Raw genomic sequence first — 72,089 nt, forward strand, 5'->3', positions numbered from 1 at the left:
TAAAAAAAAATAGTAATGTTTCCAGCTAGGTGATTGAGGGACAGAGAGTTCATAGAGTGTTGAGTCTGAAATCAGGAATACTCATATTCCTGAGTTCAAATCCTTGCTCAGACACTTACTAGTTGCATGACGCTGGGCCCTGGACCTTTCAGCCTTAGTTTCCCCATATGAACCCCCTAAAGAGTGTTGGAGACCCCTAGAAGTCCCCAGTAAATTATGGATAACAATAATGTCTAAACACCCAAGATTGTCTTGAGCATATGATAATGTTTGTAAAATAAGATAATCTTGATAAAACTCTTTTCAAACCTCATGGTGCCAATTGTTATCTTTGATTATTATTATAATGTTGTCCAAGGACAGTCCCAGACAATTGACCGCAGACCTTTCACCTGGATGTGATGTACTTGAACCGGTACTGAAAGGGTCATAAGTGAATGTGAACAAGTTTTATCACTAGGAGATGTGTTCAGGAGGGTAAACTGAGTTAAATCAGAATGTCAGCCTAGGAATAACTTTGTCATCTTTGCTTGTGTAGAGTGTATGAGACTGTGGCCAAGGGGTTTCCCCTCCTCCTCGGAAGTAAGATTCTGGGCCATCTTGGGAAATGTCCAGGCATTTTAGAAACAAGACGTCTGGGCTGACTCCATAGGCTAGAATCTTTCTCTTTTTCATTCCCATGAGCAGAATAATTCTCACATTATTTCATTTCTTCATCTTTTATTGACCTGAGTTTTCTACAAGATCAATCCATTGACTGACTCATGAACAAAGACAGGCGTCAGGGTTCCCAGATTCCAAAAGTTCACTGACAAGCTCAACATTCTCCTTTAATGGCCCAACAGCATTGCTGTGTCAGCCTCCTCTGCCAGATGCAGAACATTGGGAAACCAATCAATACGGAGACCAGCATCCTTTGTTTGGTGCTAATGTTCATGTTTATTTTATTCAAAAGTCTAAATCTATAATGATAGATAAGCTCTTGCTTCAGTGTTTTCAGAAAGAATTTATTATGATTATCACACTTTAACTAAAGCAGACACATTCAAGTAGCCACATTGAACTCAATTCAGTGAACATTTATTAAATATCTACTATGTGCCAGGTACTCTGCTAGCTAAGTGCTAGGGATAGAAATAAGAAAAAGAAAGACAGTTTTTGTCCTCAGGAGCTTATAGTCTAATGGGGAAAGATAATATACAAAAGGAAGCTGGAAAGTAAAGGAGGGTACTAGGTGGTGAGAAACTGGCAAAAGGGCATTCTCCATACAGTCTGAACCAAGCAGATAGAAAGTAAAAAGTTACCTGAAAATTCTCCTGTAACTAGATAGTCTTAAATAATTCACTAAAACTGCTGCTCAGAGCCAAGGTCTTCACTCATGATTTCATGTGTCCCACTGTAAAGGAATGTTCCTGTGGAGTCAGAAGCAGAGGGACAGGGAGATTGTGCTAGGATCCTTTCCCATTTCCAAAAGAAAATGTGACACTCCAGAGCTTTTTGGTCATATTTATAGTTCCTTCAGGACCAAAAAAAAGAGACAATCTGGTCATTTCTGATGCGTGCCATTCTGGAAGGAACTAGGAAAAGCTTAGCTAAGAATGTCAGGTCTATTGTTACCCGTGTCTTGGAACAGACTGTTGCCCTTACTTTCACGTCCTTTCATCTGCTATTCCTTAACTTATTTGACACAACTTAGCCGTAGGTTTGTGGATATGAAACACTCCTGTGGGCTTGCCCTAGTTGGAATTCCCAGTAGACTCTTACTGAGACGGTCACTGATTCCACAAGAATACAACTGTATCCTGTATTTGTGGTAGGCACAAGGATACAACTTAAATCATTGAAGATGATATTTCATAGAGTGTGTGCTGGTATATACAAAGTCTGTAAGGACTAGCACATAAATTTTTACTGTTTCTAAACCCACTCTTCTTTACAATGATATCACTTGCTTCAATTTATAAAGGAAAAGCTATAGTCATGGTTCTGGACACTGATGATCTGAGTGAGCTAGGAGCATATTATGCTCTAATTTCAGAATGAAAGTGTATTATCTGTAAAGACAGTACTAAACATTCTTTAAAATCTGTTGTTTCCCAAGACTCTCCTTGTTCTAAGGGCATACCTGGAGGATTGACACAACTTAAGACCCTGGCTGGAATGGGAGTGTTCTTACCCCTTGAAAGAGATTGAAGAGGGTACCCTGGATTCATGGGAAGAGCCAAGATGGATTAGTGTCAGGAAGAAACACAGCAGAATTCCCTAATATAGTGCTAGTAATTTAGTGTTATGTTAGATCTAAAAAAAGCACCAGATTAAGTTCTGTTTGGGAAATTGAAGGAAAAAAAAGCTGCAGTGCATTATATTTCCAGCCCAGGTCAGTATGCAGAAATAGACAAGTCTGGAGACACTGGGGATGGGGTCTGGCCAGGGATGTATCTTATAGCATTTTAACACACAGGACTTAAAAAGGAAGGAGAGTCTATGAGGACAAGAAGAGGTCCCAGACCCATTCAGGAGGACCCAAAGCTTGTGCAGGTTGCAAAAAAAGCTGTCAGCTGGCAACTCTGTCCCACTTTTTACAGATGGAGAAACTGAGGCCCAGAAAGGGTTTCTTGTCCAAAGTTACACAATGGGTAAAGGCTGAGCCTGGAACCTAGGTCTCCTCAGGCAGAGCCTCTCCCACACATTCTCACCCACAGATCCTCCCTCCCTGAACTTGGTTAAGAGCTTGGCAAATGCTGACTCCTGTTATTGGAAGTGAGTTGAGAAGAAATAGAAATAAAACTCTTGCTTTGGGTTTTCACATTTAGGTTTGTTGTGTTAACTCTATTGCCTGGGAAGGAAGGGAATTAGAGCCCTTATACTGGTGGGGAAGGGAAGTGAGAGGAAGCCCTCTGGGGCTCCTTTTTAATGGAGCTACAATATCTTTTTTAAAAAAATTAATTTATTCACATTGTTTTATGAATCATGTCGGGAGAGAAAAATCAGAACAAAAGGAAAAAACATGGAAGGGGGGGAAAAGCAGAAAAAAGAAGTGAACATAGCATGTGCTGATTTACATTGGCTCCCTAGCTCTTTTTCTGGATGCAGATGGTGTTTTCTGTCCAAAGTCTGTTGGGATTGCTTTGGCTCACTGATCTACTGAGAAGAACCAAGCCTTTCAGAATTGATCATTGCACAATCTTACTGTTATTATGTTCAATGTATTCCTGATTCTGCTCGTTTCTCTCAGCATCATTCATGTAAATCTGTCCAAGCCTTTCTATAATCAGCTTGTTCATCATTTTTTATAGAATAATGGGCTTCCTTTCTTTATAGGAACATGGCCCTAGTCTGGCTGAGATCCTGTTTGGAGGGCTGGGATAGAGTGAGCACAGCGCTCCCCCTTGTGGCCAGAGGAGAGAAGCAATCCCTACAGTTCATGAAATCATGGGAAATCATAAATAATAAGGACTAATATTTAACTGGACTTTAACATTTGCAATGAACTTGATATATTTTGTGTTATTCAACCACAGAGCCAGAGGTAGCAGAAACCGAGATACAGATTGGACAGGAGCAAAAAGCACTCTGGGCTGCCCACCCGGGGCATTTCCTACCTGATTTATACTCCTTTGGGTTAAACTCGCCATCCATTTCAAGTTCCCTTTGTGTCTTGTATTCTCTCATTAGATTGTAAACTGCTTTAGGACAGGGCTGTCTTTCTTTATACTTCCAGAGTTCAGTATAGGGCCTGATACATAGTAAGTGCCTAATAAAATTTACTGGTTGATTTACAAATAAGGAAACTGAGTCCCAGAGAGGCTTTGTCTTTTCTCCCAGCCTCACTTCCAACTCTTTTGAGCTCCCCAGAAACTTGCACTGGAAATAATGGAATTCTCATTTGTTGTTGTACTATGTTCAATCGTGAAAAAATTACTTCTACGGCCCACAATGGTTCCTTACCCTGCCTCCCACTCCTGCGCTTACCCAGTGGCCAAATATAGCCCAAATTGAAAGTCTCCCTGAGAGAGAATAATGCCTCTAGGGTTCCACAGACACTTTTGAAATAGAGAGTAAATCAGAACAAAAAGGAAAAGCCATGGAAGGGGGGGAAAAGCAGAAAAAAGAAATTAACCTCTTTATAGACTCTTCTAGCAATTATGCGGTTTTCCACATGAGAAAGAATATATTTTATCCACTAAGTCTCTGAGATGTTTGTGGACAGGCCCAGCCCAGGTTTTTTTTTTAACCAAAGCATTCTACAATTTTTAAAGGTAAGATGGAGATGGGAATGACAGAAATTAGTGAGCCCCAAGGAGTGGAAGATTGTACCATATTTAGGAACCTGAGTAATTAGATGGATGGTATATACTTTTTGGTGTTACTTTCAAAAACTTTTAAAAATATTTTATTTTCTCTCAATTACATGTAAAAACAATTTTTAACATTTGCTGTGGTTGTGGCTTTTTAATGTTTCAAGTTTCAAATTCTGTCCCTCCCTCTCTCCCTCTCCACTCCCTAAGATGGTAAGCAATCTGATCTAAGTTATATATAGGAGGAAGGAAGGAAGGAAGGAAGGAAGGAAGGAAGGAAGAAAGAAAAGAAGGAAGGAAGGAAAGAAGGAAGGAAAGAAGGAAGGAAGGAAGGAAGGAAGGAAGGAAGAAAGAAAGAAGGAAGGAAGGAAAGAAGAAAGGAAGGAAGGAAGGAAGGAAAGAAGGAAAGAGGGAGGGAAGAGGAAAGAAGGAGGAAAGAAAGAAGGAAGGAGGGAGGAAGGGAGGGAGGGAGGGAGGGAGGAAGGAAGGAAGGAAGGAAGGAAGGAAGGAAGGAAGGAAGGAAGGAAGGAAGGAAGGAAAGAAGGAAGGAAGAAAGAAAAAGAGAAAGAAAGAAGGAAGGAAGAAAGGATGAGAGGAAGGAAAAACAAAAAGAAGAAGAATATGCTTCAGTCTGTAATTAGACAATATCAGTTCTCTCTCTGGAGACAGATAGCCTTTTTCATCTTTAGTACTTTGGGATTGTCTTGGATCACTGTATAGCTGAGGATAACTAAGTCATTCACAGTTGATCAACATACAGTGCTGCTATTACTACGTACAATGTTCTTGTAGTCCAATTCATTTCAGTTTGTATCAGTTTATGTAAATCTTTCCTTTGTATCAGTTCTTGTAAATCTTTCCAGGGTTTTCTGAAATCATCCTGCTTGTGATTTTTAATAGAACCATAGCATTCAATCACATACATATACCACCACTTGTCAGCTATCTCCCAACTGATGGACATCCCCTTAATTTCCAATCCTTAGCCACCACAAAAAGAACTGCTACAAATATATATATTTTTTACATATAGGTTCTTTCCCCTTTTCTTTCACCACTTTGGGATATAAACATAATGGTGGTTTTGCTAAGTCAGAGCGTATGAATATTTTTTAGCCCTTTGGGCATAAACCAAACTGTTCTCCAGAATAGTTGGATCACTTCATAGATGCAGATGGTGGGAACACTTGATGAAAACAGCCAAGTTCTGGGAAGAGGTGAGTTTGAGGAAAAGATAATGAATTCTGCTTTGGACATATTGAGTTTCTGATGCTTGGAGTGTGAAAGTCCTATATATGCCGGACTGGGAATTCTGGGGAGAAACAAGTACTGTATCTCCAGATCTAGGAGTCATTTGCATGATCATAGAACCTGTGTGAGCCAAGATTATCAGGAGAGAGAGTGGAGTGAGAGAACTGAAGTTTCAAAGGACTGGACCCTGGAGGAGATTCATGCTTATCAAGGATGATCCAATCAAGAGCACTGAGGAGTAGTGGAAGAAATGGAAGGAGAAATAGGGCTGGAGGATTTTGTTGATTGTGTTACGTTGCCTGGCTGGGGATAATTGATTTTTTTGATTCAATCTATCCCTCCATTCCCATTCATTCTCAAGGAAAAGGCAAACTTTCTTTCTTGGATGTGAGCCATTTCTATGGCAAAAACCAGAATGGTAGGTCAGGGGTATCGAACTCAGAAAGAGAAGCTGGCCAGAAGTCACTGAGAAAATCATACGTTCACATATCCTAGTTTTACTTATTTGACTAACATTTCCCAATGACTTTTTGACCTAATTTGCCCCCGGTAGTGCTGTTTATCCCAGTGATTTGGATACTTCTGGATAGGGGAAAGAATCCTGGACTTCCCTCCTCGCCAAGGAAAGAAAACCATTCTCAGCGGCCAGTAGGGATGCCCGGGGCTTTGTATCCTGTTTCAGAGATAACCTGGTTAGTGGAAAGTCATAGCTCTTGAAAGAGATAGAAACAGAACCCAAAAGGCCCCTCCTGGGCCCAAAGTGGACAAGAAAGAGGCCTTCCTCCAGCACCTTTGCTTTCTTTTCCCGGAGGAAGGAGAGCTGCCCTTTGAACATAGCTGACGGTCCCCTTGCCGTGGCCCCAAAAAGCTCGGGAACGCCAGATAGTTGGGTCCTCAGGGACATCCATCCCACCCAAGCCGGCCGTGCCCCACGGTGCTCTCTGCCAGTCTGCCACGAGGTCCTGGTTAGCGAGCCTTTGTTTGGAGATGGATCCTCCCTCCCGAGGCCGCCCCCGCCCTCAGAGACAGCCCTCATCGTAAGGATCTCTCCTTGCGTCTCCCTGCTTCTAGGGCTCTTGCCTGTAAAGCCCCATTTCCATGGCTCAGGTGCCCCCCAAGGAAGGAAGCCTGAGGGTGACGGAGGAGGGGGAGACCTGTAGCTATGCATGCAGGGAACCCACAACTTTTGATAAAATCCCATTTTCTTATAGCTGGGATTATGAGGGGAGGAAAAAAAGAAAGATCTTCGCCCCCCAGCCAAGAAACAAATAAACCAAGCCAAACGTGAAGGGGGTGCGTTATTTGCATCAGGCTTTCCTCATTGGTGGAGGAGGATGACTGGCTGCACGGTGCCCCTGCCGGCCACTTAGGGCTGCTGCTGCTCCCCTACTTTGCATCTGTGGCACCCACTGAAAAAGGCCCGGGGCCCCGCAGAGGCTGAGCGTCGTATCGCCCCGAAATTCCGGGGCCCCCGTGTCCCCTCCCGCGTGGCTCCCCGCGCTCTCCGCCCGTGCGTGGCCGGGATGCTCCGGGACGCGTCTCCGCCCAAGCCCCGGCTCAGCCTCCGCCTGTAAAGGCGGGTTTACCTGCGGCCTCGGGCCTCGCCGCCCCTCTCCGCAGTCCGTCTCCAAGGAGATGACATTTTAATGGAGGAGAAGCCGATCTGTAAATATCGAGGCGGGGTCCCACAATCCCCCTGCGTCCTCGCAAACTGCCGGGGCTGTGACCCCTCCGCCGTCTGCGGGCTCCCGCCCGAGCTGCTGGGAACCACCCCTGGGGGGAAGGAAACTGGACGGCTCCGGGAGAGGCGGGCGGGGGTGGGCGGGAAGTGATAAGCGGCTGAGCGCAGCTCCCCGGGCAGGAAAGACAGCGACAGCGGCGGCGGCGGCGGCGGCGGCGGCCCGGACAGCGCGCGGGGCTCGGCGGCCCCACAGACCTGATGGAGAGTCCCGAGAGCCCCAGCACCGACGGTGAGTCCCCTTTTTATTACCCCCGTCCTGGACCGGCCTCAGTTTCCTCAATTGGAAAATGAGCACATATTACACACACACACACACACACACACGTTTAGATATATACACACCTAGAGAACACCCATAAACACACACTTGTATAAATATATACACCCATAGGAGAACATCCATAAACACACACACACACACACACACACATATATAAATACAGATATATAGATGCACACATGTAGAGCACCCATAAACACATGTGCATAAATATATGCACACATAGGAGAACCTCCATAAACACACACATATATATGTATAAATACAGATATATAGATGCACACACATATAGAACACCCATAAATACACACATGTGTATAGATATATACACACATAGAGAGCACTCATAAACACAAACATAAGTGTACAGATATAGACATATAGATATAGATATACACATAGAGAACACCCATAAATACACCCACATGTGTATAGATATAAATAGATATACACATATAGAGAGTATCCACAAATACATATGTGTATATATATATATATATTTTAACACAGTGAATGGCACATAGGAACTTTCTAAGTGCTTATATCCTTTCCTTCTCTTTCTATTTTCGGAAGATTTTTTTTCCAATTGAATTTACTTGAATTGGGTCTAACAGGTGGCTGGATTAGGGACTTACTTTCTCAGGACAAATTTAGCTGATCTAGCTAGACAGCTAGACAATTAATATTTTTTAAAGCTCTTACTTTGTGCCAGGCACTATGTTAAATGTGGGGATACAAAGAAAGATTAAAAAAAAAAACAAACCACCCTATCCTAGAGAAACTCACCTCAACCTAGTTGTGGGGGAGGGAGATAACATGCAATAACTAGGTACAAATGAGCTCTATGCAGGATAAATAGGAACAATTAGCTGAGGGAAGGTGTTAGAATTAAGAGGGCTTAGGAAAGGCTTCCTGTAGAAAGTGGGATTTTATCTCGGATTTGTATGATGTCAAGAAAGCCAGGAGGTGGAGATGAGGGGGAAGAGCGATGGAATGGGGGATGGTCAGTGAAAATCCCGGGAGTTGGAAATGGAGTGTGTTATCTGAAGAACAGCAAAGGAAGCCAGCTTACTGGATTGAAGGAGGGGGGAGGAGGGGGGATAGGAGGAGTGGTGTGAGCTGGAAGCTGAAAAAGGAAGGGAGGTTGGTTGGGAAAGGTTATGAAGGAGTTTGAATGCCAAACAGAGGATATTCTATTTGATCGTAGAGGAGATCCTCCCCAGGAGGGAGCCACTGGATTTTATTGAAATGGAGGGATGGGGAGATGACATGATCAGATCTGGGCTTTAGGAAGATCACTTTAATAGCCGAGTGAAGGATAAATTGGAATGGAGAAGGATTTGTGGCAGGAAGATCAAGCAGTGTGCTCTTGTAATAGCTCAAACATAAAGCTCAGGACCCTGTATACTGAGGTACTTAATCCTTGGATTAGGATTCATAAGGAAGGCCTTCTGAGCACTGATTCTTCCCAAAAGCGTAGGGTCCAGTGGCACACTTACCACAACCCGTATGCTCTGATGACTGGCGTCTGAAATTTCTCCTAGGTCTTCGCCTTGGGAAGGCTGAGCTGCCTCCTCTACTGGCCTTTCTTCATCCCACATTCCCCTCCCTCTGGATCCACAGCTCTTCCCTTGTCTATATTACTAGATCCTTGTCATGCCCATAGTTCTCCTTCAAAGAAAACCCCTGGTTTTGGGCATGGAGGCCACTTCTGCTTTCAGAGGGAAGATCCTTTCCTTAAGAACTTTCACTTTAAAATGGGATGTGGAAATTTAACTAACTTGTTTTAAGTATATAAAAAATTTAACAGATAATTTTCAGAACGTTGTTCCTTATCTATACTTCCTTCTGTTCCCTTCTGTGCTCCCCCACTTTTCTTTCTCTTCTTTAAAAAAATGATAGTTATTGCTCCTCCCATCCACTCAATTTAGCTTCCCCTCTATCTTCCTCCCTCCCTCCCCATCTTCCTTCTTTTCCTGTTGCCTTCAAATATATTCAAGTCTCTTCTCTATTCTAAACACTTTCAAGATCCTATCATTCCCTTTGTTTCCCAGTGTCTCCTCCTGGATTCCTCTTTCCCTTCTCAGCTAAATGTCTTGCAAAAATCTACCTATACTCTATAATTGCTTCTTCTCTCCTCACTCATGTATATCCTGAAAGATGAAGAATAGTGCTGATACCCCAAATTCAATGGTAACAAAATTGGAGGATAGAAGGGGAAAGAAACAAAAAAGAAGAAAAGAATGGTGCTGATACCCCAAAATTCACAGGTTAGAACAGGAATGGAACAAGCATTTAAGAACTACCTGCTATGTGCTAGGCACTGTGCTACAAATATTATCTTGCTTAATTCTTGCATCAATTCTGTGAGATAGGTTCTATTATTATTTGCATTTTACAGATGAGAAAACTGAGGTTAAGTGACTTGCTTAAAGTCACACAGACAATAAGTGTCAGATGCTGAATTTGAACTCAGGTCTTTCTCACTGTAGGCCAGGTATTCCATTATAGCACCACCTAGCTGCAGAAATCGAACCTATCTTCTCAAATGTATCTACAAGTATCCAAAGTTTGAACAAGACACAGGAATAACAAGAACTCTAATGCAATGAAGGAGATTCAAGGACATGACTGTGACAGAGACTTAATAGAGGATGGCATAATAGTAGATAGCATAGTCAAATTTGGGGGGACAATCAAATAGGATTGTTGCATTCTTGAGGTTCCGGTCAGATAATAGAAGTAAGCAGGAAACTAAGAGTGAAGAGAGTAGATGTTTATTCCAGTTAGCTGGGGCAGACTGCAAAATAGACGGCAATCCACACTGAGCCCTACCTTCTATGTAAATATTTATATGTGGGGGGGTATATATATATATATGTGTGTGTGTGTGTTTTTAGAGTCGCATTCATAAGTCAAATATTCATAATGATAATATTCATACTTCATAATAAAAAGTTGACATTTTTATAAGTGGGTCATACCAAAAGAATAGTATATATGTTAGAGAAAAAATGTCTCTCTTTCTTTACAAAAGATAGATAAGGGAGTTATCACCTAATTATAATTAGTCTCACTAAATCAAAGAAATCTCCTCATTGGGTCAGACAGAGAGGAGAAATTTTTTTGACTGTAATCCTCCACCTTCAGCAGCTAAGATTTTTGGGGTATGAATGAGAGATGAAAATGAGACCTTAAAAGATGCTAGCTTTTGCAGCTGAGTCCTTTCAGTCTCTTAAAAAAAAGGTTGCAGTTTATATGCTTTAAAATAGGACCCTTCCTAGAGAGGGGAAAGGTTGGGTAATCTATGTGTTACATAAACATATCAGGAAAATTCATGGTGCAAAAACAGGGGGTTCTGGTAAAGACGTTAAGACTGAAGAGGTTCATTGGAAGTTTCAATTTCAGAAAACTTGGTTAAGTCCATTTTGGGAAGGGGGCATGATAGGATAAATGGGATAAATCCCAGAACTGAATCATTGCTTGATTAAAGTTCGGGGTCTTCCTTATTCAAAAACAACAAGATGGAAACATAGTACATGGAGTAGCTTTGGGCATTAAAAGGGAATATTTTTAGGAAGAAAACTATGTTCTACTTCACTCAACTTTCTGGTCATCTCCTGCATAACCTCCTCATCCCCTTGACTTCTGACCCTCTCTTCTCCAATTCTAGAACAAGGATCAAATCAATTTCTCTATCCATGTTGCCATCCCTCTAAATTTCTGGACCAAAGTGCTCCTCCTTGGCCATCATTCCTCCTTGTGTGTTGGCTTCCCATTTAGAATGTAAGCTTTTTGGGGTCAAGGACCATCTTTGCTTTTGTATTTGTATCCCTAGCTTTTAGCATAGTCTTTGGGACACAGCATATGCCTAATAGAGAAGGAAATGGCAAATCCCTTGAGTATTTTTGCCAAGAAAAACCCAAAGAGTTAGAGGTGACTGAAATCACTCAATCATGACAAACAACACTTTATAATAGATTCATTCATTTCACTCATTCATTTATTGGAACGATTTCATAACAGAATAGATAAAAAGCTAACTCAGAAATTAAGCCCCACCTTTCACAAATATCATTTTAGGATTCTGAGTAAATCACTTAGCTAGGTTCATTTCCCAAGCAGTCCTCTTTCTGGTCATCCCTTTGCTGGGTTACCTAAAATCTAGCCATCCAGCAAAGGAGATGTCAGGCTATCCTTGTGTTTTGCCTTGGATCTGAAAAGAGCCATTTCTTCCAGGACGGGGCCCAAGCTCCACACGGTCCCTGTCTCCCACCACTGGAAGTCCGAGAGGGACTGTTGTGCTAAAATGGAAGTTTTCTCCATTTCAAACGGTTCCACATTGATGGAACTTGTAGTTGAGATGCTTGTTCCTCTGTGCTCAGGTACAGAAGGGAACACTCTCCACTCCTGGAGGGGATCAAACATTTGTCAGTCATGGTGGGATGTTCACAAAAAATTCTGCTTAGCCATAACAGGGGAAAGGTGTTCAATAAGGATATTCAGGGAGGGCTCTTTACCAATTCTATTGAGGGCAGCTTCTCTGTTCCTGTGTTATCTGAACTGGTCTAGCCTTGGGAAGACTCTGAAGCCTTTTTGTACAACCAGTAATAATAGTCCTGATTCAGTCAAGTTCCTAGGATAGCTTCAATACCTTTTAAGAGAAAGATCTAACTCAGTCCACACGACTAGGGAGATTAGAAGATATTTCTAAGATGGTGTCCTGCCTTGATAAGCATTAATTAAGCACCTCCTGTATCCCAGGCATTTTATTAAGTGCTGGGGATCTGAAGAAAGGCAAAAAATAATCCCTGCCTTGTAGTCTAATGAAAGAGACAGCATGAAAACAACTCTGTGCAAACAACACAGAAGCAGGATATTGGAGATAATCAACAGAAGAAAGGCATCAGCATTAAAAGACAGCTAGGTGGTGCCAAAGTAGGGGAAATGCTAGGCTTGGAATCTGGAAGACGAATCTTCCTGAGTTCAAATTCAGTCTAAATGACTCAGCTATGTGATCCTGAGCAAGTCACTTAACTCTGTTTACCTTAGTTTCCTCATCTGCAAAATGAACTGGAAAAGGAAATGACAAATCACTCCAGTGGCTTTGCCAAGAAAACCCCAAAAGAGGTCATAAAGAATTAAAAATAACTGAAAAATAACTTAACATCATACTAGAATTAAGGGGGTTTGGGAAATTTTTCTTGTAGAAGGAAGGATTTTAGCTGGGTCTTGAAGGAAGCCTGGGAAGCCAACAATTGAAGCTGAGGAGAGAACACCATCAAGAACAGCAGAGAAATGCCTGAAGTCCAGAGATGGAGTGTTTTGTTTGAAATAAAGGAGGTCAGTGTCTTGGGGTAGCAGATGATATGGACGGAAATGATATATAAGGAGACTGGGAAGGTAGAAGGTGGCCAGGTTCTAAAGGGCTTTGAATTCCAAAGAGATGATTTTATATTTCATCTTAGAGGTGGTAAGTGCCACTAAAATTTATTGAAGAGGGAGCTATCATGGTCAGATCTTCATTTTGATTAGTTTGACCGCTGAGTGGAGTGGGGAGAGACTTGAGGCAGGCAGATCCACCAGTGGCTACTGCAGTAGTATGTAGGTGAGAGGGTCTATACCAGGGGAACGTCAAAGGAGAGAAGGGACATCTGAGAGGTATTTGCAAAGAAAAAAATCAAAGGCCTTGTACCATATTAACTTTGAGATGGATAGCAGAGTGAGAGTGAGGAGTCCAGGATGACTCTTAAGTGGTGATCCTGAGCAATGGGGAGAAAGGTGGTACCCTCTATCGAAGAACAGGAGCTAATGGGAGAAAGAGAATGAGTTCTATTTGGGACAGGTTGGATTACCATCCTCCATCCTCCAGCAGGTTGGTTGGTGGCAGTGTCAGAAGCAATAAGGGGGCTTATTCCAGAGTCATTATGAGGGTAGAATTGAGAGACAGATTGGATAGGGAGGGGAGAAAGAGTAAGGGGTCAGGGATGCCATGTAGGATGGTGGTATCTTCAGCAGTAACAGGAATATGAGGAAGAGAGGAGAGAGAGAGGGTTTGGAGCGATGATGGAGTAGGAGAAAGTTCAAGATATCCAAGGGACATGTAGCTTAAGATAGTAATAGGCAGATAAAAATGTAAAACTGACAGAGGAGAATGGTAGTAGACATCAGAATCATCAGCATAGAGATGATAAATCAGTCCATGAGATCTGATGGGATCAATGACTGAATAATATAGAGGGAGAGAAGATGAGCACCAGGGACAAAACCCTGAGAGACACCTACAGTGTGATTTGCAGGAGAAATAAGGCCTGGTTACATAAGTGGGAGGAGAACCAAGAGAAAGTGATATCCTGAAAACTGAGGAGAGATTGATTGACAGTATCAAAGTCTGCAGAGAGGTCAAAAAGGACTAAGACTGAAGAAAGGGCATTAGATTTGACAATTAGGGGATCATTAATAATTTTAGCGAGAGTATTTTCCAAGAATGATAAGGCCAGTCTGGAAAGAATTTTAAAAAGACACGCAAGGAGAGAAAAGGAAGTCACAGATTGTAGCTCGCCTTCTCAAAAAGTTTAGTCACAAAAAAGGAGGAGAGATAAAGGATGATAGCTAGAGGGGATGGATGGAGACATGGCCATATTTGTAATATTTGTAGGTTGTAGGGAAGCAACCACTGGATAGGAGGAGGTTGAAGATTAGTGAGAATTGGGAAGATAATGGAGAAAATCTGTTGGAGAGCATAGGATGGAATGGGATCATTTGGCTTGGAAAAGAAGGGTTAGCCTTGGTAAAGAGGACTATTTTTTTTTGGCTGAGGCAATTGGGGTTAAGCGACTTGTCCAAGGTCACACAGCTAAGACGTGTTATGTATCTGGAGCCAGATTTGAACTCAGGTCTTCCTGACTTTAGGGCTGGTGGTCTATCCACCACACTACCTACTTTACCCAAGACTATTTCTTCATGTGAGAATAGAGTGAAGGAGGAGGCATCTGGTTGATGAGATGACAATGGGTAGAATTTTTTGAATAAAATATGAGGCAAGATTCTCAGCTGAGAAGGTGAGTGGGAAGGGGAGTCATAGGAGATTTGAAAAAGGATGAAAACATTTGGAAGAGGGGTTGTGCGAGGAATGGGATAATGAATCAATTTTTGTTGTTGTTCAATTGTTTCAGTCATGTCCAACTCATTGTAACCCCATTCCTTGGGTTTTTCTTGACAAAGGTACTGTTGTGATTGGTAATTTCTTTCTCTGGCTCATCTAACAGATAAGAAAACTGAGGCAAACAGGCTTAAGTGACTTGCCGAGGGCCACACAGCTAGTAAATATCTGAGGCCAGATTTGTTTGAACTCATGGTTTCCTGACTCAGGCCCAGTATTCCATCCACTGTACCTCCTAAATGTCATGAAATGAATAAATTAGGGAGATATAAAAGCATCTCCTTGTCACAGTGAGGGCCTGGTTGATGTTGTGTCACATAAATTTGTATGTCAGCAATTTTGTAATCTTGCTCCAGCTTTGTTCATCTGTACCAAAATCTCTTCTCTCCCCAATGCCCTCCACTATGTGACTCTATATCTCACACTCTCAGTTGAGGATTTCACCCCCCAAAAAAAACTGAGGTCATTCCCCCAAAGTTTCTCACTTAATAATGTCACATTCTTTTGAAAACATCCCCAATTTCCTTTTCCTTAATCTTAGTCTCTAAAGGACAAGTCACTTTTCCTCTGTGAAGGACTAATCCTGACATATGTATACATCATCCTGGATCACTTCCCTTCCTATCCATCTATCATATCGCCCTCACTATTTATGTTCTCTCTCGGTAATCTTCAATTTTCCTCTGTCTATTGGCTCCTTCCTTGACTTTTGTAGACAAGCTCTGGTCTTTTTCTATCTTTAAAAACTCTCACTTGTTTTTACTATCCAGCTCACCCTCATCTTCTCCCCTTCTCTGTTAAACTCCTCAAACTATCCTTCTATACTTAATGCTCCCCTTCTCCTCTCCTCTTAAGAATTCTCTGTAAATCTGGCTCCTAGTCCTTGCACCCAATTTATCTATCCATTAATGGTCAAATGGCCTCTTATAATCTTGCTTCTTTTAGTATTAAACATTTGGCACTCTTGATTACCATTTTTGTATTCTTGGGCACCTATTAGGGTTCTCTTGCTATTTGTCTGACCGCTCCTTCTTAGCACCATAACATTGAAGTTGTGCTCATTTGCTGTGAATATTCCCCAAAGCTCTGTCCTGGACATTTTCAATCAATACTGTTTTAATTAGGGATTTCATCAACTCCTGTGGGTTCAATTATCATCTCTGTGTGAGAGTTGCCAGATTTCTACACTTCACATGCACTAACTATATACTGTCCAAGAAGACCATATAAACAACTTGCTATTGTGTGCAGATGTTTCCTTGCTACTTAGTATCACTCTGCTTTAATTACAACACAGGTTGTCACACAGTTGACTTCTCGGGAAGGCCAAGATGCTCCTGGGGGGATGGGGAGTCAAATCAGACACATCAGCAGGTTCCCTTGCTTTACTGGAGGGTCTTATATTCACCCAGAGTTCTTCCTATATCTGTGACCCTCTACATTTATATATCTGAGCTCCTTCCTGACTTTCAAATTCCCATCATTCACTGCCTAGTGCATGTCTTTATTAGGTGTTTTGTAAGCATCTCAAACTTAAGGTATATAAAATGGAACTCAGAACTTTCAGCCCCCACATTTGCTTCTCTTCCCAACTTCCCTATTACTATCCAGAGCACTGCCACCCTCCTAAACAACTATTTTGTTATCTTGGTTTTATTCTGGGCTACTTACTCCCAACTTTATTTTTCTAATGTCTTCAAATCTTGTTATGTTTGACTTCATACATTCCTCTTCCCTTATAAAGCCCAACTCCGTACAGCTGTCCATGACCTCAAACCCACTCTGCTTCTACTTGATCTTCCTGACTCTTTCCACTCCAGTCCATCTTTTCCTCAGATGTCAAATTAATCTTCCAAAATCACAAATCTGACTCTATCACTCCCCATTCCCAACCCCATTGGGACTAATTCCAATGACTCCTAGCTTCCTGGATCAAATATAAAGTCATCTTGTTAGCACACTTTGTAAGCTTGCTCCTTCCTATTTTTTTATTCTTTTTATAGTTCTTCCTATTGAAGAAATAAAAAAAAAATACTGTACTCTATTTTAGGTTTAGGACTAGCTAGGTAGCACAGTGGACAGAGCACTGGACCAGGAATGAAGATCTGAATTCCACTATGTGACTCTGGTCCAGTCACTTAAATTCTATCATTTTCTCAACTATAAAATAGGGTTTATAAGGGCAGCTAGATGGTACAGTGGATAGAGCACTAATCCTAAAGTCAGAAAGACCTAAGTTCAAATACATCCTCAGACACTTCTGAGTTGTGTGACCCTGTGCAAGTTACTTAACCCCAATTGCCTCACCAAAAATAAAACAAAATAGAGATAATAATGGCATTTACAGGGTGGTTGTGAGGATTGAATGAAATATTTGCAAAAGGCATTTAATTCAGTGCCTGGCACATAGTAGGGACTTGATAAGTACTCATTTCCCTGTTCCTTTATTTTTCATGACTTTCTATCCAAGCCATTTCTGGCTTGAAGGGAAGGTTTGCCAAACAGCGATAACCTCCAGACATTGGATGGAACTCTGTCTCAAGATTTCAGTTAACATTTGTAGAAATCTTGAAAAAGAAAAAGATGTCTCAAAATAGAATCTGGGTTAATATTCAAGAACAGTTAACCAAGTTGCTTAGATACCCTACCCCAAAATTAAAGAGATCTTTTCCTTTCATTAATTCTTTTTGTTGTTTTCATCCTATTAAAATTTTTTTCCTGGTTGTATAAGAACTTTTAAAAATACACATTTCTTTATGAATCAAGTTGAGAGAGAAAAATCAAAACAACAGGGGAAAAACACAGGAGAGAATTAAAAAAGAGAAGTAAACATGTGTTGATTTACATTCAATCTCCATAGTTCTCTTTCTGGATGCAGATGGCATTTTCCATCCAAAGTTTCTTGGGATTGCCTTGGATCACCGAACTACTGAGAAGAACCATAGTTGACCATCGCACATTCTTGTTCTTACTGTACACAATGTATTCCTGATTCTGCTTGTTTTGCTCAGCATCAGTTCTTAAAGCTTTTTATTTACAAAGCATATGCATGGGTAATTTTTCAATAGTGAGCCTTGTAAAACCTTCTGTTCCAAATTTTCCCCTCCTTCCTCCCACCCCCTCCCCTAGATGGCAGGTAGTCCCATACATGTTAAATATGTTAAACACAATATATGTATACATATTTATTTAGTTATTTTGCTGCACAAGAAAAATCAGATCAAGAAGGAAAAAATGAGAAAGAAAACAAAATGCAAGCAAACAACAGAAAGAGTGAGAATGCTATGTTATGGTCCACTTGACTCCCAAGGTCCTCTCTCCAGATATAGATGCCTCCCTTCATCACTGAACAAGTGGAACTGGTTTGAATCCTCTCATTGTTAGAGAGAGCCACGTCCATCTGTCTTGTTGTTGTCTAGACCTTTCTAAAATCAGCTTGTTCATCATTTTTTATACAATAATAATATTCCATTACCTTCATATACCACAACTTGTTCAGCCATTCCCCAACTGATGGACATCTACTCATTTTCCAATTCTTTGCTACTACAAACAGCTGCTACAAACATTTAGCATGTGCGGGTCCTTTTCCCTCCTTTATGATTTCCTTGGTTTACAAACCTAGTAATGGCACTGCTGGATCAAAGGGTAAGCACAGTTTTCTAGCCCTCTGGGCATAGTTCCAAATTGTTCTCCAGAATGGTTGAATCATTTTACAATTCCACTAACAATGTATTAGTGTCCCAGTTTTCCCACATCCCCTCCAACACTTAACATTATCTTTTCCTGTCATCTTAGCCAATCTGAGAAAATAGGAGGCTTTCATTAATTCTTAATCCTTTCTTAGTGAAAAAAGTTGGGTCTTAGGTTTCATTAGGGCAACAATGGTGTGAATTATAAGACTTAAACTTGGTTGCCACCTGAGATTCATTCACCCCTCCCCCCTACTCCTTTATCTTGACTAGCTTTCTAAGAGGACTTTTCCAAGGGCTTTAGAGAAAAATATTTCTTAATAGTTAAAATTTTACTGTAAGTGAAGTTTTAGATATGCTTCTACATGTTCCTCCATGCCCCCTCTGGTACAATTGCACTTATACCTTTTGTGCCTCAGTTTCTCTGCCTGCTCACCTCCTCCTCTTAGTTTCCTTGGCTGCCTTCAGGGCAGTTCAAATCCCACTTTTTACTAGAGCTTTTCCTGGTATATACCTGTATATGCTGCTAGTTCTTCCCTCTGAGATCACTTTCTCATTATTCTGTATATATCTTTTAATATACATAGCTATTTACATATTGGAGCAGTTAGGTGGTGCTATAGTACATAGAGAGCTGGGCTTGAAATCAGGAAGATAGCTTCTTGAGTTCAAATCTGACTTCAGACACTTAGCTGTATGACTTTGGGCAATCACTTAACCCATTTGCCTCAGTTTCTTTATCTGTAAAATGACTTGGAGAAGGAAATGGCAAATCACTTTGGCATCTTTGTCAAGGAAATCCCAAAAGGGGCTGTGAAGAGTCAGACACCATTGAAAAATAATAAAATTTACACATTATTTTCCTCATAGAATCTCGAGAAATTCCTCAAGAATTTAGTCCAATAAAAAATCATTAATAATAGTAGGCACTTGTGCTTGTTATGTGCCAGGCACTGTGCTAGGAATATAAAGAAAAGCCAAAACAGTCCCTACTCCCAAGGAACTATTAGTCTACCAATGACTTGAACAAATAAGATATCTACAGAGAAAGGGAAAAGAAAGGGAAAGGAACAAACTTTTACATTGTGCCTATTATGTGCTGGGCACTGGACTAAGGGTTGTTGGGTGTTTTATTTACATAAATATCATCTTGTTTTATCTTTGGAATAACCTTGGGAGGTAAGTGCTATTATTCCTTCTTTACATACAGCTTGGGAAACTGAGGCAAGCAGAGATTAAGAATTTTGCTCAGAGCCACATAGTTAATAATTTTCTGAGGTTGCACTTGAACTGAAAAATTCTGATTCCAGGAATGGTGCCATGTGCACTGTTCCACCTAGTTGCCATGGATAAATTAGATAATCTTTGGAGAGAAATGGAGAGAATCTCAGAGAAGGCATTAATATTAATGAGGCTCAAAAAATATTAATGAGGCTCCAGGAAAGCAGGATTTTCATCTTAGATCCTGGGAAGCCAGGGAAATCAGGTGGCAAAGACACATAGGAAGCATATTTTAAGTCCAGGTGTTGAAACAGCCAGTTTTGTTGCAAAGAATGGCAAGGACTCTTTAAGTTTCTGAAAATATAGTGTAAGAAGACTGGAAAGGTATGAAGGTGCTGGGCTCTGAAGAACTTTTAAAAAAGCTAAACAGAATTGACATTTGATCCTGGAGCTCATAGGAAGCCATTGGAGACTATTCACTAGTGGGGGTGATGTGGCTGGGCTAGTGTTTTAGGGAGATCACTTTGACAGCTGAGTAAAAGATGGACTGAAATGGGGAGAAAACTGAGTCAGGGATCAGCAACCAGCAGGCTAGGGTCTCCATGCAGGGGATAATGATCAAGGTGGGGATGTCTAACACAGAGATGGGCATAGAGTGAAAAACTTCATTAAAGTCTCTTGCTTGACTGCCTGCATATAGTAGGCACCATATCAATATTTATTATAGAGATTATAATCTCTTTGAATCAAATGAAATCATATTTGCAAAGAGTTTAGCACTGTATACTTGCACACAATAAACACTACACAAATGTTTGTTATTGTTATTATTACCTGTTATGTACTTAATAAATGCATATTCCTTTCCCTTTCCCTCCTCACTTTGCTGTAGCAGACCTTATCTGGACTATCGTGTTTAGTTCAAGGAGCTATGGTTCAGGAAAGATATTTACAAGCTAGATGGAGTCCAGAATACAGCATTGAATAGTCTGCAGTCCCATATAGAGGAGGATTTTAGTTGGAGGAATTCAAAATGTTTAGATGGAGAAAAGAAATCTGGGGAAGCATCATGGCTGTTGAAGGGTCATGGAAGAAAGATTAGACTTGGTCTGTCTTTCCCCAGTCAGCATAACTAGGAACAATGGGTGAAAGAAAATTAGAGAACAACCGAGGCTTGAAATTTGAGATAATTTGAAAAGCAGGAAACCTGGCAAAAAGCAGAATGTGTTACCTTTGGCAGTCTTAAGTTCCTCCTTATTGGGTGGACATCTTCAAGCAGCTGTATGGTCATAAGTCTTTTAGCCTATAGAGGGGCTTTCTTGTGGGTGTCCAGTTTGGTATCCAAGATGGTATCCAAATTACCAACTCTTCCAGTTTTTATCTTTTGTACTTCAGAGACTCAGAGTGTAGTCAGAAGATGATGAAGGAGGGTTTCCTGAAGGGAGTTCTTGAAAGCCGAGAAGCTGAGAGACATGAGCAAGACTGAGAGAATGGGGGAAGAGAGACTATTGGATGCATAGATTTTCATGTCAAAGGAAAACTAGGGATCTGGTAGGTTAATTCTCACTCCAAAGCCCCAAATCAGGACCAGTTGGCTGCAATCTTCTCATTTGATTGGAATAGGAACAGAGAGCCGGGGATCTTTAGTTCTTCCCTAATCAGCTAACTTCTTTTAATATACCTTTATATTTGGAGCCTCCACTCTCTATCCTTTCATTCTTCTGAAGTCCATGAAATTTGTCTTCCACTAATATGACTTAAGTAAAACTCAAATTTCACTTATTAGTAACTTTTCAATGTTACCAGAATCTTTTAACTGCTAAATCTAATAGTCTTTCCTCAGTCCTCATTCTTTTTTATATCTTAGCAACATTTGCCATCATCATGGTCTCTTCACAGATATAATTTCATTGGGCCCCAAGAAATGAATGTGGTTCTCTTCATACTTGTCTCATCACTTCTCCTTTATATTTATACAATTTTAATTGATGCTGCTACACCTAACCCAGATTATTCCATAGGGTTCTACCTGGGACCATCTCTTTTCTTCCTATATTCTCCCCATTGGTACTTTAGTAGGCAACTTGAAATTAGAAACATTGCTGTGCTACTTGCTGCTTTAGAGTGGTTCTCCATATTTTGTCCTCCAAGCCATGGGGATGTCTCTTCATGAAGAGCAAATGCCAACAGAAGCTCAATGAGACAGAATGATTCATGGGAAATATTCTATTTCATATATTTTGGTGTTCTATCTTAATATTTTTAATCTCTTTTACCCACAGATCCATAAACTTATTGGTGAAAACCGCTGTAGGTTACAGCAGCTATCTCTGTTTTATATGTATACACACACATTTATTCAACATCAGAAGATTCATTTTGGAAAGAAGCCTTATAAATGTAATGAATGTGGGGAAACATTCATTTAGAATTAATCAAATATTATTTAATTTCAGATGATATAATATTTTAGATATGCATACATAAACATACATATATCTATGTGTGTAGGTATATATATACATATATATGTGTATGTGTAGATAGATAGATAGATAGATAGATAGATATATGAAGGAGAATAATAAAAATCTACTTATCCCAGGATTAGTACAGGGGAATTGTTTTGTACACAGAAAGTACCTCATAAGTATTGATTTACTTTTTTACCTGGGAAAGACACAACTCTGCAAATCTCACCCAGTTTCTTATGTATAAAATAGATATAAAATGTCCATAATACTTTCATCACAGAGTTGTTATGATCAAATAATGAAAAAAAAAGATAAAACCTTAAAGATCCATAACATTGTCCCATATATTTATAAGGATGAATTAGGATCAATAGATCAAAACTACAAAGAAGCATATTAAGAGATTCTGGTCTAATATAATGTCATTTTGCTTATGTGAAAACTTAAGTCAAGAAAGAGCAAATAATTTAGTCAAAGTGATTTGCCCAAAGGAGTAAATAATAGATCTGAGATTTGAACACCAATCTTCTGATTCAACATCAGAAGTAACTTTCTTTTTGCAATGCTTCCTTCTCTGAGTGATAATTAGGCTCTTGGTCTTGAGGTGATGAAGATCTGGGTGCTGATACCAGATGGTTTTCCCTGCTCCTTACTCTTCTTTTGGATAGTTCCTCTTTTTCTCATCTTTTGTGCTTTATTTTCTTACCTCTTCTGAATCAATGACCAAGGTAGTTATCTTCTTCTAATCCACTGATCTGAATATGCCACATGCCAGTATTTTTCAGTGATCTATCCACCCTCTATGCTCAGTTTATGCAGAGGGAATCTCCATCTCAAATCTTTAATTGTTTCTCCACTACTTCTCCGTGTTTCTGACCATTCTCTCCACAGACAACAGGACAGATGTGAGATTGTTCAACATCATATACTTCCTTTCTGTCAGCAACATCTACAGCTGTATGCATCAATTCATCCCTCACTTTTCTTTCGCCGAGCCCAGAGAAATAGGGACATTCACGTTTTATATTAATTTTTTTTCCAGATATGGAGTTGAGGAGTGAGACCACAAAGGCAACTCCAAAAGAAAACATTACAGGAGAAGAATCATCCCATGGGGTAAAAGTAGAAAGACTCATGTGGTCTGATCTTTGCTATTCTACTTTTAGGGAAATTGGGAAAAGTGAGAGTCAGAAAAAAAGACAGCAGATAAAACTGGGAAATAACATAAGAAAAATGACTAAACAGCAACAGATCCATACTGGAGACAACTGTTGTATATATAACGAATGTGGTAAAGCCTTCAGTCAACACTCAAACCTTACAGAACATAAGAAGATCCCTAGTGGAGAAAAACCTTTTAAATGTAATGAATGTGAGGGAGCCTTCACTTGCATCTCAAGACTAAATCGACATCAGAAGATTCATACTGGAGAGAAGCCTTATAAATGTAACGAATGTGAGAAGACCTTCATTCAGAGTTCAAATCTTATTCGACACCAGATGGTTCATACTGGAGAAAAGCTTTTTAAATGTAATAAATGTGGGAAAGCATTCACTCGAAATTCAAGACTTCTCCGACATCAGAAGATTCATATTGAAGAGAAACCTTACGTATGCGATGAGTGTGGAAAAGCATTCATTCAGAGCTCAAATCTTACTCGACATCAGAAGATTCATACTGGAGAGAAGCCTTATAAATGTAATGAATGTGGGAAAGTATTCACTCGCAAGTCAAGACTTATTCGACATCAAAAGATTCATACCGGGGAGAAGCCATATAAATGTAATGAGTGCGGGAAAACCTTCATCCAGAGCTCAAATCTTATCAGACATCAGGTGATTCATACTGGAGAGAAGCCTTATACATGTAATGAATGTGGGAAAGCCTTCATTCAGAGTTCAAAGCTTGTTAGGCATAAGATGGTCCATACTCGAGAAAAGCATTACAAGTGGAATAAATGTGGGAAAGCCTTCAGTCAGGGCTCAGCCCGCATTATGCATCAGATGATTCATATTGGAGAGACGCCTTATAAATGTAGTGAATTTGGGAAAGCCTTTGGTCAGTGCTCAAACTTGACGGAACATAAGAAGATCCCTAGTGGAGAGAAACTTTTTAAATGTAACGAATGTGAGAGAGCCTTCACTTGCATCTCAAGACTTAATCGACATCAGAAAATTCACACTGGAGAGAAGCCTTATAAATGTAATGAATGTGGGAAAACCTTCAATCAGAGCTCAAATCTTATTCGACACCAGATGATTCATTCTGGAGAGAAGCTTTACAAATGTAATGAATGTGGGAAAGCCTTTACTCGCAAGTCAAGACTTATTCGACATCAGAAGAATCACACTGGAGAGAAACCTTACAAATGTGATGAGTGTGGGAAAACTTTCATTCAGAGTTCAAATCTTATTCGACATCAGATGATTCATATTGGAGAAAAGCCTTATAAATGTAACGAATGCGGGAAAGCCTTCATTCGAAAGTCTCACATGATTCTACATCAGAGGACACATATTAGAGAGAAGCCTTATAAATGTAACGATTGTGGGAAAGCGTTTATTCAGAGCTCAGACCTTGATAAGCACCGGAGGATTCACACTGGAGACACACCTTATAAATGTAATGAATGTGGTAAACCTTTCCTTACAAACTCATCCCTGGTTAGACACCAGCGGATTCATACTGGACAGAAGTCTTAGAAATTCAATAAAGTAATTCTATAACTCTGTTATTTGGAAACATTCCTTCAGAAAGGAATAAACGTGGGGAAACATTCCTTTAGAGGTAAAATCTTATTCCACAGCAGAGGATTCATACTACAGAGTATAGTTACCAAATTTCTAACATATATTAATTTTGGGGATTTCAGAATGAGAGATCTGAATGAATATTTGGGAATTCGTGGAATTAAAAATTATTTGATTTTTTCCATAACATTTCATGTTTTAAAACAATAAGTGATCATCATAAGACATTTAATCATTTTTCTCTGATATGATTATATGAAAAGTTTCAGTTTTTCCTATGAAAACTGATATAACAAATTTCATGGATTATTACCATTATGAAACAATATGTTGAGATCATGATTTAAAATATTTGGCAACAAATTGATTTCATTTATTTTTCTTGAACTATATTCAACATTCTTCATTCTCTTCATTCATTATTATGAATCTTAAAATTGTTTAATAAATAAGAAATGTTTAGTATTTGTAAAAAACAAAAATCCATGACTCATAGCAAATATTAAAACCCTACATAATGTCAGTAAACATTCTTGAGTAAAGTATTTGTGTAATGTAACATTCAAATCTCCTACCAAGGAACATTACAGAGATGTGTGTTATGTATTGAATTTGTCAATTTAAGGACTTACTGTCACTTCTAAAATTGATTTCTTGAAGTACCACTCACATGATTTGTATAATATAATATGGGTATACAATTATTCATTTTCCTTTTCTTTTCAAGAAAGACTCACTATCAGCAGCAGACAGGGCCATGAACACATATCCTAACATGGCAAGAGTTACAAGCAAGACTGAGTTATTAGATCATTACAGCTTCTCTCCTGCATAAGTGCTTCTGTCTCCATTCCCAGAAATGTCTACTTTAACATTCAGCAATTGGACTTCTCAGAATCAGACACCACTATGTTGATTTTTAACCTTTCATTCTTGAAAATCATTCACAATCATTTCCCCCCAATTTTTCAAGCGATTTTTCTTGGGATTCAGAAAAAAATATATACACATTTCCTCAGAAATGCCTGGAAGGAATTCGTGCATGGAAATACCATTGCAGATAAGGAATTTGGAGAAAAATTCACCCAGAACAATTTGACAGCAAAAGATTCACATGAGAGAGTTTTATAAACATACTCTATTTGGGAAAAGATTTCAGTCTCAGTTATAACTGTAATGATTCATACTTTAGAGCTGTTTTATAAATAAAATGAATCTGGGAAAGTATCTGGTCAAGACTTAGTCCTTTTAAGGCATTGGAAAAGTTTATTGGAACATAGCCACGTTTATTCATTTATATGAATATTAATGCAGCCTGTGGCTGCATTTGTTCTAATAAGGCAGAATTGAGTAACTGTAACAGACTATATATGGCAGTCTCATCACTTGCTACTCTTGCTCAATGTACCAGAAATCTCAGTGACACTTATATAACTCAAGAGTGCCATGGATATCATTGTACTGTGACATTTTTTTATTGCCAGTGCATATCCGTAATGTCAAAAGAAGAAAAGAGGAAAATTTTATTATAATTTTTAAAGGTTGGGACCAAGATTGAAATTTTTCTGTAAAAAAAGAACCTCTCTCATTTTCTATTATAAAACACTGAATGACTTTGAGAAGTAGCTTTTATCACAGAGTTGATAATGTTTCTCAATGGTTTCATGCTAAAATTTTTATGTTTACATATTAAATATACTGTGATAAAGTCAATTCAGTGACAATATTTGAATCTTAGATAATGTCAAGCTGATTTTTATACTTTCCGTGCTGTCAGAAGTTGAAAGAAGGGACAAGATCTCTATTCCCTCACAAATTTGCAGCAATTACATTGTCTGAGCTCAAACTACAGTTCTAGTGGTATTTTTCAGATCTTGATGCAAGTGTAAAAAAAAAATCCCTTATTTCAAAATCCATTTAATTGGATAATTGAGCTTCTACCTGCCCTTCAATAAGAAGAGATTAATCTACAAAGAAATGACATGCTGAAAGGCAAATATCAAGAGAAGAAACTTACATAGTATTCCATCGAATCCTTCCAAGCATCATATATGTTCAATTAAAATTATGTGCTCGTGAATAAATATCAGTATTTGGCAGTACTTATCTGTGTGAAAAGACATTTTTAAAGATAATTTCATAGTCTTGTGCCAGATAAACACCTGAAACTGATTTTGATGATACGGAATACTTACTTTGAACCCCTACTACGCAAAATGTTATTCCAGAAAAATTAAATTCTCATTAATGGACTTACAAAAAAATGTACTTGTTAATAACATTTTGAATTTCATCAATAAAATTTGTGGAAAATTTTTTCTCTCTTGTTATATATATATATACCTTCATAATATTCTTAATTTTGCCTTTTGGTCCACAAAAGTCTAAAATATCTACTATTTGATCCTCGAAGAAAAATATTTGCTGAACCTTGCTATGGAGGATTCATAGAAGTGTAAAAAAAAAATCACCAATGAGCTTTTTCAGACACTTCAAATCTTACTCATTCTCAGAGGATTAATAATGAAAAAGCCAAGCCCTATCTAATAAGTTGAGGTCATGTGATTCTAGAACTGAAAGAGACCTTAGAGATGATTGTTCAACCTCTTGTTATAGAGAAGAAAACGGGATGAGAGAAATTTACAGTTGGAACCTTTCTGGTTCCACTTGCAATGTACTATCTATTATACTAACTAGTTGTTCAGGAATTTACATTTGCAATTAAATGTGTTTCCTGTAATTAACAATGATCTTTAAAAAACACTTTTTGAGTCATTCTGTAACTATTCATTAATTGTTAAATTCAAATCCTTCATATTTGTTGATTTACCTTATAAATTTGATTTGGCTTCTGATCTTTTCTTCTTTATTGTGGTGCTTGGAGAAAGTAAAGTCAATCTTCCATATAATCCAAAATTTCTTCATCCAATAAAAATATTTTATCATTCCATCTTTCTCATTGTTTGAAGACCTCACTCTGATTTTCTATTTTTTTATCATCTTCCTTGTATACTAGCCATACTCTCCTCAGTCATTAAAAATTGTTGGAAAAGTTCTTTTGTTTTCTTGAATCCCTTGTCTCACCTTGTCCTTGGCCAATCACACTCCAATTAAATTGTTCTAGTTCTTCCATGAATTAGCACTGCAACTCCATCCTGTTTGTATCTGATACTACCTAAAACGCCTTCACTCTCTAGCATTTCAGCTTACTCATTTCCCAAGACCTTCTCCTCAGCACTTGAGCTACACACAGAGATGATCCCTGAACCTTTGATCTTGTATATTCTACTTTTACATTTGTGAACTCTGAAATTCCTTTATCTGATCCCAGTCTGTTGCCATTTCATCTCTCCCCAGATTTGCAATCCCAGACCCTTTTCTTGACACTCATGGCCAATCCCTCCACTCCCAGACCATCACCCCTACACTGTCAAAACTCTCCTCAACTTCCCCCTGGTGAATAAGTTTTGTTCCACACTTTCCCAGGTCACAGTTGGAACCTTTCTGTCCCCTTCTCTCAGGTCCTTTGCTTCTTCAGCTTATTGTTCATCAATCCCCACTAAGTCTCATCCTTGGATTAGCCCTGACATCTACTACCTTCATACCTATTCATGTACTGCTGAATGAAACCCGAACAAGTCACAGAACTGCTGACTGGGTCCCTAACACAAAATGATATATAATAAAACTGCAGCAAGATGACTGCTTCACTTTCCTAATTGACTCACTACTTCACTCCCTAAAGCACTTTTCCCCAAATCTCTTCTTCTTTCTACAAGTCATCAATGGCTCTGAATCTTGCCTCATTAAAATTGAATCCATTTGTCAGGAGTTTTCTCTTATCCTTCTTCATCCTGCTTCCCTCAGATGTTACTATTTCCTCCTCCATCTCTGTCTTACACAAGGAATTTATCCATCTCCTTGCCAAGGCTAAGTTCTTTGATGGACGTGATCCCATTCCATCCTGTCTTCTTCAGAAGATCATGCCATCTTTCTTCTCTACTTTCATTAATCTTGGAGGGGTGGCAATCAATGGATTCTTTTAATTGGCACTTTGTTTCCTGTGGTTAAAAATTCTGGGCAATTTATTTTAATTACTTTCGACATTTTAGCATTCGGGATTATTTGTCTCGTGATGCTCTTCCACCAGCCTCCAGACAGTCTGTCCACAGGACAAGAAAAACAAAAGTGATCCCTACCCTTTCTTGTGGGAGACAAAGTAGAAATTAATGTCATACATACAAGACTGAGGGAGATTAGAGGAAAGGCAATGTGAAAGAGGAAGCCATTGGAAGCTGAAACCATGGAAGGCCTCCAGCAGAAGATAGGATTGGAGCTAGAGAATCTATAAGAGGGATTTTGAGGAGATGAAGAAGGTGAATATTGTTATTGTTATTTCTGTTTTTAGGGGGAGAAGACTGAAGAAAGTAGAAGGACATGAAAGAGAACATGAAGTAAACAGGCTAGTAGTGATTCCCAAGAGAGGAGTGTTGACAAGGCAAGGAAATAAGAAGTAGTTAAGGAGACAAGTTGGCAGGCAAAGAAGGTATAATGTGAGAGTGCACAGAGGAGAGAGACAGAGAGAAGCAGAGACAGAGAAAGAGATGGAGAGAGAGACAGAAACAGAGAGAGACAGACAGACATACAGAGACACACACACAGAGAAAGAGAGACAGACAGACAGACAGACAGAGAACCAGTGGCAGAGCTAGTCACGAAGTGGGAAAAAGGGAATATAGGAAAGGAAGTGTGAGTTATGGGCCTCCAGGAGCCCAAAACTCTACCCCAGTAATAATCCAGTGACCCCTTCCCCAATGAATGAGTTATCCCCAAGATGGTTGCTTATTATTTTAAGGAAGACACTTCTGTTAGAGAGATGGGGTTTTCCTCAAGTATTCCCAAGTCAAGTCAGACTGAGCCTGGAACCAACCTCAAGGGTAAGCTCTGATTTAACTAGGATTGGGACCATGTTGGAACAGTTGGTACCTACCATCCTGAGCCAGCTGCAGGCCTTGGTGCAGGTGGTAGAGATCATTAGGCCCCCTTACCAAACACCCTAGCTCACCTCAGCAGTTTCTTGACCTCTCTAGCCACCTCACAAGAAGTCATAGATGGTGCTCCCTCCATAAAACTTCCAGTAGCTCCAGCAGTCCATCCTCATGACGAGGGATAGCTCTGTAGATTCCAGACCTGTGAGCTGCTATATACGTCCAAAATATACGTCACTAGGGTCCTCTCTTCAGTCTTGTTCAATCTCCCACACTTCACTTCTGCCCCAACATACACAAAATCACAGCTCCAAACAAACTGTTAGATGGCTCAGACCCCCTTCTCTATTAGTCCTCTTGCCAGCCCAGTAGCAGCCAAAGACTGGGGGAGAGGAGGAAGAGGCTGGTGCATTCATGTTCCCCACCTCCAAATTCCTAATGTCCTTGCAGGTCAGGCTTCTACTGCTCTTTTCTCCTGATTTTTAAGATGTTTTGATTTGAACAACCTTCAATGGTTTCTTCTAAATCAATTAATTTTCTCTTCATTTTGATAGAGGCATTTATTGTTTATTTTTCCATTAAACAAAAGTATTCATTTTTATAAAATTTTATAAAGATATTAAACTATAAATTCTAAATATAATTATAATAACATAATTACAAATGAATTCATAGTATAAAATTAATAAAAACAAGTGTGATTTATAAATGTATGCAATTATAAAATTTATTAAATAAAATTCTAAAACAAATTTGTAAAATTTATTAAATAACTATAAAATTATAAAATTTATTAAATTTCCTAATTAAATTTATAATAATAAAAAATAAAACAATAACATAAATTTATAAAATTACAAAAAGAAATTTATTTTTGTAAATAAACATATTTTCTTATTTTTGACAGTAAATTAAAATCTGTCCCACCTATTTATCCCCTGTTCAATTGCACAAAACAAATAGAAAAGAAACTCAAATCCCTCCCAAAGTGAAAGAGAGATCAGAATAAATGCATTCTTTATGTTCTTTTTCCATTTTAAGTTCATTGTCTCTGTCAGAATAATGTGGTTCTTCTTTAATCGTTTGGATTCTTAGTTTTTTTGTTTCATTGCTGGATCAGAATCCCTCAGACTTTTCAAAATGTTTTTCCACGTCGTGTTGTTTATTGTTGTTCAACCATTTGCAGTCGTATCTGACTCTTTGTAACCTCATTTAGCGTTTTCTTGGCAAAGCTACTGTAGTAGTTAGCCATTTCCTTCTCCAACTCTTTTTACAGACAAGGAAATTGAGGCAGACAGAGTAAATGACTTACATAGGGTCACACAGTTAAGAAATCTGACTCTGGGTCTGACACTCTATCCACTGCACCTCCAAATTATCCTCTCTCTCCACACACATGACTATATATTTTGATGTTTTGTTATGTAAATGTCTCTAGTAAAATGCATCTTGCCTCAATCACAGAGGTCAGAGGATAACTAGGGATATGTACGAGTACACAGAGAGCCCAACCTTTGCCAATGCATTGGGATTTTTTCCTTAATTGGGAGTACAGAAGGATTCTTTATTCAGAACTTTTAATCTAAAAGAAAACTCCTTAAAATCCAACAGAAGGAGCCAGTTTGAACCCAGAAGCCTTTATATTGTTCCTTAGGCTAATTATCATAAGAGTATGTAAAACACCTAACAAGCTATGGACATGGTGATGTATAGTCAGAAATCATGGTAAAGGGCAGATTTCACCCAAGATTTCATCCTAAGAAATTTCTTCATAATTAGAACTGTCCCAAAGAGGCTCCATTCACTGAAGGCTTTATTTTGCGGGGGGAGAGGAGGCAATTAGGGTTAAGTGATTTGCCCAGCATCATACAAGGAGTAAGTATCTGAGGCCAGATTTGAACTCAGGTCCATGTGGACAATACCACCTAGCTGCCCCATCACTGGAGGTCTTTAAACAAAGTCTGGATGGGGCCATCATTGGTTACTTGTGGGAGACATTGAAGAGAAGATTCTTGGACAGAAATGGGCTACACTGGATTCCACTGTAGTTCTATCCAGGTCAGATGTTCTTTCTGCCATTGGACCATTGGCTATGGTCAAAGGGTAGATATTCTCCCCTGGGAAAGCCAAAAAACCTGCCCCTCTTCTTGCCTCTTTCTTGGTATAGTCGTGTGCTCACAAGAGGCGGAGGGCTCCCTTGAGCCTCCCACTTGCCTCTGTCAAGAGGTATCACGTTCCACAGCTCAGGTTAAGTCCCGAATAAGGGGGAATCCTTAGGGGCCCTTGTTATTTGGTGGAAAGCAAGTTTTATCCCAGGGTCTTCTGGTAAATATTTAATAACTAGTTCTGCTCCTAGATTTTAAATATAATCAGTAAAACAGAAAATCAAGCCCCAATTTGATGCATTTGTCCATTTCCAAGTGCTCTCACCAGCCATTTTGAGTTGGCTCAAACACACAACTAGTTCTATTCCTCTGTGGCTATGAGAGCTGGTGCTGGAGGTCACAGGGAAGAGTAGATCCCTGAAACACTGGGATGAGGTGGGATTTCCTGAGGTCCTTCCTGAGATGAACTTCTTCCCTGCAAGTGAGTTGGATTTAGGTAAGAGAGGGCAGTACAAAGTCACCAGCCTCACTTTCTGGAGCATCTGGGTCCAGCAGCAAGATATAGATCAGGACAACTGGAGATGGCTCTGGATTCCATAGGAGACCTTGACCTTGTGAAGCGGAGACCTTTCCCGGTCTCAGTTTGCCTGAGACAATACCCTTTCTCATCTGAACTGGAGGAAAGAAGAAACACACATTCATACAAATACACACATAGTTGGGCATAGAAATTCATTTTGTCTAACAGGGAAATAGGAAGAAAAACAAAATAATGGAGTCGAGATGAAGTGACTGTTGTTCAATCCTATCCAATTTTCTTAGCAAAAGACACTGGTTTCCCATTTCCTTCTCTAGTTTATTTTACAAATCAGGACACTGTGGCAAATAGGTTAAGTGACTTGCCCAGGGTCACACAATTAGGATGTATCAGAGGCTGGATTTGAACTCATGAAGATGAGTCTTCTTGACCCCGAGTTCAACACTCTGCATCATGGCACCACCAGCTATCTCCCTCCTAATAGATTAGGATACTTTTGTCTCCTACAGGGCATGTTCTCCAGGAGAAGGCAGCAAGGGAGCAGACTGAGCACCTTCTACCGTGAGGTACATGGCAGCTGCCGCCTCCGGTTGTTGCCTCATCCCCCGATGTGGAGGACCTCTACTGCAAAAAGGAGAAACCTTCCCTTTGACCTCAGTCCTTCCATTTCCTGCCATATCAGTCCCCGAGGGAAGAGAAAGCAGAAAGCTGGTGGGGAACAAGGACTTCTCCTGTTGTGTCGCTCTGACATCCTCCTCCTGCTCCTGCCTCCCTCCGATACCCTTCCCTTTTCTCCAGATTCCTCTGGGAAGTGAAATAACATCTTCCACTCAGTGGACTACTCTCCCTCTCCATCGTGCCCTATGTGTTCTGAACCCCTCTAGGTCATTATCCATCTTCCACCACTTGCTCCCTTAACCCCAGACTCTTCAAACCTCCCACCCCAAAGTTCCAAACAAATCCCACCCTCTTCTTCCACTGGGTCCTCTGCAATGATTTTCTAGAGGCCACAATTATCCATTCATCTAACATCTTTTCCTCTCTCCCTCCTTCCATCTTCTGGCTCTCCTAGAAACCTGGCTCCCCTTAATGACACACTCTCCGTGGCTTTCCCATTCTGGCTGCACCTTTACTCATTCCTTTCAGTTCACTGATGAAGATGGGAGACTTGGAATATTCCGGATTCCCCACTCCTACACTCAGTCTTTCACTACCTCCTTCATGCAGAGATCCTTCCTCCTTTGAGGTTCATTCTATTCATCTCTGTTAGCCAATCATAATCCTGGTAGCTACTGGCTATAGAAATCCAGTGCAGTGACCCTGTAGATAGAGTGCCAAATCAGGAAGATTCATCTTCATGAGTTCAAATCTGGCCTCAGAGACTTCCTATCTGTATCACCCTGTTTGCCTCAGTTTCCCCACCTGTAAAATAAGCCAGAGAGGAAAATGGGAAAATGACTCCAGTGTCTTTCCCAAGATAATCCCATAATGAGTCACAAAGAGTTGGACATGAGTAAAACAACTCAACAACAAAACTTTGGTTTGCGATCCTTTTTCCCTCAATGAGTTTGGTACATGGCTCAAACTCGTTCTCTATTCCTCAACTCCTGCCTTTATAGTAGGACATTGCAACATATATATTTACTCTCTCTCAAATGGTTAACCACTTAGTTCCTCAACCTGCTCATTTTCCATGACCTATTCACTATCTCACCCTAATTATACCCAAATTTGGTCATAGCCTCGATTTGTCTTCACTCACATTTGTACCATATCCAAGGTCAAGAATCTGAAATCCCCTTATTGGCCCATATGGCTTTTCAGGTTTCTTTCTGCCTTCCCTTGCAGAATCCTACTCTTTGTGCACACTGATCTCCTATCTCTCAATGTTTCACTTCTTTCTCAGACTATCTCCCTGATACTCTCTCTTCTCTTCCATATTGTAAACTCTTTGTGAGCCAATTCAACTCTATGCTGTCCTCCTCTCTTGAATTCCTAGACCTCTTATCATATCATTCCTAGCCTACCCTCAATCTTGGATCCCACCTTTACTCTTCCATCAGTGTTCCTGAATGAAGATAAAAACATCCTGCAACCATTCTGACTGGATCTGCTACAAATTATACTGCCTAACTTCAACTAGACCTTTACTGGATGAGGTGAATTTATCAACAATAAAGAAGAAATAAAACAAATTATTAGGAACAACTTCACTCAATAATATACCAATAAAACCAGTAGCCTAAAATGAATGAATATTTACAGAAGTATATAAAATGCCTAGATTGGCAGAAGAGGAAAAAGAAATCTTAAATAATGCAATCCTCTAAAAAGAAATTGAACAAACCATAAGTGAACTACCAGATGGAAAAAAACAAAACAAAAACAGATTCAGACAGATTTGCAAGCAAATTCTATCAGACATTTAAAGAACAATTCCAATGTTATATAAATTATTTGGGGGGAAATGGGTAAAGAAGAGCTTCTACTAAATTACTTCTACAATATAAATATAATCTTAATATCTAACCCAGAAAGAGTCAAAACAGAGAAAGAAAACTTTAAACCAATATTTCTAAGGAAAATTGAAGCAAATATTTAATGCAAAATGTTTAGCTAGAAGATTATATGAACATATCTAAATGAAGATATGCAAGGTGACTCAATATTAAGAAAACAATAAACATGATTAACCTTATTAATTAAAAAATCATGGTATATTAATAGATGTGGGAAAATCTTTTGACAAGATTCAACATCATCCCTCTTATAAATACTAGAAATTATAGGAGTAAACAAAGCTTTCATTAATACTATACGATATGTACTTATCTATCTAAAAATAAGGGTGAGTAGTATTTGTAATGGGAATAGAGATGTAGTAGAATAATGTCCCTTATCACTATTGCTGTTTAAAATAATGGTAGAAATTCTTGCAATAGCAATATGACAAGAAAATGAAATTGAGGGACTTTTTGTTATTGTTTAGTCATTTTCAGTCTTGTCCAACTCTTCACAATCCCATCTGGGGTTTTCTTGGCAAAGATACTGGAGTGATTTGCCATTTCCTTTTCTAGCTCATTTTATAGTTAAAGAAACTGAGGTAAACAGTACCTTGCTTGGGGTCACACAGTTAGAAAGTGGATGAGACCCCATTTGCTGCCTACCTGCTACTATTAAGGGAAGAAGCATAGGCAAAGAGAAAACAAAATTTTCAGTTTTTGCGGGATTTTTGATGATTTGATTAGAAAACCTTAGGGAATCAACCATAAAAACACTGAAAACAATTAACAACTCCAGCAAAGTCTCATTATATAAAATAAATTCACAGGAATGATCTACTGATAATATCTCAACTTTTATTCCATAGTCCTTCTACAGAGAATCCTCAAGACTTGGGAGCTGGTTCCCCTCCTGCTTTCCAAGGGAAGGTCCCAAACTTTCTCCTTTGGCATCTCTAACACCCAAATGATATCATCATCACATATCTTTCAAAACCATGTTTCCATGTGGACTTTCTCCTAATATCCTGTTATTAGGTACAAAAAGTGATAATTTTGTCACTGGGACATCTATCCTGAAAAAAAAAAAACTATAGGAGTCCTTGAGACAGAATCATTGTGATAAATGTCCACCTCTGTGTTTCCCTTATGATCCTACCTCAATACTTCTGTCTCTTTCTCACTTGGATATCCAGAAATTTTTTGTGGGTCTGAGGAAAGAGAAATACCCACAAGCTGGAGGAAAAAAAATCAAATTCAGATAAATGTTTCACATAAATTGAACTGGATAATAACCACCCTACCCCAAATTTGCTCAGAGAAACGCAAAAATGCCATACAAATGTTATCTGTTATTGACTTATCACTTTTCCCAGGATTAGCACTTGAAACTCTATAAATCTTTTTTTTCTTCCTCTGTTAATTCTGGGTCTCTTTCTGCATACTACATTCATCAGTGTGTTGTTACCATGATTATATCATGGAAAATACTTGACAAAACTGAAAATCCTATTAATATGCTAGATACTTTTATTACAACCAACTAGGACCAATGAGTACAACTTCCCAAACAAATAAAAATCCTCCATTTAGGATTCCAAGCCAGGTCCTTCCTAACTTTCCAACCTTTTGACACCTCATTCTCTCCATATATCTTTGATCCAGCCACACTGCCCTCCTTGATGTGTTACAAACAGAATGAGCCTCCTCTCTTTGCCACTTGTATTTTCTCTCCCTGTCTGCCATGTTTGGAATGCTGTCTCCTATTTCTACCCACTGACTTTCTTGATTTTTTGAAAATCCGTATTAAAATGCCAACTTCTAAAGGAAGCCTTTCTCAAGCCCTCTCAAGACTAGTACCTTTCCTCAAAGAGAATTTAACATAATTCTAACATATTCTCACATATCAATATGAGGATAGAAATCTATCTTACACTGCAGGAAAGAAGGAGGGGAATGAGATAACAGAAGGGAAGGGAGTGATAGAAGAGAGGGCATATGGGGGAGAGAGCAGTCAATAGCAAAACATTTTTGAGGAGGGACAGAGTGAAAGGAGAGAGAGAATAGGATAAATGCAGGAGGGGGATTAAAATCAAAGCAATTTTTAATCTGAGAGTGATCTATAGAAATTGATATAACCATCAGACATGTCCCTCTGACCACAAGTATTTAGAACAACATTTATAGAAAACTTGAGCATGAAAAATATTATCATATTCTAAAATTCACTTTTGGGTTAAGATTCCAAAAGAGTAGTCCTTAATCAGTTCTTCCCTTGATAGACAGATACACAAAGAATTTAGTAGTGCTTATAATGTGCCACAAATGGGAATACAAACAAAAAATCTTTAAAAAAAAAAGGATATTCCTAGCACTAAGGTTCTAATGAAGACTGTCACCTACCTTGTTAAAAAAAAAAAGTGCTGTAAAGTAGAGGCAATGAAGCAGTACACAAATAGGGGCAAGGTGGAAAAAGTAGAGTAGGAATCATGAAACAGGACAAGTTTGAGGTGACTATGGCTGGAGTGCATACTTTCTCAAATAGAGTTTCTGGGTAGAAACTCTTCAGGAAAGGGATGAGCAGGGCTAGGGCCCTAGTATGCTGGGGGGGCACTGATACTGTGAGAAAGTTGGCCTGGAAGCTAGGCTGAGTTCAGGTTTGAAGGGACCAATCCCTTCACGTATTTAGCACCTCTACAGGAACCAAGAGGACCTGCTCCCTCTTATCAATATCTTAATCTCTTTTAAATGGAGACAAAGACAGCGCTTCTCAGTGGGCAGTTGCCCAATTCATTCAGGATATGGGGAATAAAGCAATTTTAAAAAGATAATCTATTATTTCTATCCTTTTTTCCGTTTTGCTAAAAAAAAGGTCTTGATATTGACTTTCTGTGTATTTTTTTAAATCATGGAATACTATTATGCTACAAGAAATGACAAAAACCTGGAAAGAATTATTGGAAATGATGCAAAACAAAGTGAACAGAAGCAGGAAAACACTGTACACAGTAACACCAGTATTATATGATGAGCAACTGTGAATGACTTAAGTATTTGTAGCAATACAATGATTTCTTTATGCATACACACACACACACCAGTTTCTTCAATATTTTATTTTCCCCAATTACATGAAAAAGCATTTTTTAACATTCATTTTTTAAAATTTTGAATTCCAAGTTCTTTTCCCTTCCTCCCTATCCAACTCCCTCATCAAAAAGTTCAAGCAATTTGATATAGGTTACACATTTATAGTCATGCAAAACATATTTCCATATTAGTCACATGAAAGAAAACAAAAAAAAATAAAGAAAAATAAAGTTGTGTTTTCTTAGAGTATGCTTCAATCTGCATTGAATTGTTAACTCAGACACCATCAGTTTTGTCGAGGCAGATAGCATTTTTCATCATGTCTTTTAGAACTCCTTAGATCATGATATTGCTGAAAATACAGTGTTCTCCAGGTTCTGCTTACTGTGCTTTGCACCATTTCAAATAAGTCTTTCCAGGTTTTTCTGAGAGAATGCTGGCTGTCATTTTTTGTAGCATAATAATATTCCACGGAAGTCATATACCACAACTTTTTCAGTCATTCCCCAATTGATGGATATCCCTTCAGTTTCCAATTCCTTGCCACCACATAAAGATCTGCCATAAATATTTTTGTACATATGGATTCTTTTCCTTTTAAAAAAAATTTCTTTGGGAAACACACCTATGCATGGTTTTAAAGTTCTTTAAGCAGAGTTCCAACTTGCTTTCCTGAATAGTTAAATCAGCTCACATCTATGAACTTTCAAACAGGGAAAAGTTAGAAAAGGATTGTTAGACTACAGAAAATACTTCTTGATATTTCTAAGAAAAATTAAAAAGGAGATTTCAAAAATGATTGCACATTGGACGTGGATTTTTTTCAACAATGAGATGATTCCGAGTTCCAATGATCTTGTGATGAAGACAGCCATCTACACCCAGAGAGAGGACTGTGGGATTAAGGGTGGATCACAACATAGCATTTTAGTCTTTTTGTTGTTTGCTTGCATTTTATTTTCTTTCTCTTTTTTTTCCTTTTTGATTTGAATTTTCTTGTGCACCAAGATAATTGTGTTTATATATGTATGCATATATTGGATTTAACACATATATTTTTTTATTTTTTATTATACTTTTTTATTTACAAGACATATGTAGATAATTTTTCAGCATTGACCCTTGCAAAACCTTCTGTTCCAACTTTTTTCCTCCTTCCCCCTCACTCCCTCTCCTAGATGGCAGGTAGATTAATACATTTAACTTTTATTTTTTACCATGTTTAAAATATATGGGATTACTTGCTATCTAGGGGAGGAGAGTGCGGAGAAGGGGGAAAATTGGAATACAAGGTTTTGCAAGTGTTAATGTTGAAAAATTATCCATGCATATCTTTCGAAAATTAAAAAAGCTTTAATTAAAAAATTAAAAAAAAAGTTCCCAAATATCAAAGTATATGCTGAGGGAAAAAAAAGATTGCATAATATACTGCTTTTTTGAGAGGGAGGAGAATTAATGGCATTACCTATTTCCTCTCCAGTTTTTTTCCCAAAGTTCAGAGCACTGATAATATTTGTATCTTATATTACTGTTTTTCAGAGTTGGAACATAGAAAAAAGGTCACAGAGGCAACTTCAAAAGAAAATACCCCTGAAAAAGAATCATCCCACGAAGGAAAGTCTGAGAAATTTATCAGTGCTGATCATTGCTCATCTACTTGTGGGGAAAGTGAGAGCCAGGAAAAGAATCAGGAGGTAATGTATGAAAAGAATTTGAGAAGCAGGAAGATTCAAATTGGAAACCATGCTAATAAAGATAAGGAATATGAGAAAGTCTTCAAGCAATATTACAAAGACTGTGAGGCTGAGAAGCTTTATAAATGTAAAGAATGTGGGAAAACATTCACTCGCAAGTCAAGAATTATTCGACATCAGAAGATTCATACTGGAGAGAAGCCGTATAAATGTGATGAGTGTGGGAAAGCTTTCATGGAGAGCTCAACTCTTATTTTACATCAGAGAATTCATACTAAAGAGAAGCCTTATAAATGTAATGAATGTGGGAAAGCTTTCACTCAAAATTCAACACTTGTAATGCACCAGAGAATTCACACTGGAGAGAAGCCTTATAAATGTAATGAGTGTGGGAAAGCTTTCAGTCAGAGCTCAAATCTTATTGTACATCAGAAGACTCATATTGGAGAAAAGCCTTATAAATGTAATGAATGTGGGAAATCCTTCACTCAAAATTCAACTCTTGTTAAGCACCAGAGAATCCATACTGGAGAGAAACCCTATAGATGTGAGGAGTGTGGGAGAGCCTTCACTCAGTACTCAACCCTTCTCAAGCATCAGAGAGTTCATAATGGAGAGAAGCCTTATAAATGTTTTGAATGTGGGAAAGGCTTCAGTGAAAGTTCAACTCTTATCATCCATCAGATAATTCATACTGGGGAGAAGTCTTACAAATGCAACGAGTGTGGGAAATCCTTCATTCAGAGCTCAAACCTTATCGTACATCAGAAGATCCATACTGGAGAGAAGCCTTATAAATGTAAAGAATGTGGGAAAGCCTTCACGCAAAGTTCGGACCTTTTCAAACACCACAGAATTCATACTGGAGAGAAGCCTTACATATGTGATGAATGTGGGAAAGCTTTCATCCAGAGTTCACTGCTTATTAGGCATAAGATGATTCACACTGGAGAGAAGCCTTATAAATGCAATGAATGTGGGAAAGCCTTCAGTCGGAGTTCAAACCTCATTGTACATCAGAAGATTCATTCTGGAGAGAAACATCTTGTAAAAAACAGGGAAAAGCCTTCTTGTGATATTAAGCAAGAAAAAATTCCCACTGATGAAGAACCTTTTTAACCCTTCTGTGACCAACATATAACATTGGAAAATGAAGAACGAAAAGGCATTTATTAAGAATTTACCATGTGTCAAGTATTGAACTAATTGTTGGGTTTTTAAGTAATAAAAGATGATACTTTCTACTCTTTAGTCTAGTGTAGAGAGACAGCATATTCACATTCAATCAGCTGCAAGATTGGGGGGAGACAAAACATCTTAAGGGTTCAAATATAAGGTCAATGGCAATGTCCATCAATTCTTAGTATCTGGGTTTCTGTCCAACAGGGACTGCCCATCATAATTAGGGTTTGGGGAAAGTAAAATTAAGGATCTGAGAGGAAGTATCGATTTTCTTTGGGAGGGGACTGGCATTTAAGGTCTTGTCAGAAATGGAAAAGGGGAAGGGTTATTGACAAAAAGTAGAGGGAAAATGTGTGTGGGGAAGAAAAATTAAGATCCCAGTGGACACCAGTTGCCACTGGACCTTCTAGTCAATCTCGCATGAAATCTGAAATAACTTGCCAGTGCCAAGAGAACACTATCATCTCATGCAGGATTGAATTCTTGGAAATGTAATAAATGTCTGAAAGCTTTCCAAGCCTTTTCCTCTAGAAATTCTCCTTCCAATTTTTCATTTGACTTTCTGGATTTCAACACCATGCCTCACTTTGACTCCCAATACAGAAACTCCTCCAGTACCTGTAATCTCCTCAAGAAGATCCCTTTTGACTTTCTTCCTGACCTTATCTTTCTTATCCCTGATCCTTTCTCCCATTAGTGAATTCCTTCCATGCCTCTGTTTTGTTGAGGATACCAAAATGACCATAAATAAACCTTAATTGTCCTTCCACATTTTCTTCTGACTTTCTGACTAAAATACCAAAAATTCTATACAGGTATCTGCATCTCTCCTCACTATCCCACTTTATAACTCCCTCCCAATTAAATGGAAGCACCCTGAGAGGACAGTCTGTCTGCTTGTATTTGTATTGCCAATTCTTAGCACTAAGCCTGACACATATTAAGTCTTTAATTGATGACCCTTGATTGTCTCTGTTACACAATACAAACAAATACCAACATTAAAGAATTCATAGAAGAGAGGAAAACTAGTCATGCTTTAGCTATGAACTTGTGCTTCAAATTCTTTTCCTGTAATAGTGTTTTTCCTTGATTCACATTTACTGAACATATTCAAGAATATCCATTTATTGTTATAATTAATGAGTTCAATTTGCTTTCTAACATTTTCTTCTTATGTGTTTCCTGGGGAGAGTGAAATCTAGCATTCCACTCTCATTGGCTCCCCAAAAATTTGTGATAATCATTTATCATTTTATTTTCACCATCATTTTGCATTTCATGCACTAATTAGTGCAATCAGGCTATTGCACTAACCCTATACTTCACTGATGGTGACATCTCGTTAATTAAGATTTCTTGTAGAAAGGGATCCTTGAGTTGAGTTTTCAATGAAGCAAGGGTTGGAAGAGTTGGACTTATTACCATATGGATAGGGGATTGGGGAGGCATCCTATATTTTAGAGGCAAGAGATGAAGAGAGACCATTTGAGCATTTTAGATATTTTGGAAGTTAGGACACAGATGAAGATCCATCTAATAAAATGAGATTTCAGATTTGTAAGAGCAGAATCAGGAAGGAACTGTCTTAAGGAAACTGAGGTAGGAGAGAGAAGGCTGGGTGGAAGGCGTATTCAACATTGGAATACTTACAAAGCTGGCAGTGAGATAAAGAGTAAGGAAAACAGTTTGGAATTTATCAAGAAGGAAATGGGAGCCAGATTACAAGTGACTGGAAGGTAAAAAATAAGTGTAGATTGTAAGGATCTGAGTCTCAGTCTACTCTATGTCATGGGTAAGAGGAAAAGAATCTATGTCGTGAAAATGTTTGTAAATATTAGTTCTATCACGTCGTGGCTGATCTTTGAAGCACAACTGAATTAAGTTTGGAGAAGCTCATCGGAAACATTGGCTGCTGAGCAGTGGAAACTTTTGACATCAGTAACTATTGAAACCCATCTTCTGAAGAGCATATAGGGGAGGATTAATGATAAATTGAAATGAGTGAACAATTAACGAATCTGATTTTTTAAAGAGAAAACCAAGTTAACTTGAAACATTAACTTTAATTACTTACTTAACCGTTAACTTTAAAATACTTTAAAATTCACAAAAGTGAGCAAGAACTAAGATACAATTGAAAAGACTTTTTATCCAATTACATGTGAACAAAACTGACAATTTCAACAACATAAATTAATTTTTACAAAATATAAAATATACAAATGAACAGAACAAGAAATACAGAACTTGAACAACCTAATTTTAAAAGAAAAAACTGAACAAGCTACAAATGAAGTACCAAAGGAAACAAACAAACAAACAAAAACAGGACCAAATAGATTCTCAAGTGAATTTTATCAGAGGTTCTAAGAACTGTTAAAAGTGAATTTTTGGAAAACCATAACATTCAATTTTGGTGTGTATCAGTCTCTTGTTATATATGGTGTTGGCATGAACTGTGAGAGAGACCAGTTGCAGCAACTGATTTCCTTTAGTATTTTCTTTTCCTTTCCTTTTTGGTATAGAAAAACTTAATTGGCAAAAAGGAAGATTTCAGAATTTCTGGAATATTCTCTTCCCTATCTAGACTGATAGGTATTTCCCTTTGATTTGTTATACTTAGAGGATACCTCTTTTAGCTATCTCCTGTTGTTAATGATACATATTTCCTCAATAAGCTTAGGATTGTTTTTCTGTTTGTTTGTTTGTTTTTTGGTATGAACAGCTATATTGTAGTTAGCAGCCACATTTCTCCCATTATGTTTCGTATAATGTATAAATATTGCTTGTTGGATTGTGAATGTCTCTGGAGGGCACATAGGGGAGGATTAATGATAAATTGAAATGAGTGAACAATTAACCAATCTGATTTTTTGCTGGGGTATACCACACTCTTGATTGTAATACAATCTGTCTTCTTATTTGTGTTAGCTTTTTGGCTACAGCTAGTCAAATTGTTAGGAAAATTAATGTGAAAATTCTAGCTACACTGTCTGCTACTGGATGACCCCACTGCTACAGACCCCCAACTTAAAGAACTCTTCAAGCATGCTTTGAGAAGTGCGCCAATTTGACACCTTTAAAAGAAGAGGGAACTGAGAGGGCTGGGAAGCATTGCAGCCTAGCACTTTTGTGCTCCAGATTGAAACAATCCCAGAGAAGAGTTAGAGTTTTGTGTATTTTTGTATTGTGTTGTTGAACTGTCATTTGTATATGAGTGTCTTGGCTGCCTTTCTTTTCCAAATTCCCAATTCAATCTATAACAGAGATTCATCCATTCAAGATAAAGATTCATAAACATAGAGTAAATCTTGAGTAGCTAATGGAATCCCATTCAAAATAATAACAGGAGCCCAACATAAAACTCAAAAATTGTTAGAGTAATCAGTAGTCATTAGGAGAGTTGGTCATTCTATTTTTTTGTTTGTTTGTTTGTTGTTGTTGTTGTTTTTTGCTGAGGCAATTGGGATTAAGTGACCTGCCCAGAGTCACACAGCTAGGAAGTGATAAGTGTCTGAGATCATATTTGGACTCGGGTCTTCTGGATTTCAGAGTTGGTGCTCTATCTACTGCACCACCTAGCTGCCCCTGAGAGTTGGTCATTCTAGATCAAAAGCTTCTTGGTATTATTTTGGCAGATTAAAAGAGAAATCATAGTAAGAACTGATGTGCCTAAATCTGTACTTGCCAAACTCTGTCAAACTAAATAGCCAAATTATCTTTATTTTACTGAATAGTCTTGATCATTATTTGATACATTTTGATCATGAAATTTTATAAATTTTAAAGGGCTAACTAGAAGTTAAATTCCCCAAACAAATGTGTTTGGTTTATTTGGACAGAGTCTGGAGTTCACAAAATTTGCCAACCAAATAATTGTGAAAAATTAATGAATCTTTCTCTTGGGGAAAAAAAAAGAAAAATACCTGAAAATAGGTGCTGGCATTCATTGTTACATTTTCCACTTGGTATCACACTGCTAGTCTCAGTTCCACTTTTTGGAAATACCAGAAATCCAGAAGCAGTATTTTTTTAAAAGAAATGATGTCACTTTTTTTAACTCTGTCTTTTAGTGGCAAGAAAAATATTTCTGTTAAATCCCTTCAAATAATCTCTTGTTAAAATGAGAGAGACAAGAGAAAAAGAGAAAGATGGATAGAGACTCTGAGGCAGGTATACCACCTGATACAACTATTAGTTGCATTGCAGTGAAGTTTTAGTTGATTGGTGGTATCTGTTATCATGGCCATCATCCTAGACATTAGCATAAGAAATGCTTTTTTCATTCCAGTTACACAGCCAATTCTAATATCAAATGTCTCCTTACTAAACTTTCAGTACAAAATAAGAAAAAGAATGAGAATTTTTATGCAAATTTTTTAAACTTTCAAAAGATTTAATAATCTGCCTTTATTCTGTGAAATTGAGAATGCAGAGAGTCAAATAAAAAAGAAAACCTTTGCCCCATTTGCAGAAATTTATGATATTGTGACTAAACTTGTGACTGAAAAATAATTTCTTTACTGTGAATTTCTATACCGTGTTTTCAATGGTTTTTGTAAATGTTGAAATATCCTACTGAGTTTTGGGGATACTCTTCCTTATAAATTAAAAAAATAAAAACTTTGAAAACTTTACATATAAACTGTACGTAGACTCCTTTTTTCACTGTCTCTTTTCCTAAAACTGACACATATTTTAGAAGAGAAGAAGAAAAAAAGGAAGGAATGTTGAGAAAGCTATAAAACATAGAAAAATAAATAGAGAAGCCAACAGTTTTTCAGTCCACAGTTTCTAAATTTATCTTGCATTTAAGAATAGCTATGGTGCAAAGATTAACTTTTCTCTCCAGTTTGGAAAGAAAAAAAGATGACTAAATCAGAAAGTAAAATTTAATTTTAGGAGAATGTCTTTGTTTTACCTTGGTGCTCTGGGGATAATTTTACAGAATTTATTATCTAAGTTAAAGTTTTACCCAACAAAATAAAAAATTACATGTGAACTTTCACATTTCACTTTTGTTCTGGGAAAAGATTTGCAATTAATTGATACATTTAATAAAACAGGCTAATTTGTACAAAATATAAGAGATTTCAGTTGAATAAAGAAAACCAGTTTTGGAAATAGATTTGAGATAGGATTGGGAAATGAAGACTCCAGAGATTAAGAAATTAGTGAAGGGTTGATTCGAATGGGGAAAGAGAAATGTCATTTTGGAGGCCATTAATTAGAGACTGTTTTGATGTGAAGCTTAATTAGAAGATAATGATTAGTTAAGAGTTTGGATTTCCCAAAAAGTTGTAATATAAAATGAATGGGTTTTTTTTTTACCCATAATGGCATAATACAGGGCCTCCATCTTTATCAGCTCTGAATGTCCGGGAGAGGTCAAGAGAGAAGCTGAGAATTAACTTTAGGGTTGTTAGTTGCAGAGTTTAAGGTAAGTAATATTTCACTTAAGGAGATAAGAAAGATTTCTCTGCCTGTAAAATGTTTATTTCTGTATTGGAGAAGTGTTTATTTTTTCCACAGTTAAAATTAATTCTGAGATTTCTCATGGTCTCCAAAGTTTATTTAATTGATCTTAATATTTATGTGATGTAGAAAAGTAACTTAAATTATGGAGCAATATTGAAGATGGGGCCATTTAAGATTTGACTTTATATTGTGCTTTGATAAATTAGGGGATACCGTGTATTCCCAGCATTCTGAATGGTAAGTGCTAATGCCATTTTTGTAACTATAAGAGTAGTTTGATTGTAATCTGAATGCAGTTAATACAGAATGTCAAAAATAAAAAAGAGATGAAGTGATTTTCTATTTAAGGTAACTCAGAAATGCATTCAGATGAATTGATATGTTGCCGTTGTCCACTTGTGTAGTCTGTCTCAGCATGACCTTATTTGGGGTTTTCTTGGTAAAGATCCTGCAGTTGTTTACCATTTCCTTCTCCAGTTCATTTTACAGATGAGGAAACTGAGGCAAATAGAGTGAAATGACTTGCTCAGAGTCACACAAGTGGGACAGATTTGGACTTAGGAAGATGTCTTTCTTCCTCCAAGTCTGGCACTCTATCCACTGTATCACCTAGTATTCCTTTTTATAAAACTATCTTTATTAATTTTTTTAAAGTTCACAAAAACTTACATGAAATGATGCAGAATGAACTAAGCAGAACCTAGAAAATGAATATGAATAATACTTGATTTTTACCAATAACATGTAAAAACCCTCCAATTCTAAGATTCATTTTTTTAGAATTTTGAGTTCCAAATTGTCTTCTTCCTTCCCTTCTCTCCTCCCTCCTTGAGACAATAAGCACTTTAATATAGATAACACATGTTCAATCATGTAAAACATATTTCTATATTCAATAACTACAAGTATGCAAGTAAAAAGAATGAGGCTGAAAAATTAGAAAGAATGGAGACTGAGCCATCTAGTTGTCTAGTTAACCAGTACAGCAATCCCAGATCCAAAATAAGCCTAGTTCTGTTCCCCTAAACCTATAGAGCTTTCCCACTGGCTGATGGTGACTGAATCTAACTAGAATCTACTAGAATCTACTGGAAAGAACAACAAAGGGTAAAATAAGAAGAATATTACATTGATCCAAATCCAAGTCAAGCTCCCAGAAGATCTAATTTTTTTTTTTAGACCTGATTGTATATGGGTCCAGAATACGATTCCTTGATAGGAAATTAAGGTGGTGAAATAATCTAATCCCTTCTGGAAGTAGCTTAGTTGTAGCATTTGGTATCCTGAACTTAGTGTAGAAAGACCCCTTCCTGGCAAAGGATGAGGATGAGGGGAGAGGAATGAAACCCTATGGCAAGCAAGGGTTCATAGTTTGAAAACAGACCTCCCTAATTCCTAGCCCATTATTAACTTTGTGAGGGTTGGTCTGCCATGTGATATGTAATTCTATTCCACAGATTCTGGTCATTTTACTATTGTTGAGAAAGATTAACAATCAATTGTGGGAAATATAAGGCCCTCCCCAAATTCCCGGGAAAGAGATCCTGCCTCATATTTTTAATTCTTTCCCTGTGACCATAGGCAAGTCCATTCAGTCCTCTGGTCTCAGTTTCCCCATCCATAAAATTAGAGAAGTACATTAGCTATTTTCCCCATACCTCTCCAGAAGCAGCTTGAGATCCCTCCCAGATTTATTTCTATTATCCTTGACAGTGTTTGTTCATAAGAGATCAGGCAGATTGCTGTTTGATCACGAGCAATTTCCTTGTTTTCTTTAGGTTAGTTCCCAATTGTAAGATAGCAGAACTGGATTAGATGACCTATAAGGACCTTATTTTCTTTCTGTAGTACTAGGGGTGAGCTTATCCAAGTGGATTGTTGGATGAATGCTCCCTTTCTCTCTCCTAGGACTGTCAAAGGCTGAAAGCTAGAGCACCTTCAAAATCATCTTGTCCAACCTCCTCATTGTCAAGAAAATAGTGGAATTATTTGTCCAATAGAACATAGGTGACTTTTTTCCATCCTTCAGCTCCTCCTCCCTGATTTTTCTTATGTCACAGACCAAGCTTCCTTTTATTCATCTAATTGAAAGATCTCTAACACACACGGGGGCTTGGATTTCCCTGGAAATAGATCACTAGCCACTGGACCACATGCACTGTTTGCATGACAGTCATTCAGGAGGCAGTTGAGTCTAGGGGAAGAACACCAGCTTTAGAACTTAGTCTGGCACTAATTAATTCTGTGTCCTTAGCAAGTTTCCCCTTCACACTGTTCCTTACTTTTCCTAGAGAGGTGCTGAGGTACAGTAAGAACTAGATTAGAAATCAGAGAACAAGGGACCGAATCTAGTTTTGCAACTGATTACTTCTAAAATCTTGTGTAAGTCACTTAAACTCTTTGGGACTCAGTTTCCTTATCTGTAAAATGAGTGATTTGGAATTTTGTTGTTGTTTTCAAGCTACTGGACAGTCATGTCCAACTGTCCATGACCTCATTTGGGATTTTCTTGGCAAAGATACTGGAGTGGTTTGCCATTGATTTGAGATAGATGATAATTAAGATCACTTTCTCCTTTGGCTCTGTAATCAACTAAAAAAACACATTTAAAACTTTTTGCAAACCATTATATAAATCAATGTGGTTACCATTGATTCTATGGGTTCTATGAGCTTTTTGAATACCTTGTGCAGCTCTGAAAGATTAGGAATCTCATTCCTTTTATTTCCACCATGGACAGCTCTGCTCACTCTATACTGGTTTAGTCTCAGCCAATCTGTGATTCAGAGATTAGGGCGCTGGGGGAAAGGAGAGCAGGTGGCGTTCAGGTAAGGAAAGAAATGATAACTCCCAGTCTTTTTTCCATTCCCATTAGTGTTAGGGGACCTGCTCCCCACTACTCTGGCAAGAGTCGATACAAAAAGACAAAATCTGAAATCCCAAAATACAAGTTTTCTTTCTTTTGTTCCTCCCCCTGCCCAGAACAGATCGGGAATTTGTTCTCAAAAAGAACATATCTTAAAGGGAAACTGAAGGAAAAGGAAAAGATGGGAATAAAAGAAAAGCAGTGTCCTATATACATAAGGGAAGAGGCAAAAACTGTGACATAGTAGGCTTATTATATAAGTATGAGAAAAAGGGAACTGAGCACCACAAACATTGGTCCTTGCCTACCTGAGCACTGAGTCCAAACGTTCAATCATAGTATTGAATGTTGTAGAGGGCTGCAACTCTGGAAAAGTATGCCTGAAACAAGGATACTCACAACAGGGCATTTACTCAGTGTGATTGACGAGATAATGGTTCTCTAGTTCACGTATACTTAGTACTTAGTCTGATATGGTGATGTAATGGCTTTACAGTTGGCACATGCTCAGTGTGCTACAGTGACGTAATTGTACTAAGGTATTTAAGGGCTAAGAGGACTGGAGAGAGACAGAGTGAGACTCGAATGTGTGTGTGTTCGAGCTTGAGCTCAGATTCCAGACTCCAGAGAAAGCTAGTCTGGACATTACAAATCTCTAACAGATATCTGTATCTTGTGTCCTGTGACCACAAAAGCTCCCAAGAACACTCCACTGAAATCAGAAACCCACATCATGAATCACGAAGGGGGAATAAGATGGTAGTTAACGGTCCTGGTGTAGCAGCACTAAGGATGCTTTGGGTTCAGGGCCTCCAAAGTCGCCAATACTTCAACCTAAGATGATATAGAAGGTCCTGAAAGTCCAGGCCTTTGAACTTCAACGATTCAAAGGGAAGAGACCTAATGCCAGGTGGATAGTTCAGCACAGGATCTATAGCACCTGAAGCTGGAATGGCTTATGGCTGACTATTGCCTTTATCTTCCTTCTCTCTAATTCTCGTCTTTTTTGTTTTTTCCTAATCTCCTTATTTAGTATGTTGTTTTTAAAATAAAGCCCAAAATCTTAGTCTTTTTAAGTATATATATTTTTTCCAATCACAAGGAAAAGCAATTTTAAACATTCATTTTTTGAGATTTTGAGTTCCAAATTTTCTCCCTCTCTTCTCTCTCCCTTCATTGAAAAAGCAAGATATCTAGGGAGAATTGAGAAAATAGACAGAAAAAAAATATCTATTATAGGACTTCCAAGTTAATTTAACCAATTTTTTAGTTTCAAAAAGCTGTTTGTCAAGCACTTGAGTGATCAAGTCAAGGGAATTACTCATTTGGTCAATTAAGGTGACCTGGGCTAATACTAACACCACCAAGTCTTTCCCTGGGCTAAGTCAAGCAAAGCTTCTTAATTTTATGGATTTTTAGAATCAGGGTCTGGACTGAGGCAAACCTCAACCCAAGAGGATTCAATCAGTTCTTGTTCTGTGCAGTGTGATCCTATGTTGGTCAGGTCTTATCCATCTCAATTCTAAAATCACAGAGATTTACTCAGCTTCCATGTACTTAGAGAACCTTTGGTGGTGACCTTATGTGACCACTAGTGAATCCCATTTCTAATACTATATTAGTGTTTGTGAGAACAAACCCTCAAACCTGAAAACGTTTTAGAAAGAAATTTATTAGGTCATTTGGAAGAGGACATAACAGAAAGAAGGTATGGATCCCTGTCATCCAGGCTCTGGTAGGTTTACATTATATATGATTTAGATAAGGGTACCCACACACAAACCACATGTACACAGTTAAACAATTTTGCATCTTGAAATCAAGGTAGATTGAGATAGAGATGTATAAATGTAAACATTCAGTAAAATTTGGGCAAAATAAAAATAAAACAAAGCAAAATTTAAAAAACGCAGGCTTGGATGGACTCAAAACAAGACCGGGTTGTTGAGATCCAATTCCAAAACCCGGGAGACTCCAAAATTCCTTGTAGACATCTCTGAAATTCCTGGAGAGTTAGTAAGGTCAAGGAGACATTCTGGGTGCAAACAGTCTTTTGTTAGATTTAAACAGTATAAGTTTTATGAACAATAAAATAAAACATCCTTAGGTGAAATGGATTTTTGTACCCAGCTGTATGTGTTTTGTCCTTCCTTTGTCCCATACAGATAACAATGAAGTTAAACTATGACCTTCCCTTCCTCACCAGCTCCTTCATCATTAAGGTATCTATTTGGGCACCAAAATTTTAATTTTGGTAATTTTTATCTTTATTCCTTTCCCTTTGCCCTCCTCACCAGTGTGCTCCTTCTTCATTCCCTCTTTAGTCTTCATTTTTATTCAGTTATTTCCAATATATTTGACTCTTCCTAACCCCATTTGGGATTTTCTTAGTAAAGACTCTGGATTGGTTGGCCATTTCCTTCTCCATCTCATTTACAGATGAGGAAACCGAGATAAATGGGGTTAAGTGACTTGCCCAGGATCACACAGCTAGTACATGTCTGAGGATGCATTCGAACTCAGGAAGATAAGTCTTCCTGATTTCAGGCCATGCTCTCTTAAAAACACCACTTAAAGGCTCTATTCTTCCTTTAATCTATCAAACTACAAAACCATTTGATTTCCTAGATTATGTCAATTCTGAGGGGATGCCTTGTCATTTTTGATCAAAAAATGCAAATAAGAGTCTTTCCAGTCTTTCAAGACTCTCAGCTCACATTTACCTGCTTCCATATAACACGCACCTCTCCTTTTTCTTCTAAGTAATATCCACTGTTAATTCTTTGGAAACTAATTACAGATTTCACGACTGTAATGCTAATAGACTACTAATATTAAAAAGGTGAGATCACTTCTGGGAAAAATTAGGGAACTTTGAAAGAACTTTCACAGCTAAATAGACAACTCAGAGATACCCATTACAAATAACTCCTGACCAAAAATTCCTGACCACATCTGGCAGGTGATTACCAAACCTTTATCACAAGACCTATTAAATCCCCTCTCTTGTGACGCTTTGAGGCAGTCCTAATTGGACTATCTTTTCTTATTCTTTTTATACCTAGGACTTAGTCCAGTAATTGATCACTATCATTGTAATTGTAATAATCCACTGTAAATAATCAGCAATAAATGATTTTGCATTCTTCCATTTCTGATTCTGTTTCATCTGTCCTAGGAGACTTCCTCAAACTCATTTCCATAAAACGTTTCTTTTTCCCAGAAGATTCCTCTTCTGTATAAAAGCACAAGAAGGTTTTTCCATATTTCTTATCGTTAATAAAACTTTCTTCTCTCCAAAATGAATTCTATACTGTTTTTAAAGGCTGAGCTCAGAATGAAGCTTTCACTATACCGATGAGGTCTCTATTCAATGGGAATCTCAGATGGACAATAAGGTTGAACTGTTCGGTGGACGCTTGTCCACATGCTTTACTTTTCCACATTCTCTCCATCGTGCTTCCTTTTGTGTACCGTCAGCAGGACCTTTCTCATAAAGGCTCTCCCACATTCATGGCATTTAAAAGGCTTCTCCCCAGTGTGTGTCCTCTGATGGCGTACCAGGTTAGATTTTTGATTGAAAGCTTTCCCACACTCATCGCACTGGTAAGGCTTCTCTTCTGTATGGACTCGCTGGTGTTTGATAAGGGTTGAGCTCTGAGTGAAGGCTTTTTCACATTTACTACATTCATAAGGCTTCTCTCCAGTATGAATTCTCTGATGTTTAATCAGAATTGAGTTTTTAAGAAAAGCTTTCCCACAGTCACCACATTTGTAAGGCTTTTTTCTAGAATGAGACATCTGTGGTGAATCGGGTGTCGAGTTCTGACTGGGGACTTTCTCGCATTTATTATTTTTACCAGAGTTCTGTTCAGCATGAGTTTTCTGGTGCTCATTCAGCGCCGAGTTTTTACGAAAGCCTTTCCCACATTCACCACAAGTATAAGGCTTTTCTCCAGTATGGATCATCTGATGGGAAATAAGGGTGGAGCTCTGATTAAAGGCTTTCCCACACTCCTCACATTTATAACGCTTCTCTCCGGTGTGAACTTTCTGGTGGTTGAAAAGGCTTGAGTTTTGATTGAAGGCTTTCCCACAAGTATTACACTTATAAGGCTTCTCTCCAGTATGAATCTTCTGATGTTGAGTAAGGTTGGACCTCTCTATAAAGGTTTTCCCACATGTATTACATTTATAAGGCTTCTCTCCACTATGAATCCTCTGGTGTTTAATACGGGTTGATCTGTGACTGAAGGTTAGCCCACATTCATCACACTTATAAGGCTTCTCTCCGGTATGGATTCTCTGGTGGTTGGACAGGGTTGACTTCTGAGCAAAGCTTTTCCCACACTCATTACATTGATATGGCCTCTCTCCAGTATGAATTCTCTGGTGTTTTAAAAGGGTTGCATTTTGGGTGAATGCTTTCCCACACTCCTTACATTTATGAGGCTTCTCTCCAAAATGGATCTTCTGATGTAGATGAAGTTTTGCAATCTTAAAGAAAGCTTTCCCACACTGCTCACATTTAAAAGGCCTCTTTCCAGTGTGGATCTTCCGATGTTGAGTAAGTCTTAAGTTGTCGGGGAAGATCAACTCACATGAATTACATTTATAAGCCTTCTGAATAGCCTGGATTTCCCGGTCTTCAGAAGAGTTTGAATTTTGAGGGGAAGCTTTCTTCTCGTTCTTATTTTTATAATTTTTGTCTCTAGTTTGAATCTTCTGGTGTTTGGCAATTTCTGTCTCATCGCTTTCCTGTTTTACTTCCTCATTCTCCTGCTTTATTTCCTCACTTTTTATCTGGATTTCACTGTTGCCCCACTTCCCAAAAAGAGAGGAGTAATCATCAATACTGCTGAATGTTTCGATTTTCACTCTATGGGATGATTCCTCCTCTGGCTCATTCTCAGTCTTGATCTTGGACTCTAAATCTGAAAAACAGTAATAAAAAGTGTGAATGTCTGATATATGTTTAATATAAAGTAAAATTTCTGAGCTTTGAGAATGGAAACTAGGGATGAAGTATTGCAGCTGAAAATGGTATCTAGTGAAAGATAACAGAGAAACATTTTTTGAAATCTCTTTTTGGTATCTCTAGAAATATTGAAAAATGATCTTTTTCAAGTCTAAGAAATTTTTCCAGACTTTTCCCTATTTGAAAAAAAAAAGTAGAATGTACAGTGGATAGAGTTTCAGTCCTGAAGTCAGGAGGACCTGAGTTCAAATCTGGCCTCAGACACTTACTACTTCCTAGCTGGGCAAGTCACTTAACCCCAATTGGGTTAGTCTCAGGAAAAAAAAATAGGTAGAAGAGCAAGAATACAGGTCTTTCTTAAGGAAATGGGTTAAAAAAAGTAACCAATCCTTGAACAAAAGTGACAGCTTATTTGTTTTCTTCAAAAAAAATTTTAATGGCCATTATTTATTTTTCCCCCTCAATACTATTTTATTTTTCCTATTACATATAAAAGTAGTTTTCAGCCTTCATTTTTGTAAAATTTTGAGTTCCATGTTTTTTCTCCCTACTTTCCCTTCCCCCCTTCTCAAAACTGCAGACAATCTAATATAGGTTATACGTCATTTTGAACATGTTCCATATTAGCCAAACAAAACAAAAAAGGGAAAAACCACCAGAAGGAAAAAACAAACAAAAAAAGATGAAAATAACATGCTTCAATTCTCATTCAGTCTCCATAGTTCTCTCAATGCAGTTGCCATTTTCCATTCCAAGTCTATTTGGATTCGTCTTGGATCACTGTATTACAGAGCAGAGCTAAATCTCTCATAGCTGATCATCACGCAATCTTGCTGTTATTGTATACAATGTTCTCCTGGTTCTGTCAGCACTAGTTCATGCAAGTCTTTCTGATATTTTCTGAAATTTGCCCGCTCGTCATTTCTTACAGAGCAATAATATTCTATTACATTCATATACTATAACTTATTCAGCCATTCCCCAATTGATGGACATCCACCACAAAAAGAACTGCTACAAACATTTTTTGGTACATGGACCTTTTTCCCCTCTTTTATGATCTCTTTGGGATATAGAACCAGTAGTGACACTGGCGGATCAAAGAGTGGGCAGTTCTATTGTCCTTTGGGCATAGTTCTGAATTGCTCTCCAGAATGACTGGATCAGTTCACAACTCCACCAACAATGCCCTGGTTTGACCATCTTTCAATGACTTATGATGTGACCTACTTAGCATCATTTTCCTTGCTTCCATACAGAAGATAATGTTATTGATCAGAAGGAGGTCTCCTTGGTTCTGAAGAAATCCAGGAGGCTTGGGGGCATTGGTCACTTCAACCAAGACTTGCCTCTCCATTTCTGTCTCTGAAGCCTTCTCACGGTAACATTTGGATTCCACTCCCTTTTCCACCTGATGAGTTCCCCACCATAGCCTCCATTTGAGAAAGCACCCATATTGGCCATGATCGCTTTATACCGGAACACCCTTGGGGTATTTCACTACCTTCCCATTCAGTGCTTCCCTCTCCAACATTTCAGCAACCTTTTTATATGATGACTCTCCTCACTGAAATGTAATTTCCTTAAGAGTTGACAATGTCTCTATTTATGCTTATATTCCAATTTTCAGGAAAAGAATATTTTTCACTCTCTCCTGGTTTTTCTCCTACCTATCTAAGCAGACCTCTGTCTCCTTTGCTGGATCCTCCTCAAGATCACACCCTCTAATCTTAGATGACCTTTAGGACTCTTTCCTGGGCCCTCTTTTCTTCTCTATCTATATATCTTCACTTATAGGTCTCATGAGCTCCCGTGGATTTAATGGCCATCTCTATGTTGATGCTTCTTAAATCTACCTTCCCTGTTCTCACCAAAATCTCTGTTTACCTCCAATCTCACATCTCCAATAGCTTTTCAAACATCATGAGGCAGGAGGCATCTTAAACTCAGTATGTCCAAAAACAGAGCTCATGATCTTTCTCCTTAAACCTTCCTTATTACTGTAAAGGGCAATACCCTCCTCCCAGTCTTTCAGACTCATAAGGTGGCACTTTTCCTTGAATCCCCATGCCCTCTCAAGCCCCGTTCCCTATATCTAAGCTGTTGTAAATTGTAACTTAACAACATCCCTCAAATGTGCCCCCTTCCCTCCTCTAACTTGGCTCCCACCCTGGTCCAGACCCTCCTCTCCTCACACCTGGACTATTGGCAGTAGCCTGCTGGGGGATCTACTATCCCAAGATTCTCCCCATTCTAGTGTGGCTCCAATAATCTACTAAAGTGGCTATCCTAAAATGTGGGTCAGATCAGGAGACACTTCCTTCCCCTTCCCTAATCCTAATGCCTCCAGGATCAAATACAAATGGCTGTTTAGAGGTCACAAGCCCTTCCTAACCCACCCTTTCCCACCTTTCCAATCTTCTCCACTGTGTACTCTGTGATCCACTGACAGGGGCCTCCTGGCTGTTCCACAAACAAGACAATTCTCTCAGCTCCACAAATGAGCTCTGGCTGTCCCCTCTATTTGGAATGTTCTGGGTGCTCTATACTACTGATTGCCCTGTCTTCCTTAACTACCAGATAACATCCCACCATCCTCAGGAAGCCTTCTCTAACACCTTTTTATTTCAATGCATATAGTAGGTATAATTATTACCTAATTATACCTATGTATACAATCAAATTATTGATTGATAATTCTTGTTTCAGGCATATAATAATAAATGCTTAATGAATATATCTGTCAAGGGTAGGAATGACTCTAATTTAAGAATGTAAGCACAAAAATGTATTTTAGAAAAGGGACCCATTTGTGGAAAAATGTCGGTGGCAGCCCTGTTTGTAGTGGCTAGAAACTGGAAACTGAGAGGATGTCCATTAGTTGGGGAAGGGCTGGGTAAATTGTGGAATGTTATGGAATATTATTGTTCTGTAGGAAACAAGCAGCAGGGATTTCAGAAAGGCCTGGAGAGACTTACATGAACTGATGCTGAGTGAAATGATCAGAACCAGGAGAACATTGTACACAACAACAAGAAGACTATACCATGAGCAATTCTGAGGGACATGGCTCTTTCCAACAATGAGATGTTCCAGGCCAGTTCCAATGACCTTGTGATGAAGAGAGCCATCTGCACCCAGAGAGAGGACTGTGGGGACTGAGAGTAGATCACAACATAATATTCTCACTCTCTCTGTTGTTGTTCGCTTGCATTTTGTTTTCTTATTCGTTTACTTTCTTTTTTTAATCTGATTTTTCTTGTGCAGCAAGAGGATTGTATAAATATGTTTATATATACTGGATTTAATGTATATTTTAACATGTTTTTAAAAATGTATTTTAATTTTTTTTGTTTAAGATTACTACAAATAGAGGCAGCTAGGTGGCCCACTGGATAGAGCACCAGCCCTGAAGTCAGGAGGACCAGAGTTCAAATCTGACCTCAGACACTTAACACTTTCTGGCTGTGTACACCTGGGCAAGTCACTTAACTCCAATTGCTTTAGAGGAAAAAAATAAAAGATTACTAGAAATGTTACCACAGATTTTGTTAGGTAGCTGGATAATGTATGAGGGCATGAGTTTGAGAATGGGGTAGACTATGGCAATTTAAACAGTTTTCTCTCAGAAATTACTTTGATTTAGAATCTGCAATTGTTCAGTTGTTTCAGTCACAGGCAATTCTTCATGACCTCATTTGGGGTCCTCTTGACAAAGATACTTAACATGGTTTGATATTTTCTTCTTCGCCCATTTTACAGATGAGGAAATTGAGGCAAACATGGTAAACTGGCTTGTCCAGGGTCACTCAGCTAGCAAATGTTGACTTCAGGCCTGGCACTCTATCCACTGCATCACCAAGCTGCCTATTGCTTTAGAATGAGATTAAAATTTTTTAAATTGTTTCTGGCATGACAGACATATATCAAATGCAGTGATCTCTAGCTATGGACATATATATGTATATATATAACATGTGTCATTAATACATATGTGTGTGTCTATATATATATAACTATACATCTTTATATGGGTATATACATATATATGTATTTATGGGTATATAGATGAATCTATGTATGTTTGGACATATTTCTAGAAAATTATGCTTCTTAGCAATTTGGACTCATTGATTCTAGTCAATCATAAGATAAAAAATAATATCTGGTGTGTTTATGGGGCTTTAAAGCTTTGCCAAGTGTTTCCTTTCACTTGATCATGATTACAAGCCTGTGAACAGATCCCATAGAGAAAGAAGTCCATATTTTACAGTTAAGGAATAGAGAGGCTTGGAGGGTAAGGACCTGCCCAGGACTGCAGAGTTAATTAACAACAGATGACATTAATTGGCACTTTCTGCATACCGAGGCTTTTCTGCCCAGGATTGTGGAGTGGGGTGGCCATTATTATCCATCCCGATTTTCACGAGACAACTACATGAACTTGATTTCTTCCCCAGCTTCCAGTTATTCCTGCTACGCTGCATAACCAGCTTCTGGCTCTAGGCTACCATGAAGCCAGAAATGTAGAAGTAAGTAAGGTCCCAAGGGAAGCAGAGTACAGGATTGTGATCCCAAGTCTGGGTAGGAGTGGAGGATTCCCATGGCATTTGCTCCTGCTGAATAAATATCTCAGTGATTTGTGTGCTCAATGATAGAGCAGGGCACTGGATCAGGGAAAAAAGCACCAGATGTTTTTAAGTGAGTTTACATATTAGAGAATTTAAGGGAGGAAGTATAGGGGAGAAAGAGAAGAGGATGCAGAAAAAAAATCTTGAGGGACATTCACATTAAGGGTTTATTAAATGAATAGTGATTCAGTAAAGTGAAGGGAAGAAAGAGATGAAACAAGCATTATTAATCACCAAAGTTATGTGATCCTGGGCAAGTCACGTCACTGTTTGCCTCAGTTTCCTCATCTGTAATATGAGCTGGAGAAGGAAATGTTAGCTTTTAAGATCACTCTGTAGGTGATCTTGAGCAAGTCTGTCATGAAGACTTATTTATTTGCAAACTCCAAGCATTGTCCCATGTTCTGTCCTCGATAGCCAATCATAACAGTTAAACCCTCTTCCCACCTGTACAGGGAGCTCTTTTCCCATCAGCCTTTTCTCCAGTCTTTAAATCCCTGCTTCCTTCAACCAATCCTCACAGGACAAGAAGTTCAGATTCTTCCTCATCCTGGCTGCCCTTTCTTCTGAACATCCTTATTTGATGGTGTTCTCCTGACCCAGGAACCCAGACCTGAACACAGTTCCCAGATGAGCTCTGATAAGGACAATGGCTCCCTCTGTTCTATCTTCTGGGAAGCCATTCCCTGCTCCATGTGGGCCCAGGAGGCAACAGCTTTGGGGCTCTCATTTCAACTGCTAATTTACCTGTTTACAAGCCCAGACACTTGGAAGAAGCTCTGATCTCCTGTGAAATTTTCCCCAACTCTCTAGCATATGCTGATCTTTTTGGACCCTGACTCTATATCACCCAATGTTAGCTATCCTCCCAGGTTAGAGTCATCTGTCAGTTCTTTGTGGATAGCATGTATATCTTTGTCCTTGTCAGAGAGAAAAACCTAACAGAACAGGAAAAGGAACATGTGTCACTAATGCGTTGTTGATGGGCGGGCAGATCCAACCCTTTCGGAGAGCAATTTGGAACTATGCCCAAGGAGCTATCAAACAGCACCCATCAGTGTCTGTACTGGGCCTGTATCCCAAAGAGACCATAAAGAAGGGAAAAGGACCTGCATGTGCAAACATGTTTGTGGGAGCCTTTTTAGTGGGAACTGGGAACTGAGTGGATGCCCATCATTTGGAGAATGGCTGAATAAATTGTGGTATATGAATGTGATGGATTGTCATTGTTCTGTAAGAAACAATCAACAGGATGATTTCAGAGAGGCCTGGAGAGACTGACATGAACTGATACTAAGGGAAATGAGCAGAACCAGGAGATCATTATACACAACAACAAGATTATGTGATGATCAGTTCTAACTTTCTTCAACAATAAGATAATTTAAGGCATTTTCAATAGACTTATTATAGTGGAAAATGCCATACTCATCCAGAGAAAAAACTATGGAGATTGAATACAGATTGAAGTTTAGTATTTTCACCTTTTTTTGATTGGTTTGTTTATTTTTTCTTTCTCTTAATTTCTTTCTTTTTTAGCCTAATTTCTCTTGTACATGACAACTAGAGAAATGTATTTTTTTTAATTGCATATATTTAACTTATATCAGATTACTTGCTTTCTTGGAGAGGGGGAAGGCAAGGAAGGGAGGGAAAAAACTTTGGAACATAATGTTTTGTAGAAATAAAGTTAATTTATTGGTCTACCTGCCATTTAGGGGAGGGGATGGGGGGAAGGAGGGGAAATTTTAGAACAGAAGGTTTTGCAAGGGTTAATGTTGAAAAATTACCCATGAATATGTCTTGTAAATAAAAAGCTAAAAATAAATAATTTTTTTAAAAAGAAAGAAATGTTAAAAGTTATCTTTGCATGTGTTTGGAAAAATAAAATAATATTCACAATAATTAATTTAAACATTTTTTAAAGCAACATGTGTCAACAAAGCATTTCTTTTAAGGCACAGAACAGAAAGAAATACAATGATAGAAATGGAAATATTCTTTTAGTATTAGAAATGAACAGTCCACTGTATATGCCAAAATGTTTGTGGCAGCCCTGTTTGTAGTGGCCAGAAAATGGAAAATGAATGGATGCCCATCAATTGGATAATGGTTGAGTAAATTGTGGTATATGAATGTTATGGAATATTATTGTTCTGTAAGAAATGACCAGAAGGATGAATACAGAGAGGCTTGGAGAGACTTACATGAACTGATGCTGAGTGAAATGAGCAGAACCAGAAGATCATTATATACTTCAATGATACTGTATGAGGATTTATTCTGATGGAAGTGGATTTTTTCGACAAAGAGAAGATCTAATTCAGTTTCAATTGATCAAGGATGGACAGAAGCAGCTACACCCAAAGAAAGAACACTGGGAAATGAATGCAAACTGTTTGCATTTTTGTTTTTCTTCCTGGGTTACTTCTATCTTCTGAATCCAATTCTCCCTGTGCAACAAGAGACCTGTTCGGTTCTGCACACATATATTGTACCTAGGATATACTATGATATATTTAACAGGTATAGGACTGCTTGCCATCTGGGGGAGGGGGTGGAGGGAGGGAGGGAGGAGAAAAGTTGGAACAGAAGTGAGTGCAAGGGATAATGTTGTAAAAAATTACCCTGGCATGGGGTCTGTCAATAAAAAGTTATAATTATCATATATATGTATATATAAAGGGTTAAATAAAAAAAAAAAAGAAAAGAAAAGAAACGAACAGTCCAGAGAGAAAGACAGCCATCAAAGTAGAGGTGCTTTGTTTAGGTACAGAGAGAAACTGAACGGTGTTAAAATAGAAACACAGTCTCAGAAATGGAAGCATCACGTTACGTAGGGATGGAAGCAGAAGGATGTCCAGATACAAGGACAACCCACGACCACAGATCCAGAAGGGAATAGAAGAATGTCCAAATAGAAACACTAATGGAGAAATTGAAGAATTTTTTTAAGTGCCCAAGGAAATGAATAAAAGGAAGTTCAGCCAGAGAAAATGAGGCATTTTGGTTGATTGGGTTTTTAGCTAAGAAGGAAAAGGGGCAAATCCAGAGAAACACAGCAATAGAAATTGATGCATTCTTTAGGCACAGAAGGAAATTCAGGTAGAAACATGGCCATAAAATTGATGGGAATTTTTTTTAAGATATAGAAAAAAAAAGTTTTTAAAAAGTCCAATTAAGGACACAATAATAAAAACTGAAGTTTTTTTAAAATTATTATTTCTTTTTAACATACAAAAGGGAACAGAAGAATGTTCAGAGAAAAATACAGCCATAGAAATGGAAGCACTCTTAGTGGGGAAGGAATGGGGGAGGGATAGAATCTGGAACTCAAAGATTCAAAAGGAATGCTTAAAAATAAATAAATAATTTAAAAGCAGAAACTGAAGCATTCTTTTTGGTGCAGAATAGAAAAAGAAGAAAGTCTAAATAGAAACACAGACATGGAAATTGAAGGCTTTTTTAAAAATTCATAATGGAAGCATTCTCTTTAGATTACAGAAGCTAGGTAAAAGAAAGCAGTCCAGATAGAAACTCAGCCATCAAAATTAAGGCTTTTTTTTTTTAATACACAGTAGTCCAGATAGAGATACTACTGTAGAAATGGAAGTATTCTCTTTAGGTTACAGAAGCTAGGTAAAAGAAAGCAGTCCAGATAGAAACTCAGCCATCAAAATTAAGGTTTTTTGGGTTTTTTGTTTTTTTAAAGGGGGAAGTGGTGTTAAATATAAAAAGGAAAAGAAATAAAGTCCAGACTGGGAAACAATCATACACAGTGAAAACTCAGAAATAGAAACCGAGGCACTTTTTTTTGGAATGAATGGATGAGAAGGAACAGGAAGAAATCTAGATAGAAATTGAAGCCTTTTAAGTAGGGATGGAAACAGAAAAAATGTCCAGATAAAAAGACAACCATAAAAATTGAAGGGAAAAAAAAATAGACAATCAAGATATTCTCCACGCCTTCGAAATGGAAGCATTCTTTTATGCTCAGAAGGAAAGTCAGGTAGAAACATAATAGATATTCAGAGAAAAAAAAATTTTTTTTAAGCTACAAGATGAAATGTAATATAGTTCAATTAAAAACACAGCTACAGAAATTGGAGAATTTGTATTTATTGAAGGGAAAAGAAGACTGTCTAGAGAAATGTGGCGGCAGAAACTGAAACATATTTTTATGTTCATAAAGGAAGAAAGGGACAATAGAAATACAGACACAGAAATTGAGGCTTTTTTTTTTCTTTCTTTCTTTCTTTCTTTTCTTTTTTTTTTTTGTTCAGAAAGGAATTTAAGGAAATTCAGATTAAAAGCACAACCAATGAAACTGAAACATTCTTTTAGGACAAAGAAAGTTTGCATAGGAACATGGGGGAGGGATAGAATCTGGAACTCAAAGATTCAAAAGGAATGCTTAAAAATAAATAAATAATTTAAAAAGCAGAAACTGAAGCATTCTTTTTGGTGCAGAATAGAAAAAGAAAGGCCATAGATAATTAGGCTTTTTTTTCCCCCAGCTAAAGAATGAAATTCAAAAAACTCCAATTAGAAACACAGCTATAAAAACTTTTTGAAAGGAATAAAAGTTCGTTCCAATAGGAACACAGCATCAAAAGTGAATACACATACATATACATTTCCTTTTTATATTTTTCTCCAACTCTTCAATCTGGGGGCTTATCTCTAAAAGAGGATTCTGGACAGAGGGTGGGGACTTAGGACCAGCAGAAATTACCCGGTGCTGATCTATGGGAGGGTCCTTAAAACAGTAAAAAGAATTGAGAAAAAGACCCTCGGAAAATGCGGTCCTAGGAGAGCCCTCCCAGAGGCCAGTTTCAGTGAGCACAGGTTGGTTCTGTACCTCTGAGAGGGGGCTCTGGACCCTCCAGTTTTTAATCCAGAGTCTGTGCTCAGAGAACTCTGGTTTCCAAATAGACCCAGTCAATTCGTTAGCAGGTAGATTGTCCCCTAAAAGGAGAGTCTAGGTTAGCTCAATTAGCTCTAACTTTTAGGTTTAACAATTAGCTCAGGTTCTTGCCCTCAGGAAATTCCCTCGCTTCAAATTAGAATCTAATAAGAAGAAACAAAAATTTCCCTGAAGGTTACTTACCAGAAGTATCTAATTTTGGGGGATTCTCCATTGGGTTTCTGAGAAAGGATAAACTTCAGCTCTCCTCCCCGACCTGGAAAGTTCTAGGTTACAGTGTCTGAATGCTTCTGAAAGAAAACTCTGCGGGTTCTCAGCCCAAGCTCTTCCCTAGGCATTCAGGTACAAAGGGAAACCTGGGCCAGGTGTAACTGGCTCATTGATATTCAGAAAGTGAGCTCGGGAATGTCAAGTACACACTCCGGGATTTTTGATAGGATGAGGGTGTGATTAGCTTACAAGGTTTCCCCTTAGAAATACTATCCAGGAGGGCAGGTACTATTTTTTTGTTGTTGTTGTTGTTATTGTTATTGTTTCTGATTGAGATTTGAAGTTGGGTGGGAGGATGGGAGATTTGCTTTATGATTCTAGCTTTAGGTGAGAATCTGGGCCTCAGTAAACTTGACTACCAGCCCACGACCACAGTCTGATTCTTTTTTTTTTTAAACAGTGTTTTATTTTTCCAAATACATGTAAAGACAGTTTTGAACATTCAACTTTGCAAAACCTTATGTTACAAAATTTTCTCTCCCTCTCTCAGACAGCAAGCAATCAGATAAAGGTTAAATATGTGCAATTCTTCTAAACATTTACATATTTATCCATCCTGTCCAAGAAAAATCAGATCAAAAGTGACAAAAAAAAAAAATCACGAGAGAAAAAACTACAATAAGCAAACAACCAACCAACCAACAACAACAACAATAAAGGTAAAAATACTATGCTTTGATCCACATTCAGTCTCCATAGTTCTCTCTCTGGATGCAGATGGCATATTGCATCCTCAAGCCTACTGAAATTGCCTTGAATCACGGCATTGTAGAAAAGAGCCATGTCCATTACAGTTGATCATCACACATTCTTGCTGTTGCTGTGTACAATGTTTTCTTGGTTCTGCTTGTTTCACTCAGCACCAGTTCATGTAAATCTTCCCAGGCCTTTCTAAAATCAGCTTGTTCATCATTTTTTATAGAACAATAATATTCTATTACTTTCAGCCATTCCCCAATTGATGGGTATATCCACATTTTCCAATTTTTTGTCACCACACACACAAAAAAGCTGCTACAAACACTTTTGCACATGTTGGTCCTTTCCCCTCTTTTAATATCTCTTTAGGTTACAGACCTAGTAATGACAGTGATGGATTAAAGGGTATGCAGAGTTTTATAGCCCCTTGGGCATAGTTTTAAATTGCACTCCTGAATGATTGGATCATTTCACAACTCCACCAACAATGAATTAATGTCTCAGTTTTCTCACATCCCCTCCAACATTTATGGAAATTCTTTAAAATGCTCATTCTTGCTTCTTTATTTCTGGGGAATATTGAGAAAGCAAATAGCAGAAAAAGAGTTGGGAGCTAAAGCAGGAGTGAGATTTCACAAAAATAACCAAATATCAGAAGATTCAAACTGGAGATGAGATCTTTATAGAGAATGCAGGAAAACCTTAAGTCATTGTTCAAACATTCCAAACTTCAGAGAAGAGATAGTATCATAAAGTCTAATAAATCCAATGAATGTGAAAAACTTAATTGAAAACACAACTCCTATAGTGATGATCCATATTGGAGAAAAGTCTCATAAATGTAATCAAAAAGTCTCACCCCTATTAAGCATCAGAGAATTTATACCAGAAAAGCTTTATAATTTTTTGTAAAAAGTGGGATTTTAATTGGAACTTAAAGGAAGCCAGGGAGGTGAGTAATCAGAGAGAAAGAGAGGAGAGCATTGTGGATATCTGGGACAGCCAGAGACAACGTCCAGAGTCAAGACATGGATATTTGTGCACGGAATAGCCAGGAGGCCAGAGTCATTGCATCAAAGAGTATGTCCGGGGGAATAAGATGTAAAAAGATTGGTAGGAAGAAGGGGCTAGCTTATGAAAGGCTTTGAAAGCTAAACACAATATTTTGTATTAGAGCCTAAAAGAAAATCACTGGAGTTTATTAAATTGGAGGTGTGTTTGAAATAATGGGGCCAGGAAGGAAAATCACTTTTAGGGCTGAATACTGAATGGATTGGAGTGGAGATCACAGGCAGGAAGACTCACTGAATCCCAAGGCAGATATCAAGGCTTCAGATGATGAGGAGAGGAGAGAAAGCAGCATGGTCAGAAGATGCTGTAAAGGCAAAGTCAATTAAGTCTTGGCAATAGCTTGGCTATAGGTGGGATGACACTGAGGAATCTAGGACCACTTTAGCTTTCAAGCGTGAGGGACTGGGAAGATGATGTTGCCCTTTTTAATAAAAGGGAAAATAGAGGGAGGAGGTTTGGGGAAAGATAATGAGTTCTGGAAATCATCAGCATGAGGATGATAGTAAGCCCAGGAGAACATCAGTAGAAAGAATAGACAAGTGAGAGAATAGGAACTAGAACAAAATCCCGGGAAAACCATGTTTCTAGAGAACACAGATGAAGGTCCAGGAAATTAAAGTGAGCTATCAGACTGGAAGAAGCAGAATCAGGTGGGAACCTGATATAGAAAAGAACATGTAAGTTGGAGAGGATGTTCAACATTGCAATATTTACAAAATTGTTCAGGAAGACAAGGCCTGGAGAAACAATTTAGAATTTTTCAAAACAGAGATGCAACCAGATTGCAAGTAGCTAGAAGGTAAGGCTGTTCCTAATTCAGGGCAATGAAATAGAGTGTATTTACTTCATATATATTTTCATTTTTTAAGTTTCTACATTATATATCTGTATATATGATAGTTGTCTGCTGCATGTGATGTTAAACTTCTTCAGAGTAGAGATTGTTTGGTTCTTTGAATTGCATCCCAACACCTAGCAAAGTGCCTGTTCATAATCATCACTTAATACATATTTATTGTTTGATTACTCAGTTTGTGAACTGACATGTGAAAGGGAAAAGCTTAAGCAGATAGTTTAGTCCTTAAAGATGTGGGACATCTGAGAGAATTTAAACACTGCTGAGAAGGAAGATCTGAGGCGATGGATAAGGAAAAATTGCGATTAACATTATGCATATATCCATGAAGACCCTGTATCCTAATAGTTCTGCCCTTCACACTCAGCCATTTCTGTCCAATCATTCCCCAGGATCATCTCTTTACTGGACTTTGAATTCAGCAAAGTTCTTCCAGCCAACCTCTTCCAAGAAATAGAAATACTCAAACATCCATGATCTTAGAACCTGCTCGTTCCCAGAACAGATGTCCAAAGGAGATAAGGGAAATAATTCAATTGTGGAGCTTGCCAAGACATGATACAGCAATATGATCAGAAGACAAAAGAGTGTAGAGTATAACATAGAAATGATCTGGTTAATCAAGGTGTTAGTCAAAAGGGGACAGTAGGCAAAACAGGGGTGGTATTCTGGCAAATCACAGGTTTTGATGTAATAGCACAGTGAAGACAAAGAACAGAGTTATAGAGTGAAAGATAGAATGTTAAAGGGATTCTGTAGATCACATACATGGTGATAACAAACTCTTTGGTGTGACCACCTCTGTTTATAGGTGAAATGGAGGAGGTCATGGGAATTGACTACATTGAGGAAGTAGGAATTTGGAATGCTTGAAGGAATAACAAGATTTCTGAAATCCCCTAGTAAAATTGTATATCCTGGGGTGAAGGAAAAGTCTGAGCATTGAATTTATTGAAGAAGGAAGGAGAGAATATCCCTTTAGGCTCCAGGAGATAATGGCTCTCAGAGGCTTGAGTGTTCTATTGGGTTTGAATGAGCCTTAAAGGCAAAGAGATTTTTGAATGAAAGTGACAGCTATGTAGCCTGAAGGAGGTATTGGAAATGAGATGCAAGAACTTTTCCTCTTTTTTTTCAAAATATATGCAAAGATAATTTGACAACATTGACCCTTGCATAGCCTTGTGTTTCAGATTTTCTCCTCCTTCCCCCATCCCCTCCCCTAGATGGCAAGTAATTCAATATATGTTAAACATGTTAAAAATATATGTTGTATTTAACATATATAGGACTGCTTGCCATCTTGGGGGGGGGGTGGAGGGAAGGAGGGGAAAAAAACGAAACATAAGCGAATGCAAGGGATAATGTTGTAAAAAAATTACCCTGGCATGGATTCTGTCAATACAAAATTATTATTAAATAAAATAAAATTTTTAAAAAAATAAATAAAAATTAAAAATATATGTTCAATCCAATATGTAAAAACATATTTATACAATTCTCTTACTGCACAAGAGAAATCAGATTTTAAAAAAAAGAAAGTAAATAAGTAAGAAAACAAAATGCAAGCGAACAACAAAAAGTGTGAGAATGTCATATTGTGATCCACACTCAGTTCCCACAGTCCTCTCTCTGGGTGTAAATGATCTTTTCATCACAAGATCACTGGAACTAGCATCAGTCATCTCATTGTTGGAAAGAGTCACGTCCATCAGAATTGATCGTCCTATAATATTGATGTTGCCATGTACAATAATCTCCTGGTTCTGCTTATTTCACTCAGCATCAGTTTGTGTAAATCTCCCCAGAACTTTCTAAAATCATCCTGCTGATCATTTCTTATATGTTTTCATAACATTCATATAACATAATTTATTCAGCCATTCTCCAATTGATGGCCATCTACTCAGTTTCCCGTTTCTTACTACGAAAGGGCTGCCACAAATATTTTGTGCAAAGACTTTTCTGACTCACTCCCTGTGACAGTCAATTGGGGTTTCTGAATGAAAGTCCAACCAGTGTTGGAAAAGGGTACTTGTTGATAGCAGGAGGGAGCCAGACCTCAGGATGAGGAAGTCTCAAAGCCACCCAGGTTATCACTGGCAGGAATCCTATTGCAATGTGAGATAGGTATGGGATTGGCCCCTAAAGTCCTAGTTAGGATTCAGCACTCAAACCTTTAAGGGAAATTTCTGAAACAAAAATTAAGTACTTTCTAGGTGGAAAGTTTCCTAGGTGTAGTTGGCCTTAGATCTCAATACAGATCAATTTAATCATAAAAATCTCAATTTCCCCTGAAAGGGACTCATCAGCATTGCTTGGCCCCCAGAGATTATTCACTGAATTTCTAGTAAATCTCAGCTCTTCTCTGGAACTGTGACTTTCTAGTTTCAGGTAATATGCAACAATTTCTGGTAGCTGGGTAGACTAATAGCACCAGATCCTCTCTCAGGCATCTAAGTTCTTTAGCGAGAGTTGGAAATTCTCTTCTAGGTGTAGTTCCCAGCTGCCTGGGAATCAGGATGATTCATCTTCCTAAATTCAAATCTGGCCTCAGATATTCACTAGACAAGTCACTTCATCCTGTGTGCCTCAATATCCTCATCTGCAAAATGAGCTAGAGAGGGAAATGGCAAACCCCTCCAGTGTCTTTGCCAAGAAGTCACAAAGAGTCAGACAAAACTGAAATGACTAAATACCAACAATTTGAACCTAGCAATCTCCATCCCTACATCTTCAGAAAAGAAAGAATTCAAGAGTGGCTGTGAGTTTAAAGAATACTGTGTGTGGGGAACCTTCTTCAAAGGATTTTGAAGGACTGATACTGTAGGAGACTGAAACAATAGCTTATGCTCATTCTGAGAATGGTTTTTTCAAGTTCTAGGCATAAAGTCAGTGAGCAGTGTTGTTGTAAAGAAATATAACCGTTCATGGGCTGGGCCCACTTCCAAAGATTTGTGGGAGGCTTCCATTAGGCTATTCCTTGCTGATGAGATAGTGATGGGTTTAGCTTGCTGATATCCAGAGATTCTGCTGTGAAAATACTTTGAGTGTATTTGACTGAAAATTCAAACAACATCCTTTTTTTAAAAAAAAGTCTTATTAATGTGTAACTTGTTACTAAGGAAGTGAGATCCAAAAGAAGCCAGAAATGTCAATCACATTGTCTGACTCTAGAGCAGGGTTCTAAACCTTTTGTGTGTCATGGACCCTTGTGGAGAGTCTGGTAAGGCTAAAATCACTGGCTTTAAATGCATAAAATACATAGAATTACAAAGAAAATCTATTTTATAAAACTACAGAAAATAAATTTTAAAATAAGTTCCCAAAGATTTCCATGAGGTGATATAGAGTGGAGTACACAAAATCTAGAAAACAAAATTGATGAAACAACCACAAAATGAATGACAAGGGAAGATGATACTGGGGATAATCTGGAAGGAGTTCCCTGAATTTCAGAGAAAGGAGAAATTGTACACCAGGATAAAAATAATGCAGGCCTAAATGTATATAGGGTGTAGGAATAATAATCCTCTGCCAACTCTGTCCCTTACGAGGACTTCTGATTCACAGATGTAAGGTACCACTTTGTCCTGCACTTAGGAAGGGTGATCCAGAGTGAGTATCAGTCATGGACTTTGTAGTAAGGTAGAAGCAAGTTCAGAAGCAAGAAATGGCTGTTTATTTTTAGTGTATGAATCCAGCAACAGTCTATTGAAGCTACCAATAAGAAATAAAAGTGCATAGAGCTAAACCTATGTCAAGATAATGATTTTTTTTTGAAGCTGGGCAATGATTAAGGAGGACCTTTTGATGGAAAATGATGATGGTGAAACAATCTGTTTGTTTTTGAAATCTGTGCCAGTTTTGTTATAGCATGTGGTATCTGAGTCCAGTGTAGCCAGACCCCTTCTTGGAAATAGGGAGAGGATGCCAGCCTCTTTGCCCCTCCTCCACTCACTGATCCCGAGCCAGTGCTTCTATACAAGTGACAAGCCAAATCAACTGCAATCTGAAAACACTCCTCTGTAAAATATACCATCGTTATGATGGTATATTTTACAGAGGAGTGTTTTCAGATTGCAGTTATTGACCCCATTTTAGAGATAAGAAAACTGAGGCACAGTGGGAAAAAGGGAGTCACACAACTAACATGGGTTAGAGGAAAAATTTGAAGGCAGTCTTCTGGGGTTATCTCTGTATTTCTGCCTATGTCTGATTAAATTTTTTTCAAAAGAATTTGAATGTTATATTTGGGGCCTATGTTTTTTAATCCATTGTCTACATCTCTTAGTAAATCGCAGTTTCCACATTTATCTCTTCTAATTTTTGCTACTTTTACTGAGATTATGATTATTATATTTGCTTTTTATCTTCACCTGAAGGATAATAGATTCTGCTCTATTCTGTTGTTTTAACCTGTGTATCTTTGTCTGGATTGCCATTTTTGTAAATAACATATTAGATTTTGATTTTTAATCCAATCTGTTACTCTTTTCCACTTGATGGGTGAATTCAATCCATTTGTTTACAGTTAAGATGGGCAATTGTATATTCCCCCAAATATATTCTCTTATTTTATTCTTTCCTTTTGTTTCCTGGTCCTCCTCTGAAAATTTGTTTTACTTTTAACTAATCTATTCCTTTACCTGTCCTCCTCTTGTAGTTTTATCTTATCCTTTTCTTCCAATTTCCTGATTTGGCTAAATGGATTTCAGTTGTGTGTATGTATGTCATTTCCTCCTTTGCTCAGTTCAAAACACAGAGGTTTAAATGATCAACTGCTTTTACACCCCTTCCCAAGAGACCCTTAATAATTTTTTGTGAGCAATCTTAAGAGCATCAGAATTCTATGAGTTAATTTTCACCGTTCTTTCTTTTCCTTCAAACTTTTCCCCAACCACTGTATTCTTTTTGTGTTCCCTTTCCATTCTTCATTTAAAGGAAATGCTTCAGGAAAACTAAAAAGCACTTCTGCCTGGCCTTGTGTAATTAGATTGTTTTCTGTAATGATGATGACAGCATTCTGAAAAGATTCATCTAATCATCTCTTTATAAAAGAATGCAAAAAGTTCATCCATGTTTCATGATTTTACATTTATCTACTCTTATATAACATATGCCTTTCTTTGGTCTTGAATAATATTTTTTCAAAAATTTATTTTCAGCTCCAAATTCTTACCTTTATTCAAAATCCTTTCCCCACCCCAGTCATTGAAAAGGCAAGAAAAATAAAGAAATATGCTTCAATCTGTACTCAGAGTTCTTCAGTTCTCTCTCTGGAAGTGATTAGCTTTTTCATGAGTCTTTTGAAACTGATGGGAATCATTGTGTTGATTAGTAAA

General features: G+C 38.1%; 2 protein-coding genes across 2 annotated transcripts; one reads left to right on the plus strand and one right to left on the minus strand.

Annotated features, from left to right (window-relative positions):
• Positions 1-7,433: 7,433 nt before the first annotated feature.
• On the plus strand, positions 7,434-45,616 carry LOC127557559 (zinc finger protein 91-like). Its single transcript, XM_051990871.1, has 3 exons — positions 7,434-7,519; positions 23,162-24,815; positions 39,573-45,616. Exons 1-3 carry the CDS (start codon positions 7,489-7,491, stop codon positions 40,903-40,905), a joined length of 3,018 nt encoding a protein of 1,005 aa, XP_051846831.1. The 5' UTR covers positions 7,434-7,488; the 3' UTR covers positions 40,906-45,616.
• A 7,131-nt stretch (positions 45,617-52,747) lies between these two features.
• On the minus strand, positions 52,748-55,757 carry LOC127557560 (zinc finger protein OZF-like). The gene is made up of 3 exons (XM_051990872.1): positions 55,721-55,757; positions 53,236-54,249; positions 52,748-53,067 (listed from the first exon to the last, which is right to left on the minus strand). Exons 1-3 carry the CDS (start codon positions 55,755-55,757, stop codon positions 52,748-52,750), a joined length of 1,371 nt encoding a protein of 456 aa, XP_051846832.1.
• Between the last annotated feature and the right edge of the window lie 16,332 nt (positions 55,758-72,089).

Source organism: Antechinus flavipes, chromosome 3 (genome assembly GCF_016432865.1).
Source record: "Antechinus flavipes isolate AdamAnt ecotype Samford, QLD, Australia chromosome 3, AdamAnt_v2, whole genome shotgun sequence".
Lineage (NCBI taxonomy): Eukaryota > Metazoa > Chordata > Mammalia > Dasyuromorphia > Dasyuridae > Antechinus > Antechinus flavipes.

Excerpts from the sequence above, each read along its gene's own strand:
- LOC127557559 (XM_051990871.1), top strand. The coding sequence starts at position 7,489 with ATGGAGAGTCCCGAGAGCCCCAGCACCGACG. Across the intron at positions 7,520-23,161 it reads CGAGAGCCCCAGCACCGACG|ATATGGAGTTGAGGAGTGAG; the intron begins GTGAGTCCCCTT and ends TTTTTTTTCCAG. Across the intron at positions 24,816-39,572 it reads CGGATTCATACTGGACAGAA|TTTTTTTCCCAAAGTTCAGA; the intron begins GTCTTAGAAATT and ends TTTCCTCTCCAG.
- LOC127557560 (XM_051990872.1), bottom strand. The coding sequence starts at position 55,757 with ATGGCCAATATGGGTGCTTTCTCAAATGGAGGCTATG. Across the intron at positions 54,250-55,720 it reads TTTCTCAAATGGAGGCTATG|ATTTAGAGTCCAAGATCAAG; the intron begins GTGGGGAACTCA and ends ACTGTTTTTCAG. Across the intron at positions 53,068-53,235 it reads TTGTGGTGAATGTGGGAAAG|CTTTTCTTAAAAACTCAATT; the intron begins GCTTTCGTAAAA and ends ACTGTGGGAAAG.